Source organism: Saccopteryx bilineata, chromosome 2, assembly GCF_036850765.1.
Source record: "Saccopteryx bilineata isolate mSacBil1 chromosome 2, mSacBil1_pri_phased_curated, whole genome shotgun sequence".
NCBI classification, from domain to species: domain Eukaryota; kingdom Metazoa; phylum Chordata; class Mammalia; order Chiroptera; family Emballonuridae; genus Saccopteryx; species Saccopteryx bilineata.
Window position 1 is genome coordinate 72,694,530 of NC_089491.1, and position 72,089 is coordinate 72,766,618.

Below are 72,089 nucleotides of genomic sequence, written 5' to 3' on the forward strand. Positions count from 1 at the left end.
GATTCTACCAATAATATCTCTTCTTATGTTTTCACTCCATCATCCTTCCTTCAGTGTCCTTTAGCATACTCTATTCATATGTTTGATGAACAAGTTTCCCAAAGTGTAGAGGCAACATCTGAATCTCAAAAATCCACAATACATTATCTGTACATGGTATTGTTTATGCTCCATCCCAAGTCAAGTATCTGTCTATCACATCCCCCATATACCGTTCTCTACCTCCCTTTACCCCTTCCTTCCTCTGGCAATCACCACAGTGCTCTCCATGTCCATGAGACTTTTCTCTTCCTTTTGTTACTTTTTTGCTTGATCTTTCCACCTCCCCACCTAGCCCCCTAAGCCCACACTGATAGCTGTAAGCCTGCTAACTATGAGTCTGTTTCTATGTTGCTTGTAACTTTATTTAGTTTATTAGATTCCACAAACAAGTGGAATAGTGCACCTGAAACCTATTTAATTTTAACCAGAATCACCTTTATAAATTCAATAAAAAGAAAAAAACATAATGAATCTGCCTTGAAATTCACTGAAGTATTAGTAGAATAATTTACACTCATCTGCTACCTTACATAATTCCAAATTTTATATCTTTCATTGATATTGGTGTCCCACTCTCCAAAATATATTTCTCAAAATACATTTACCATGAACTTTCAATCAGCAGCTTTGAGATAATGCTTCTCAGTAGTTTCTTATCTCCCATTGAAAATTTAGTCCAACTCTTTCCCCGAAACATCTGGATATTTTTTCCCTTTAGATAACTAATTTCTTTCTTACCCAGATCTCTAATACATCCCCAATAGGCCTTTTCCTAACATCTCTGAAAAAATTAGAATTGGGTATTTTTTAGATTTATTTTCTATTTTTCTCATAAATCTAAGGCAGATTTCCTTAATCACACAACTATGGAGATTTTAGGCCAGAGAATTATGTTTTTAAGAGCTGTGTAAAGAATTGTAGTATGTTTAGCATCATCCCTAGACTCTGTCCACCACTGACCAGTTGGTTTTCAAATTACGACAATAAGAAATAACATTGGATATTCCTGAATGTCCATAGGGGAACAATATCATGCTCAGTTGAGAACTGGTCTAAGGCAAACTGTGTAAACTTGAGTCTCCATTGAAACATCTCTCTGTAATATAATTGTTAGTGTATCTTTGATTTGTACTCTGATGTTTTGAGAAATAAAATAGTTTTAAATCACCATTTATTTTTTATTTAAATCATTATAAAATTCTTCTATATGCTTACTAAAGTCATTACATGGTTTCTTGGCTATTGTAATACTTAAGATAAAGGCATCTGGTTTGCAAGCTTTCTGTAGCTTTTTTGCTTTGGATTTATGACTATTTAATTTTTCTTTTACTTCCATTCCTGAGCTTCATATCAATGTCTTGCCCCCCAAATCCTTTTATTTATTTAAGAATAAATTCTGTGACATTTGCAAGGCTAAAGTCATAAACTATTTCTATAATGTTCAAAAGTATAAATATTACTTTGTAGAAAATAAAGCTATAGAAGGAATACATAAAAATGCCTAGACACTTAATTTCTAGACTTTTCCATTACAAGTGCATAAAGTTTGGGATTTATAACTGCAATGTCAAAAGTCCTCTGATGGCCAACAGATCTGCCTGAGAAACACAACAGAGATAGTAAAATGATCTAACTCACCCATGCTTATAAAGTCTGTAAAGAGAAGCTCTCTTAAAATGGATGCTTAGAGAAACTAAAGGAAAATGTCAGTATCAAAAACTGTACTTGTCAAGTAGCTGAAGTTCAGAGCCCAAAGCCATGTGCCATGGCCCAAAACAAGAAGACATTATATATATTATTTTGGTCTCCAAATCCTAGTCAAAAGTTCAAGGTTTACAAAATTCCCTGCCATAATGCCAGACATTGTTGTTTTAGAATTCCAATCAGTAACACTTCTATGATAGACAACCTCTGAAATGATATCCAATGATTTCCATTTCCTGGTATTTATTTCCTTTTGCTTGACCACTTTCATAAACTATCTCTTCCATTTTTGTCTTCATAATATCATCTATTAGTTAATTAACTTTCTATCCTTAATGTTTTCATGTAATTTAAATATATGCCTTTACACAGTTATTTGTGAACAGGTTCTGGCAAGGATGTATGTTCTTACTCCCACTTTTCCTAATCAATTTGTTAGAATTTGGTTAATTTGACCAGGGTTACATACTTATAAACAATAGAGTCAGGAGAGGCACATAGAATCTTCAGCTCCTATTCCATGGCTCTTTCCAGTAAACATTGTAAATTTTTTCTTGTCATTTGCTCAAGAATTGAATGTGACCTCCAGTTGTTTTCCTGTCACAGGTATTATATTGCTGGCACCACATCAACTCTATATCCCACAGGGACCTACATCATTGAAACTTTTATCTTTACATTTTTCTTTAAAATGTCAACCTTACATTGCAATCGAATCAGCTTACTCCTGACTGTCACATGTTCTCATATAATATGACTGCAAATGAAAATGCTTTCAGTTATCAGCCTATGTGAACACTCTTTATGAATTCTTACATCTCAAATTATTAAGATTACCTCACAGTTGATTTTTTCCTTCTTTGACCCCATTATAATGTAAAGCATGTCATAGTGTTCACTACTTATTTCATTTATTTTTCATGTGTCAGCTGAGTTCTCCCATCTATGTCTTACATTTTGGGGCTGATGTTCAAATCAACTGAGCTATCCTCAATGCCTGAGGCTAATGCTTGAACTAAACAAGTCACTGGCTATGAAAGGGGAAGAGAAGCAGATGGTTGCTTTTCATGTGTGCCCTGACCAGGGATCAAAGCCGGGATGTTCACATACCAGGTTGTGCTCTATCTACTGGGACAACCAGCTAGAGCTGCAAACTTAGTTATTTAAAAAAATTTATTCTCTGTATTCTGTAGGTCAGAGTACAGATTGGGTTTGCAGCACTACAACTCCTTTTGTAGACTCTAGGGATAATCTGTTTTAGTGTCTTTTCCAGCTTTTAAATGCTGCCTATGTTTCTTAGTTCATGGCCCCTTGTTCCATCTTAAAAGCAAGCAATGTAGCATCTTTCCTCTTCTGTCTTCTATGACTTCCTCTCTCTCTCTCTCTCTCTCTCAAAGGACTGTTGTGATTACATTTGGCCCACTTGAAAATTCTGATTTAATCCCCATCAAAAAATTGTTAATTTAATCATCTATCCCAGAATTAGGATATCGGTATCTTTCAGGAGATATTATTCAACCTACCACAAAGATCAATCAAGTGTTCCTAGGTCATGTAGAGATTAATACTGGCCAGCAAAGTGAAAATCAAAGAAGCAACTCAATGAAAACAAAACCAAGAACTATTTGATTGATTAACCATGAAACTTACTGCAATGTCAAGGCATGGGGTCTCCACTATTCTTCCCCAGGTTGTGGTCATATTTACTTATGATTGCTGTATGTGTCTCTCATGATCTTATTTTCATTTTTATTCCTAACACATCTGTCCTTCAGTCTGAGTGTTTTATTCTATCTTAAAGTGTATTAATTCTTTTTAATCAGTCTAATATGCTGAAGTTAATATTTTTATTATTGTTTATAGCTTTCTATACTCTTGTAAAATTTCTCTATATTTAATTATTTAGCATTACAATTATACTTATTTATATGCTTTATGCCATAAGACTATGATCTTGTATATGGTCATTTTATTTCCATTGTTTCTGTTTTACTTCCTTGTTGTTCAACTCCTTTTTTTTATAACTTGCCTTGTTATTTTTTATTATCAGACACTGCATGAAATATTACAGGCATTAATTTAAGATCTGATTGTAATCTTTCTCTAGATATATCCCCTCCCTTTATTGATGAAAGAAAGTGACCTGGACCTGGTCCAATGTTCTTGTGGACTAGAACTGGGTAAATAGAATAAGTATATGCCTTGGAGGAAGTAATAAAATCCAATGCCTTCATCAATATATTGTTCTGCTAAGAACTCTCTATTCTCCAATGGGAATTTAATTTATATGTGTCAATGCTATCAATTTACACATGAAATCCAGTTGTGTGTGTGTTTGTATGTGTGTGTGTATAATTGTAATTAATATAAATGATTAGCTAACCAAGATAGAACCTGTTTTTAATGCTAAGCACTATTATGCAAATAAAAATATCAATTCTTTCTAGAATTTTTTTCTATATATTTTTACTTATATTAAATTCCAGATGTCCAAGTTGAATATATTGTTTCAGATATTCTAGGTATAGAAAAATGTTATAAGAAATGAGATACCATTAAAATATTACTTGGACTCTTCCAAAAGTGCAAGACTGTTACCTATATATCTTCAAAGGGTATATCAGGTCATAACTTTTAGAAAGTCCTTTTGTGTTACTAATATATTTCTTATGGCTTCTCTTTTATAAACTTGGCAGGAATCTCATATTATAGCCTAGGGCAGTCAAAATCATCCTCTTATTCTCTGCAATCTTTAAATTCATTCCTTTGTATCTAAAGCTACAGAATTTTTATATACTATTCTACACTTATTTCTAGGACACTAAATACTCTAGTCAGATATCTCATAACTTGAATATATTTACTGACTGCTTTGGAATGATATCTTTCCAAAGGATAATTTAAAAAACTACTTTTTCCTCTGCCCAGCTTTCATTAATGAATAAAATTTATTGGTAAATAATTTTTCTTTATCTACTAGAGATATTTATTCAACCCTTATCTTTTCCCCTTTACATATAATACCTGATATATTTATTCTTATACATTGACTGTAGCTTATTTGACATATTTATAAGTATGTCCTACCCAAATTAAGTAATAGGTTTGCATTTACCCCTATCTTTACTGCTGCCAAAGTATTATCAACTCTTCCTAGGAAAAAAAATATGTTATAACCAATAACAGCTAATTTGTCTTTCCAAAGAGATTGAAGTTCTTAAATATGGCTAACAGGCAACAAGTAAAACTACTCTTAAAAAACAAAATAAGACACAACAAAATATGTGATTTAGCCTGTATAAACTAAGCACTCAAACCCTCAAATAAATTAAAATTAGGAAAAGCTGAATAACTTAACTGGACTTTAATATACTTGGCTATCTAGTTTGTATACCATTAGCTGTTAAAAATAGCATACCTTTCAAAAGCATACATGAACATAAACTAGTGTAGCAGCTAGATAATTTATTATAGGACATTTCCATGCTATTTCACTCAAGTAGTTAAGCTATTTGAATTATGCATGCTTTTTTTTTCTCCCAAATGTCTGTTCCCTTTTTGTCAATGTGTTTTAATTTTAATTATCTTCCAAAATTCAGTATATATTATACAACATTACACAAAACTCCCCTTAATAATCAATCCTACTGCTAGAGTATATATATTTTTTCTTACTACTCTCATTATATTATTGGAAAAATCAGACCCTTTTTAAACTACTGATTTATGTACCTTTTTTATTCCTCTCTAAACCTTGAGTTTTTTTCATTTCATTTTAACTATCCAATTTTTAGAAATTTAATATAAAGAATCAATTATTTTAGAAAAATTATAATAAATTTTCAAATATTTTATTAACGGAGTTCCATTGAAAATACACACTTCCAGGTTTTTTAATAACATTATGCACTGTACTGTTAACTCTTATAGCAAAAAGAAATGTAATTAAAGTAACTTTATGTGCTGCTCTTGTGGTTTCTATAGACAGGTTTAAGCACGTAGCAATTACAAAATATATACCTTCTGAACTTCCCTTATTTCTTAGGAAATTAGAAGAAACATTCAGTTAGTAGTGCATTAATAGATAGAATAATAGATATAGAGAATTTCAAAATTTCTCTAAAATTACCTTGTAGATATTTAGTCTCATATAAGAACAAAAATAAGGAACTTAATCTATGTTTTTTTCCCACCCTCGTGCCCAACCATAAAGAGATGAATTGATACAGAGAAATTCTGTTCTCTGGACTACATGCTTGCTTGGTTGTTCCTTTATAATACACTGTAGAGCTACTGAGATATCATTGCATAAATACAGTTACATTTGTTAAACCACAATATAGCTTGATGTGAAGAATAATAAATTATTGTTTCTTAAACTTTCAGAATGTCATTATTAAACCTGCAAAAATTGTTAAAAATTTTTGGCCACAATTTCAGATCATAGTTTCTGAAATTGTGCAGTCTATCTTTTAAGCAAACTTCCCCCAATTTATGGAGGTAAAAGCTGGTTTGTTTTACACTGGAATTTTATGAAGTACATAATTTTTGGTTTTGAAGCAAAGAAAATTCACTTGTTGTGTCAAATCTTCTGAGCTAACATAAATGTTTCCTGTATCATTTATAATTACAGTTCTATTAATTCCTTCCATTTCACAGAGAAAATCCATAGAAAATAAGAAGAAAAACATTATAAGACTTTATAACAAAAAATGATAATTGTCTCTGGATTCATGGGAGTGAAAAATGTTACAAAGAATCTTAATAGTGAAGGATCAACAGTGTTGAAATTTGGAGGTCATTAAATACGTTTTTCTGGTGTACTAAAATTCTGTCATTCATTAAAAACATGCAGATGCTGAATCTTCTTGTTTCTTTAGAGTAAAATATTTAAAGAAGAGTTAACATATATTGAGGCAGTAGCTATGTTTGTCATGAAGTTTGCATGATTTTTATCTATTTATTGGAAATTAGTTCATTTTGTTATAAAAATAAAAATATTTGTGTAGAAATTATGTAATTCCATATGTCTCTGTTTTATGTCCCCTAGGTCTATTTTTATTGTTAATTATTATATTTAATTATATTTATTCAAACATTCTATTCAACTGGAATATAAAAAAACACATTTTGGGATCATTACAAATGCACATACAAAATGAACTTGATTAGTTTTTATTGAAAACATTTATATTTCCTTTTTATTTTTAATATATGTGATTATGTTTGAATCTATACAATAATAGAGATAGTTATTTTATTATATTCTAGCTCAGTAAACTGTGCTTCAATTTTCTCATTTGAAAAATGGTAATTAGTGTTTAAAAAATTAAATAATAATATTTTAACAATACTTCCTTGCACTTATTTATATTTAACTTTTATTTGCAAGAAGAAAACAAAGTCTATGCTTTTTAAAATTAACAACTTAATATATATAATCTTTTATATATTTTTTTTAAACTTTGGTAATTTTTTAAAAAATTACTCTTGTAATTAGAATATCCAGAATAACCATTCACATATTTTACAATAAACTCAGAAGAAGAAGGCTGAAGATAACTGATCTAGAAATTATCTGTTCCATCCAATTGTCTTCATGTTTTTAATACAGCTTGAAGTGCACTAAACAAATATTAAAAATGTACAATTCTATTGTTTTATTCTGAATTATAAGAGTAAAAAGAGTTTGTGATATCCATAGTTGTGAGACTCTCTGGCTCATCATAAGACTGCCTGAAGAGCTGTTTGTGGTTCTCATTAAATTTTGTTTTGGAACCTACCCATTAAGGTTAAAGGGTTCAAGAGAAACTGAAGTGAATATTCTAAAATATGTGATGATTTATTGTTTATAATTAATAAAAATCTAATAAATATATTCTAGCTGTTTTTATAAAAGAGAAAATATAGTACTAAAATTTATTTAATTCAAAATTAGAAAATATGTATTTTCTACATCAGAAATAATTTATTATAGATACATTACAATCCTCTTGGATTTTTTTTTACAGTGACAGAGAAAGAGTCAGAGAGAGGGATAGACAGGGACAGACAGGAACAGAGAGTGAAGAGAAGCATCAATCATCAGTTTTTTGTTGTGAGACCTTAGTTGTTCATTGATTGCTTTCTCATATGTGCCTTGACCACAGGTCTTCAGCAGACTGAGTAACCCCTTGCTCGAGCCAGCAACCTTGGGTCCAAGCTGGTGAGCTTTTGCTCAAACCAGATGAGCCTGCACTCAAGCTGGCGACCTCGGGGATTCAACCTGGGTCCTCTGCATCCCAGTCCGATACTCTATCCACTGCGCCTCTGCCTGGTCAGGCCCTCTTGGATTATATATGATCAAATCATATATTTCATTTATTTAATAATTTAAATTAGAGCCTGGCCAGGGGTCTCAGTGTATAGAATGTCCTCCTAGCAAATTGAGGTCACAGGTTCAATCCTCAATCAGGGCCCATATGAGAAGCAACCAGTGAGCACACAGCTAAATGGAATGACTACCTAGAATGAGTTGATGCTTCTCATTCTCTCTCTCTCTCTCTCTCTTTTTCTCTCTCTCTCTTTCTCCCCCTTATGCACACTCTATCTCTCAAATTAATGAAAAACAATTTAGATAATTTAAATTAATGTTTCTAATGGGTTACATTTTATTTACCTTGCAATGATTTATTTTTTAAAAGAACCTAAAAAAATAGATGGCACCCTTCTTTTATACTAGCCTTTTGTTTCACATTAATAGCTAAGTTCTTTAGAATGGCATACAGAACCCTTCAGAATCATATCCTGTCCCATTTCTACAGGTTTATCTCTTAATAGCCTCTTTCAAAATATGGTACTTTAGGCCTATCAAATTGCTGCCATTCTTGACACCTCATACAGTTGGCTGTCTCCTGTCAAAAACTTGCTCCTTGAAAATAGCACCAAGGCAACCTGATGATAAGGTGAAGCTGTGTTTACTCTTACCCAAGTAAAGGAGATAAATAATTTGAGAGATTCTTAGCAGACTCTCATAAGGGAAGGACAAATTTCGAAAATTTATAAGGTTTTGGAATCTGATTTAAGACAAGTCTTTTAATGTGAAGGCTTAATAAATATTGGGTAAATATTATGATATAAGAGTTTAGAACCTAGTAAGGCAAGGATATTGAGATTAGAATTTGAAAGACTCTTGGGGAATACACAGTTTTTCGATTCTGTCTATTGAGAAGTTGAACAGTCTGACATTCATTCAAATATGTTTTCTTTTTAACCAGTTTCTAAAAAATAGAAAAAGTGATTTGAAACTTTTATCTTTATGGCAAATATTCCCAAAAATATTGTCATGTTTTCATCTTGAAAGCACTGGACTAGTAAAGTCAGGTTAGTGCGGTTAGCCAAATGGAAAAGGCAGGTCATTTTTCCTGAGACATTATGATATTGTTTTTGTTACTATGGTCTTTACCACTATTATTGATCTTTTAAAATAACTAAGATTACATGGTATTTAAGAAAATATAGTTTGCAATAAAAATTATATAATTACATTTAATTATTATTTTTATACTTTTAAGGCCTTATATTTTTTTCTATTCAATTTATTAGGGTGACATTGTTTAATAACATTATATAGGTTTCAAATGTACATTTTTTATAATACAAGATTTTCATATTGCATTGTGTGCCTACCACCCAAAGGCAAATCATATTCTTCAAGCTCCACGAAGGGATAACATAGCTCACAGCAATAATTTTTTTTTTTTTGTATTTTTCTGAAGCTGGAAACGGGGAGAGACAGTCAGAGAGACTCCCGCATGCGCCCGACCGGGGATCCACCCTGCACACCCACCAGGGGCGATGCTCTGCCCACCAGGGGACGATGCTCTGCCGCAACCAGTGCCACTCTAGCGCCTGGGGCAGAGGCCAAGGAGTCATCCCCAGCGCCCGGGCCATCTTTGCTCCAATGGAGCCTCGGCGGGAGGGGAAGAGAGAGACAGAGAGGAAGGGGGGGTTGGAGAAGCAAATGGGCGCTTCTCCTATGTGCCCTGGCCGGGAATCAAACCTGGGTCCCCCGCACGCCAGGCCGACGCTCTACCGCTGAGCCAACCGGACAGGGCCACAGCAATATTTTAAAACATTCATTTTTCTTCCCATTCATTGGTATAACACAATACCATTTTTTAACAAAAATAAAACAAAAAATGCCAGAAAAAAATTATGTCTTTTTTTAAATGAACTGTATTTAATTTTTTTAAAACAATTTCATTCATTGATAATTTTACAGGAACATTGATCTATTCCTGCATGTATCCAGACCTGTTATTGAATTGGTAACTTCTATGCATTTCAAAAATTCTTTAGCTTACCAAGCCATTCAGTCCAGTTCAGAAATTTTCAGGTTTTTTTCTTATTTTTTAATGAGAGACAGAGACAGGGAGAATGACTAATAAGAACAGACAGACAGGAAAGGAGAGAGATGAAAAGCATCAACACATAGTTGTGAAACCTTAGTTGTTCATTGATTGCTTTCTCGTATGTGCCTTGACAGGGAAGCGAGGGGGCTCCAGCCAGTCCAATGACCCCTTGCTCAAGGCAGCGACCTTAGTTTCATGACCACTACAATGAGGTCATTATCTATGATCCCACACTCAAGCCAGTGACCCCGCCGCACTCAACCTGGTGTACCCACACTCAAGCTGGGATCCCCTGGTTTTCTAACCTGGGTTCTCTGCATCCCAAGCTGACACTCTATCCACTACACCACTGACAGGTCAAGCCAGAAAATTATTTTATATTCATCATTACCTCACTGGCATTCTTCTCTTTACATAACCATCTTTGTTTCCAACCTTAACTCAGTCTCCTCTAAATAATTTCCAATAACAGGATTTTGAAGATGTACTCCAGTTTTTAATAAACTTTTATGTGCTCACACTTGGAGTGTCGGTGAAAGGGAGTTGTTGGAGAATAAATGAGCATAAGTAAATTTCGCTTCAGTGGTCTGAGAGAGGACACACTTGATAATGTTTTCTCTCCAATGCACATGAATATCTATATCATAAGTACTGGATTGCCACACTATCACTGCTAGTAGAAAACCTTGAAAGAAAGAAACAGAACTCCTTCATATGGATAGTATAAATAAAAATAAGTCATAGCTTGTGTATCTCTTAAGGCTTAAATAAATGGCACAGATTCTGAAAATTGCCTTTTCCACTTATTATGCTATAATAACCTATTTATGTTCTATATAATGCATACATTTTTGTACTTGAATTGTAGAAAGCAGAATAACACAAGGTAATGCCATATATTTAATAGTAATTTTTGTTCCCTGGCTGGAATAGCTCGGTTGGTTAGAGCATCGTCCTGATACATAAAAGTTGCGGTTTCCATCCCCAGTCAGTGCAAATACAGAAACAGATTGATGTTCTCTCTCTCTCTTTCACTCTCTCTCTCTCACTCTCTCCCTTTCCTCTCTCTAAAATAAATAAAAATAAAATTTAAAAAGTATTTAAAATATTTATAATAATAATTTGCCTGGTAAGCAAAACAGATTATTTTTTATGTTTTTTTTAATATAAAAGTATTTAAATGCTGATAACATTAACCAGTATCCTAAACATATGAGCTTGAGGGCTCAGCTAGTGGAAGTATGAGTCATACAACAGGTACACTCTCAATTTCTAACAAATATCACCACTGATCTCTAAGGTAAGTGTACTACTTGCTCTCAGAGGTGGTTTTCTATAGTAATATGTCACATCCTTGAGTGTGGGAGTATCCCTTAAAAATATGTTAATATTTGTCATTGCTAAGGCAATAGAGTTTTTCAAATTTTGAACTCATTTACAGATTAGTTATCTGTTTGTCTTCCTGTGTACCACATTAGTGGTATTAATTATGACCTTTTACCCATGCATAGTGAAGTATTCAGTTTCTAAGTTCTCATGGGAGTCTTTTGTGGTGTTCAAGGCCACACATTGGCTATAGACTTCCTTTACACTTCCCGTTGACACTTAATAGGTATTTTTATTATGGGTCAATGCTCTGTGACTTTCATCTATTTAAAGTTATCTCATTTATTACCTTCTTTATAATCATTATCATCCAGACTTAACTCCTCCCTACCTACTTTTTGGGCATAAATTCTCTAAGTATGGTCTGGGATTCCTTGGATTTCTCCTTTTAGAGAGTCTATGAGATAAAATAAAATATTTATTTATTCTCTTATTATTATCAAATACAGTTTTTTATGACATGTGATATCTAAACAAATTGAATAAAAAGCTATTAAGGGAATATAACTATAATATATTAATTAAGTAATAAAATAAACTTATAAATCCTATATATTATATAATTCTTTTTACAATATTTTTATTGTTTTGAAAAAAAAGATTGCTATTATTAGCAAAATTTGTACTTATGTCAGGAACTAATTACTGCTGTTTAAATAAATTTATAAATAACTTAAATTCTCAGATTTAATTTATAATAAAATAAATATCAATGTACCACCCTAATACAATAAATGAATAAATAATAATTCTTTGAGATCTTAATTAATTTTTAAAGGTATAAATGTTTTTTAAGACCAAAGAGTAGCAAAACCAATGCTGTGGGGCAAAAATCATAATCATTAAGGATCATGTCTAGTTCTAATTATGTTGTAAGCACCTGGATTTTAGTTCCCTCACAAATCTGAATTTTAATTTACTTTTTACATCTTTTTATGGTTATTTATCTTTTCTAATTTTTAGCTCTAGAATTTATTAATTGTTTTTATTTCAAGCATTATTATATGTGAGAAATAGGAGAAGGAAATCAATTTATCAGTTGAGTCATTAAATTAACTGAAAGTTGCCACAGTCATTTATCTTAATTTCTCCCATTCAATCCAGTTCAAACTTCATTTTCCTCATAGTGGGCAGTTTTCTACATAAATACTATCAGACTAAAAATAAACAGTAAACAAATCTTAATACATATAACTGAAGTGATTATTATAAAGGTGTTTTTATTAAATAATGTTTTGTTTTTAGAATATCCAGAAAATATTTTATCAAAGTTTTATACACTATTTTATCATATGAATATACTAACTTATTCATGGTTATGACTGCATCAAGAAGACTAAAACTGCCCTGGCCGGTTGGCTCAGCGGTAGAGCGTCGGCCTAGCGTGCGGAGGACCCGGGTTCGATTCCCAGCCAGGGCACACAGGAGAAGCGCCCATTTGCTTCTCCACCCCTCCGCCGCGCTTTCCTCTCTGTCTCTCTCTTCCCCTCCCGCAGCCAAGGCTCCATTGGAGCAAAGATGGCCCGGGCGCTGGGGATGGCTCTGTGGCCTCTGCCTCAGGCGCTAGAGTGGCTCTGGTCGCAACATGGCGATGCCCAGGATGGGCAGAGCATCGCCCCCTGGTGGGCAGAGCATCGCCCCTGGTGGGCGTGCCGGGTGGATCCCGGTTGGGCGCATGAGGGAGTCTGTCTGACTGTCTCTCCCTGTTTCCAGCTTCAGAAAAATGAAAAAAAAAAAAAAAGACTAAAACTAAATTCAGAGATAAAAGAAATATGGCACACAGGCACTACCGTATTCTTTTCTCATTTCTTTGAAAAAGCAGTAGGCATTATCACTATGCTTGATATTCTTGAAGTTGAAGTGATTGGTACATGTGAGTTTCACTTACATGGCTCTCTGACATGGTAGAGGATAAAAGCCCTTTGTTTATTATTTATGGACTTGCATTTTATACTATTTGCAATATCAAAATGAGATATAGATGATGATTATGAGATGTAGTGGCTTCCCCATTCCTCTGTTTCCAGTAATGATGGTGATGGTCAATACCTCTGTGAGGGCAGGAATCATGAGTAAGGTGACAGGCCATCCCAGTTTGTACAGATCAGTTACAGTTTTACCACAGACAGTTTAAATCCTGGGAAATTCCATAGAGCAGCCATACTGTTATGGTTGTTTACTGTAACCCAATCATAACAAATAGGACCTACCATCTAAGACAATAACCGTGCTTTATAGCAAGCTATTAATGTTCAAGACTAATGTCATAATCCTGACCCTGACATTAATTTGAACCTTGTAGAGCATGCTTACTTTTAAGATCTTCCGTGAGGTTTCTGCACCCAGAGTACACAGTCTTGGTAATCCCCTCTGTTTGAGAACATAACACATGAATATAAAATAATTTTAAACACAAAAGGTTAGATATTTAAAATTTAAGAGAAATGAGAAATATTTTATATATATTTTGGAAGAGAAATTTTATTGGATTATTGAGGTGTAGACAGAACTTAGTACATAGATGTGTTGATTTTTTTTTAATAGCAGAGGATATTAATTGGGGGAACAGAGACTTGATAGTATGCAGTAAAAATTCTAGTTCTCTTTAAAATCTTGGTATTTCTGTGGGTGTGTCAAATTTGAAGGTAAGGATTTTGGATGGTCTTTTGGTAAAGCTACTATTATTTTTGATGCCTACAAATAATAAAATGAAGGCACAAAAATATTTGTAGGTTAAATGGGATTTAAATCTAGGCATCTTAACTAGAACAATTGTGTCTTATTCAAATAATCTATAAAAGGAAAGAGGAAAACCACAAAATCTGAATGACAGGAGTATGATCATCCCTCTAACAGTAATCTTAGAAAGAGAGAAATGAGAGAATAAAGGAAAGGTGTCAATTAAATAAATAAAAATAAAACTTTTCCCCAGAACTAGTAGAAAACATAAAATATATGATCAAGAGTTTCTACAGAGTTGCAAATACATAAACACAATGTAGTACCATTTAAGTATATCTAAAAGCAGGAGAAATTTTCAAATCTTCCCTGAAAGGGAAACACATGTGTCATAAATAAATAATTGAGAATCAGATTTCCACTAGATTTCTCAAAAGTAGCACTAGTTGCAATAAAAATGTAGAGTAGTATTTTAAACTTTGAAAGTTTTATCAGGATATTTAGGCCTGCCCTATAGTGGTACAGTGGATAAAACGTCAACCTGGAATACTAAGGTCGTTAGGCAGTACAAAGTCAAGGCACATACGACAAGCAACTACTATGAGTTGTTTCTCTCTCTCTCTCTCTCTCTCTTTCTCTCTCCTCTTTCTAAAATAAATTTAAAAAGAAGATATTTATTAAATTACCAAACTGGACTATATTTTATTTTACACATAAAAAATTAAAATGCCACCCTAATTTTTTAGATAATTAGCTAGAATTAATTACTAGATTTATATTAATTATTTAATTTGTCATTACAATTAGAATTTTGAATTTATCATATTAAAAATTAATAAGAATGCATTTTATTATACATATTAATACATATTATAATACATATTATATATAAATACATATTACATATTAATACATAATACATATTAATACATATTAATATTAATATGTATTTCCGATGGCTTTAGGCGACCCCTGTGTTTTGGTCCTTCGACCCCTGTCGGGGTCGCGACCCACAGGTTGAGAACCGCTGGCTTAACTGCTCACTCTGTTGTATCAAAGTTAAGCAGAATTAGCAAAGGATACAAATAGTCGAATCTTTCAACAATTCTTCTCCGGCACTAAAAGATAGCTCTTAAAGCATATAATTAACTATAGTTCTATAGTGATAGTGCTTTGTTTTTCTATTTAAATCTAAGAATAAAAATAGCTTCCTGACATTATCATTTATTTCTGAGATCTTCAACTTGTCAAGTATACTTAAAATCATATAATCTTTTGATGTATTATTAAACCAAAAACTATAAAAGATACTTGATACTTGTTGATTCTCACTTCAAAACCATAGAGTACTAAAAAAAAAAAAAAAAAAAAAAAAAGAATGACAAGCAACAAGAGTACAACTATGAAACAACTTAAAAAAGAACACCAAAAAACAAAAGCGTATACTGTAGTTCTAAGTAACATTGTTTAAATATACAAGAATGGCCCTGACCAGTGGTTCGGTGGTAAAGCATTAGCCCAGTGTGTGGAAGTCCAGGGTCTGATTCCTGGTCAGAGAACACAGGAGAAGCTACCATCCGATTCTCCAAACATCCCCTTCCTCCTTCTCTTTCTCCCTCTCTTTTCCTCCTGTTGCCATGACACGAATGGTATGAACAAGTTGGCTCTGAGCACAGAGGATGGCTATATGGCCTTGTATCAATTACTAACATAGCTCATAGCTCTATTGCTAAGCAATAGAGCAGTGGCCCCAGATGGCAGAGCACTGTCTTATAGGGGGTTTGCTAGGTGGATCCTGCTTGAGTCACATACTGGAGTCTGTTTGCCTCCCTGCTTCTCACTTAATTAAAAATAAATAAATAATAAAGAAATAGACAAGGATAATATCATCCAGACTAATATTTTATATAATTCTTATCTAGTAACATAAGTTATATATTTTGATTTTTGAGAATAATTAAATGAAACTATGTACTATGTCTTCATTCTGCATTCCTTGCATTTCTTTCTAAAAAAAAAGAACAACTCTCTTTAGAAAAGAAATATAATAATTGAAGAGGTTTTGGAAAACTGTATGTATTTTTTTTAGTAACAGATAAGTTACTTTTAACCATTTATTAAATAAAACCTGCCTGATCCAGTGTTTGCTCAGTGGATATTGTCTGCCTGGGAACCTGAGGAGCCAGGTTCAAAACCCTCAAGTCACTGACTTGAGCGTGGGCTCATCCAGCTTGAGCGTGGGATCACTGGCCTGAGAATGATAGCCATAACCCCACGGTCACTGGTTTAAGCAAGGGGTCACTGGCTCAGCTGGAGGCCCCTGGTTAAGTTACATATGAGAAAGCAATCAATGAACAACTAAGGTGCCTCAACTATGAGTTGATGTTTCTCAGGCCTCTCCCTTCCTGTCTGATCCTGTCTGTTCCTCTCCCTCTCTTTCTCTCTAAAAAAGAAAATCAAATAAAATGTTTGCCCTTTTTTTTAATTCTTACATATAACTTTAGCAAATTATGTAAAACCAAACTACATAATGAAATTCTAATGTTATTGTAAAGAATAGCTATCTTTTTAAAAAAGATAAATCATAATCTATAATTATCAGTTTCCAAAAGAGGTATCACTTATAATCTACTATTAATTATAATTAATCTGTAAACTTTCCTCAGACTACAAAGAATAAAAGTACAATATCTTACTATTTATTCTTTCCAAGCATTTCTGTGACATTGAAACACTCAGTGAATATTCAATAAACTGAATTCTCTTACTTCCTTTCCCTTGCCCTTCTGCAACAAAAGGATATGGAAAGTTCTCTGTTCCCTAATTAACCTGATTATCATTAATAGCTAGAAAATGAAAAGAAAAAGACATTTTGGAAATGAGAATTGAAGCATGGAATACATATGGAATAAATATTTGCAACCATGAGACAGATAAATAACATCTTTATTATGATTAGCATGAAGTTACCACAGGCTGCATAAAACATATATTAGAAAGACACTCTTTTGTCATTTTTTATTAATTATGTTAGTAAAATTTATCTAAAGCTTTTAATTTTTTTTCGTGTGTGTGTGTATGTGTGTGTGACAGAAACAAAGAGAGACAGAGGAACAGATAGGGACATACAGGAAGGGAGTAAAGCTTTTAATTTCTTAAGCATTCAAATTTCTTTATGTCTCTAAAGACAGAATAATCAGAAAGTTCTATTTAAACTTCTGATTAAGTAGTTTCACTTATCTACACATATATTCAGTAAATGTATCAAGTATGGTCACTGTGATGGGCTATGAGTATATATATCATATATAAAGATGAAGGGACAGTGTTTGTGCTCAAAAGCTTCTCAATTTGCTTTAAGCTCTCAAAAGTGTAACTGAGGAATAAAAAGGGTTTTTTTACTAGATTTGGTGCCATTGTTTTTTATTTTATAGCTGTGTTTCAAAGCAAATAAATTATTCTTATTTTTAGTTGTATGCTAATTTGTAGTATATAAGAAGTCTTTGCTTATAGCTAGATACAAATATTTTACTATGTTTTCTTCTAGTAGAAGTGTTACAGTTATAATAACCTTTTAAATGAGACCTACAATTCATGTTAAGTCCATATATGTGTATGGTGGGAGGTAGGTGTCTTCATTGTATCAATTTAAAATCTTTATTGAAGATCAACATATCATTTATGAGAGGTCTGCAACTATCTTCATTGACCTATATTTATCTCCTTTCATAATACTACTACTATTGCTACTACTAGTAATAAAATGTAGTTTTATTTATGTATTTTAATTCATTTTTTATTAAGTATTTTTAAAATTTCTTAGGATATTTGTTGACATCTTCATTCACTTTAAATTTTACTTATATGTAAATAAAAAAAGCTGTCTCCAATTTTTACTGATTTTTTTTTTAACAGAGAGAGAGGGACGGACAGACAGGAAGGGAGAGAGATGAGAAACATCAATTCTTCATTGCTACACTATAGTTGTTCATTGATTGCTTTCTCATATATGCCTTGACCAGGGGGGGCTACAGCAGACCGAATGACCCCTTGCTCAAGCCAGCAACCTTGGGTTCAAGCTGGTGAGCTGTGCTCAAACCAGATGAGCCCATGCTCAAGCCAGCGATCTCGGGTTTTGAACGTAGGTCCTCTCTGTCCCAGTCTGATTCTCTATCCACCGTGCCACCCCCTGGTCAGGCACTGGAAATTTTATAGATAAAATAGATAAATTTATTTAGCATGTTGCTCTTTTAGAAATAAAATTAGCATCTGGCTCAATGTTGGTAGAGGATATCTCATTTGAGGAGTCAAATTGACTTGCTACATGTATGTAGTTATGACTGAAAAGACATTTGTTTAAAATCAAGTTTAGGTCTTGGCCGTTGGCTCAGTGTTAGAGTGTCAGCCTGGTGTGTGGAAGTTCTGGGTTCAATTTCCAATCAGGGCACATAGGAGAAGTGACCATCTGCTTCCTCATCCCTCTCCCTCCCTCCCTCCCTCCCTCCCTCCCTCCCTCTCTCCCTCCCTCCCTTTGTCCCTTTCTCTCTCTCTCTCTCTCTCTCTCTCTCTCTCTCTCTCTCCTTTCTCTCTCCCTACATCTTTACTCCCGCAGCTATGGGTCATTCAAGCAAAGTTGGCCCCAGCTGCTGAGGATGGCACCATAGACTTGCTTCAGCTCTAAAATAGCTCAGTTGCCAAGCAATGGAGCCACAGCCCCAGATGTGCAGAGCATTGCCCAATAGGGGGATTGTTTGGTGGATCCTAGCCAGTGTGCATGCAAGAGTCTGTCTCAACCTCTCCACCTCTCACTTAATCATAATAATAATAATAATAATCATCATCATCATCATCTAGTTTAGAATACCCAGTAAATAGAATATGGTTTATTGATGTGTGCAGAAAAAGAGACCTTAAAAGAAGGCACCACATCTAATGCAGAGGTATTTGGGGGTTAAAAAAAATCAGAAAGTACTTATGGTCTATAAATTTGCATTTTAAAAGAAAAAAGTTTTTGATATTTACAAATAATATTTAGTCTTTTGAGTGTTTTTTCATATTTTATTAGAAATAATTTGGATTTACTTTTAGTTTTCAATTGTACAAATAAGTAAAAGCCTATATATATAAACAATACTGTGAGAGTTTACTTACTCCCAATTAGGAATTTTTCTATTTTAATAACAAATTAAAATGTTACTTTTATAATGTTAAGGTAAAAATGACAGAAAATTTTTTACTATAATATATAAAAATTAATATAGTGAACCTAACGATGGGATAAATTTTCTCTGTGACTGTGAATATATTTCATTAAGTGAATAATTTTCTGTTCCAGGAGTGAGCACTAATTTGTGTCTCTGATATTTATTAATTGAACTGGTAAACACAACTAAATGTTTCTAAACACACTGTTTTGTTTAAACTGTGCTACTTACATACCTTTAGTTTTAGAAGTTCTTTTGGCTAAATTACACATCTTTTCATTTACACTTATCTATGATTAACAAGAGGCAATCATTAGAGAGGGGGAAGCAAAGAAACATTAAAATACAGAAGAAAAGGGCACGTTGCCCCTAACTCTTCCATAGAGATTCATGATATATCCAAGTTTAAAACTGAGCTGTTAATGTATGATTAATATTTCTGAGAGGTTGTTAAGTCTACCTCAAGGACGATCATCTTACAATCATTTTTAAACTGAATTATACAGTCTTTGATGCATGAATGAGCATGTACATAAATTATAGACTAAGTGATAAGGATTCCTATCACATAAGTGTGTCTATCTCTGATTTCTTACATTTGACCTACTTTTAATTATGTTCTCAGAAATGTAACTATTGCTTCCTTTCAGATCTCAGTAGTCATGGCATTTTAACTGTTCATAACATCTCCAATTTTATTTAATGATATTTTATGTTTAAGTTAAAATAAACTATGAGTTTATCATCATTCACTTTTGAAAACCATGAGACCAATTTCTAATATGGTTATTTCAGCTTTATAAACTTAATATACTTTAGTTTTTTGAGCATTTCACCCAAATATGTATATGTTTGTGTGTGCATACATTCATTATTATGGACATTTCTACTTAAACATAGATTTTTATATTTGTATACATTTCTTTGAAAAAAATAATTATGCTTTCTGGTTGGTCTTGTTTTACTCCAAAGACCATCTTAACAATTATAATCATATTAGTTTAAATTGGGATATTATTTGGGAAGTTAAATGGGCATCTTATCAGTCAATATGCACAACAGGTTTCATTGAACTCAACTGGTTTCAGTTCAGAATCACATGTCGACTCAATTCTACCTTGTCTGTGTAAGTGCAGAGCCTCTGATGTTCATTCTCTGCAGACATTAACTCATGTCTTCTGCTAAAAGGGCACTTCCCTGGATGCAGGTGCTGCAGTGTTTCCAAGTGTAACTTATACAGTGACAGTCCTTCAGGTTTCGGGATCACATTATATTATTTTCTTCATAGTCATATGTATCCTAGATTGACTGAGTTTCTGGAGTCCCTCTAACAAAATTATGGCTTTCCCCTTATATTACATAGAATTCAGCTACTCTAATAAACTTTTAACATTGTCCGTTGCCTTTCCATCCTCAGGATTTGTTGACACTTGATTCTGTTCTCTTTGTCAGTACACATGTATATATTATTGCTTCTTTTACCTCATATTACTGGAGTTCAGAAGAATCAGAGGCATATGTATGTGTCTAAAATAGTGTTTGGGGATTTTTTGTTTGTTTATTTTAACTGTTGTAAGAACAAATGACATAAAATTTACCCTCTTAAAATTTTAAGTAAATAATATTAATTTGTTAACCATAGAAACAATGTTGTGCAGATCACAACAACTTATTTATCTTGTATACCTGAAACTTTCTAACTATAGAACAACAACCCCATTTTCTCCTCACATTTCTAGGAGTTTATTTTAGATACCATATATAGGTGAACTCATGAAGTGTTTGTGCTTCTGTGATAGGCTTGTTTCACTCAGCACATTGTGCTCCAGATTCATTCTTTCACCCCATATGACAGGTTTTCTTCTTTTTTAAAGGCTGAATAATATTCCATTGTGTGTATATATTATATACATTGTGTTCTTAAAGTCATAGTGCACTTTTGACCTGTCACAGGAAAGCAACAAAAGACAATAGAAATGTGAAATCTGCACCAAATAAAAGGAAAACCCTCCCAGTTTCTGTAGGATGATGTGGCAGCATGTGCACATGCGCAGATGATGATGTAACACCATGTATACAGCGGAGTAGCCCACGGCCATGCCAGTCGAGATGTGGATGGTACGGAGGAAAGTTCAATGTGTTCTGTGGCTCACTAAATTTGAATCTGTGACCAAAGTGCAATGTGAATATCGTCACGTTTATAACGAAGTGCCACCGCATAGGAATAACATTACTCGGTGGGATAAGCAATTGAAGGAAACCAGCAGTTTGGTGGAGAAACCCCATTCTGGTAGGTCATCAGTCAGTGATGAGTCTGTAGAGGCTATACGGGATAGCTAGCCAAGGAGCCATAAAAAATCTGTGTGTGAGCCCACATTGAACTGCTCTGAACAGGTATGAAACTGGGAGAGTTTTCCTTTTATTTGGTGCAGATTTCACATTTCTATTGTCTTTTGTTGCTTTCCTGTGACCGGTCAAAAGTGCACCATGACTTTACGGACACACTGTATTTTTTTTAAAAACTACTCATCCACCGAGGGACATTTATTTGTTTTAATACCTTCACTACTGTGAATAATGCTATAGTAAACATGGGAATGAAGATAGTCTTCAAGAATGTAATTTCAATTATTTGGGATTATATACAGGAGTTATATTGCTAAATTATAAGGTAGTTTTATTTTTAATATTTTGACTTAACCTCCATAATGTTTATTTTTTTTCACAGTGACTATATATATTTACATCTTTACCACTATTTTATAAAGTTCCAATTTCTACACATTATCACCAATACTTCTCTCTCTCTCTTTCTCTCTCCTCTAAGAGTAATAGCCATTTTAGCAGGCATGGGTTGAATCTCAGTACTGTTTTGTTTTGCATTTTCCTAATGATTAGTATTAGCATATTTTCTGGTACCTTTAACCATTTACTTCATGTCTTTGGAGAAATGTCTATTTGAGTCATTTGCCCATTTTTTAAATCAGTAGGTTTTTTGTTTTGTTTTGTTTTATTGTATTTGTTTTTGTTTTATTGAGTTGTAAGACTTCTTTTTATTTATTTATTTTTTTCTATTTTTCTGAAGCTGGAAACAGGGAGAGACAGTCAGACTCCCGCATGCGCCCGACCGGGATCCACCCAGCACGCCCACCAGGGGCGACGCTCTGTCCACCATGGGGCGATGCTCTGCCATGACCAGAGCCACTCTAGCGCCTGGGGCAGAGGCCGAGGAGCCATCCCCAGTGCCCGGGCCATCCTTTGCTCCAATGGAGCCTTGGCTGCGGGAGGGGAAGAGAGAGACAGAGAGGAAGGAGGGGGAGGTGGAGAAGCAAATGGGCGCTTCTCCTATGTGCCCTGACCGGGAATGGAACCTGGGTCCCCCGCACGCCAGGCCGACGCTCTACCACTGAGCCAAGACTTCCTTTTAGATTTTAGATAGTAACCCATTATCAGATATATAATTTGCAAATATTTTCTTTTCTTATTGTAAGTTGCCTTTAATTCATTTGTTTGATTACTTTGCTATACTGAAATTTTTTAGATTGTAAGCCAACCTGTCTATTTTTACTTTTGTTACTGTGCTTTTGAGGCCACATATGAAAAATAATTGTTTAGTTCAAGGTCATAAACTTTGTCACCTCTGTTTTCATCTAGGAGTTTTATAGTTTTATCTCTTATATTTAAATCTCTGTTCTATTTTTCTATATTGTGTCAGATAAAGGTTATGTTTTGTTGTTGGTGGTGGTTTTTCTTTTCTTTTTTTTTTTACAGAGACAGAGAGAGATTCAGAGAGAGAGGGATAGGTAGGGACAGACAGACAGGAACAGAGAGAGATGAGAAGCATCAATCATCAGTTTTTTGTTGCAACACCTTAGTTCATTGATTGCTTTCTCATATGTGCCTTGACCATGGGGCTACAGCAGACCAAGTAACCCCTTGCTCGAGCCAGCGACCTTGGGTTCAAGCTGGTAAGCCTTGCTCAAACCGATGAGCCCACGCTCAAGCTGGTGACCTCAGAGTCTCAAACATGGGTCCTCAGCATCCCAGTCCTATGCTCTATCCACTGTGCCACCACCTGATCAGGCGAGTTATGTTTTTATTGCATGTGGACATCTAATTTTTGCAACATCACTTACTGGACATACTATTCCATCCTGATTTACAATAACATAAAAAAGAATAAAATACTGAGTAATAAATTAATCAAAATGTGTAAAGAATTAGTACTGAAAAGACCATAATATTCATGAAAATATTAAGCAAGATAAAATAGAAAAATATTTCATGTTCATTGATAGAAAGATTAATATTGTTAAAATGTCCATAGTATCAAAAGTTATTTTGTAGATTCAATTCAATCTTTATCAATATTCCAATTGAGCACAAAACTAACATAAAAAAATTCAGGAAGATTAAAATTATATCAAGCATATTTTCTGACCATAAGGCTTTCAAATTAGAATTCAACTGTAAAAGGGAAGTAAAGAAATACAAATAATATGAAAATTAAACAACATACTTTTAAAAAATGGGTTAAAAAGAAATAAAATCAGAGATTAAAAGATGTATACAGACAAATAAAAATGGCAACACAACATATCAAAATTTTTGGGATGCAGGGAAACAGTAATAAGAGCAAGTTTATATCATTACAGGCTTATATCAAGAAACAAGAGAGATCACAAGTAAACAACCTAACATTACATGTTAATAACTGGAAAATAGAAGAACAAAAGCAATCCAAATTCAGCAGAAGAAAAGAAATAGTAAAAATTAGAGCTGAACTAAATTAAATAGAGAACAAAAACACTATAAAAACAATTAATATAATGAAGATCTGGTTCTTTGAAAGGATCAATAAAATCAACAAACCACTAGCTAGATTCACTAAGGAAAAAAGGGGAAGGACTCACTCATATAAATAAAATCTGAAATGAAAGAAGATAAATGACCACAGATATCATAGATATATAAAAGATCATAGTAGAATATTATGAAAGATTATATGTCACCAAACTCTACAACCTTAAAGAAAAGGATAAATTCCTAGACCTATACAATCTTCCTAGACTGAGCTATGATGAAGTAGAAACCCTAAATAGACCTATAAGCAGGGAGGAAATAGAAACAACTATCAAAAACTTTCCAAAACCAAAAGTCCATGAACATATGGCTATACTGGTGAACTCTATCAAACTTTCAAAAGAGATTAGTTATATATCCTTCTCAAAGTCTTCCAAAAAGTGAAATAAACAACACTGCTAAACATATTTTATGAGGCCAACATAATTCTCATACCAAAACTTGGCAAGGACAACACAAAAAGAAAACTACAGACCGATATGTTTAATAAATACAGATGCAAAAATTCTAAACAATATATTAGCAAATCAAATACAACAACACATTAAAAAATATATAACATGATATAATGGGTTTCATTCCAGGAGCACAAGGATGGTTCAACATGCTGAACTCAATTACCATAATACACCACATAAACAAAACAAAGAGGAAAAATCATATAATCCTATCAATAGAAGCAGAAAATGAATTTCTTAAAATACAACATCCCTTTCTATATAAAACACTCAATAAAATCAGAATAGAAAATACCTCAACATAATAAAGGCCATATATAACAAACCATCAGCTAATATCATACTAAATTATGAAAGAATGCAGACTCTTCCTCTAAAATTAGGAAAAAGACAAGGCTTCCCAATCTCTCCACTCTTATACAACATATTCTGAAAGTATTAACCAAAGCAATTAGGCAAGAGAAGAAATAAAAGACATTCATATTGGGAAAGAAGAAGTAAAGGTATCACTTTTTGCAGATGACATGATCCTGTATATAGAAAACCCCAAAGATGCCAATAAAAAAACTATTAAAAATAATAAACCAATACATTAAAGTTGCAGGTTACAAAATCAACATGCAAAAGTCTATTGCTTTTCTATATGTCAATGATGCAACTTTGGAACGTGAATTTTTTTATTTTTTTTATTTTCATTTTTCTGAAGCTGGAAACGAGGAGAGACAGTCAGACAGACTCCCGCATGCACCCGACCGGGATCCACCCGGCGCGCCCACCAGGGGCGATGCTCTGCCCACCAGGGGGTGATGCTCTGCCCCTCTGGGGCGTTGCTCTGCCGCGACCAGAGCCACTCTAGCGCCTGGGGCAGAGGCCAAGGAGCCATCCCCAGCGCCCTGGCCATCTTTGCTCCAATGGAGCCTTGGCTGTGGGAGGGGAAGAGAGAAACAGAGAGGAAGGAGGAGGGGGGGTGGAGAAGCAAATGGGCGCTTCTCCTATATGCCCTGGCGGGGAATCGAACCCGGGTCCCCCGCACGCCAGGCCGACGCTTTACCGCTGAGCCAACCGGCCAGGGCCTGGAAAGTGAATTTTTTAAAAATCCTTTTACTTTTGCAAAAACAAAATAAAGTAGCTTGACATAAACTTAACAAAGGATGGGAAAGACCTATATACTGAAAACTACAAAACATTATTGAAAGAAATTGAAAAAGACAAAATGAAATGGAAAAATATTCCACGTTTATGGATTGGAAGAATCAACATAGTTAAAATGTCCATATTGTCCAAAGCAATATACAAATCTAATGCAATCCTCATAAAAATCCCAATATCATTCTTTTAAGATATAAAACAAAAAATGACCAGTTTTGTATGAAAAAAATACCCAAATAACCAAAGCAATCCTGAGGAAAAAAATGAAGCCAGAGGTATCACACCACCTGAATTCAAATTATACTATAGAGCTGTGATTATTAAAACAGAATGGTATTGGCAGAGAGTCAGACATACAGACAAATGGAACAGAATTGAGAACCCAGAAATAAAACCACATATATAGCAACAAATCATCTCGAGAAAAGAGTCAAGAACACATAATGGAGAAAAGAAAGCCTCTTCTGTAAATGGTGCTGGGAAAATTGGAAAGCCACATGCAAAAGAATGAAACTTGACTTCAGTTTGTCCCCTGGCACAAAAATTAATTCAAAATAATTCAGAGACCTAAATATAGGACCTGAAACTATAAATTACATAGAAGAAAATATAGGTACTACTATGCTCATGGACTTTGACCACAGAAAACAATTTATGAATTTGACCCCAAAGATAAGGGAAGTAAAAGCAAAAAATAAATGTGAATGGGACTATATCAAACTTCTGCACAGTAAGAGAACTGACAACAAAACTAATGGGCAGACAACTAACTGGGAGATGATATTCACAAACAACACCTCTGATAAGGGGTTAATATCCAAAATATATAAAGAACTCACATAGCTCATCAACAAAGAAGCAAAAAATCCAATTAAAAATTGGGGCAATAACTGAACAGACACATCTCCCAAGAGGACATACAAATGGCCAACAGGTATATGAAAAGATGCTCATCTTGACCAGTTATTCAAGAAGCGCAAATCAAAACTACAATGAGATAGCACTTCACACTTATTAGATGGCTATTATCCAGAAGATAGATAATAACAAAGTTGGAGAGGCTGTGGAGAAAAATGAACTCTCACGCACTGCTGGTGGGAATGTAAATTAGTACAACCATTATGGAAGAAAGTATGGTGGTACCCACAAAATTTAAGAATAAAACTACTATATGACTCAGCAATCCCTCTACTGGGTAACTACCCCTAAAACTCAAAAACATTGGTACGTAATGACACATGACCCCTATGTGCACCTCAGCATTATTCACAGTGGCCTAGACATGGAAACAACCAAAGTGTCCCTTGATAAAGGGTTAGATAAAGAAGATGTGGTACAGCATGACCAGGTGGTTGCACAGTGGATAGCACGTTGGACTGGAACATGGAAGACCCATGTTGAAAACTGTGAGGTCACGGGCTTGAGCACAGGCTCATCCGTCTTGAGCATGGATTCACCAGCTTGAGCAAGGGGTCACTGGCTTGAGCATGGGATCATAGACATGACCCCATGGTCGCTGACTTGAGCCCAAGGTCAGTTGACTGCACAAGGGGTCACTTGCTGTGCTGTAGTCCTCTGGCTAAGGAACATATGAGAAAGCAATGAATGAACAACTAAGAAGCCAAAAAAAACATTGATGCCTCTCATCTCTCTCCCTTCTTGTCTGTTTGTCCCTATCTGTCCCTCTTCCTTATTGTCTGTCTCTGTCAAAAAAAAAAAAAAGTAAAGGAAAATGTGGTACATATATACAGTGTGATACTACTCAACCATAAGAAACCATAACAGTGACATTTATGACAACATGGATGGACCTTGAGAACATGATACTGAGTGAAATAAGTAAATCAGAAAAAGCTAAGAACTATGATTTCACATATAAGTGAGATATAAAACTGAAATTTATAGACGTAAATAAAAGTGAAGTGGTTACCAGGGTGAAGAGAACATTAGAGATAGGGAAGGGGACTTGAGTGAATGGGGAGGGTGTGGGGTAGGGGAAAGGTATAAAGAGAGACAAATATAAGGTGATGGAAAATGATTTGACTTTGGGTGATGAGTATACAACATAATCAACAATTCAAATGCTATAGAAATGTTCACCTGAAACCTATGTACTCATTGATCAATATCACCCAGTTAAAGTTAATTTTCTAAATAAAATTTAAAAAATATTCCAATGGCATTTCTATAAGGATAGAAAATACTATTTTTATGTAACTACAAATGTCCAAAAATACACAAAGCATTCTTGAAACTAAAGAACAAGGCTGGAAGCATCACAATACCTGATTTCACATTACAAAGCTACAATAATTATAACAAATTGGTATTATTGGAGCAAAATACTTTTTATCATTCAAATTGAACTGTCCTTCATTGGAGAATCTCTGTATGTTTAGGTAGAATTCTGTATCTATTTCCAAAAAGGATCTGACTTTAAAACTTTTATATACGGAAAAGCTGAGAGACAAATATCGCAAAGCTGTAGGAAGCTGCAGAAGTAGACTGAAGTTTATTAGTAGCTCAATTTAAGACAACTCAACATTTCAGCATCCCATTTATCTGTAACAAATAATTTAGTAGGATTTTTTGGCCCACAAGTAGAGTTACAATTCCAGTAATATTTAAATTACTTTTTCAGTTAACAGGAAATAGAAAAAGTGTACTTTCATTTAGTACTTAGTATTAGGAAGAAAAAACTGTACAATTTCATATTTGGAATCCAAGAAAACAGAACTCACAGAAACAGAGAGGAGATTGTTGATTGCCAGGAACAATGAAATGAGAGAAATGTGTATTGTTGATCAAAGGGTGTACACTTCCAGTTATAAATTCTGTGGATCTAATATGCAGCATGATGACTTTAATTAAAATACTGTTTTGTATAATTGAAAGTTGCTAAGAGAATATATCTTAAAAGTTCTCACCACAGGCCCTGGCCGGTTGGTTCAGTGGTAGAGCGTCGGCCTGGCGTGTGGAAGTCCCGGGTTCGATTCCCGGCCAGGGCACACAGGAGAGGTGCCCATCTGCTTCTCCACCTCTCCCCCTCTCTTTCCTCTCTGTCTCTCTCTCTTCCCCTCCCGCAGCCGAGGCTCCATTGGAGCAAAGATGGCCCGGGCGCTGGGGATGGCTCCTTGGCCTCTGCCCCAGGTGCTAGAGTGGCTCTGGTCGCGGCAGAGCGACGCCCCGGAGGAGCAGAGCATCGCCCCCTGGTGGGCAGAGCGTCACCCCTGGCAGGCATGCCGGGTGGATCCCAGTCAGACGCATGCGGGAGTCTGTCTGACTGTCTCTCCTCGTTTCCAGCTTCAGAAAAATACAAAAAAAAAAAAAAAAGTCTGTCATATATTTTGTTTTCACATGTCCTGTGTTCTAATCATATAACCTCGAGCTCTGCCAAACAACTATTAATTTTAAGCAAGGGACACTAACTTAAAAGTTTTGGTGTATTTTAAGGGATCATTTATTTCTTTATTTCTTTTCTTATTGAAATATATTTAACATAAAACATGAATATTGAAGGTATACAACATGTTAATTTGATATTGTAAGATGATTGCCATTGTAATGATCATAATTGTAGGTGGAGCGCAGAGCGCACTTCTAGCAGCTGTGGCTGATGCAATGCTGTGAGAATACTCCAACTCCCGGGACCCTCCTGGGCATATGCAGGAAGGAAGCTCGCCTGCTATAAGGAAGTGACTTAGTGCCAACCATGCAGCTCCCTGATCTTTTAAGCCATTGGCTTTGAGGAACATGCTGTAACACCCTATAGGCTGAACCTGTGTATATAAGCTAGCTTACTTCCTGAATAAAGTAGATCCGTGTCACTGAACCTGGTCCCCGGAGTTGGATCTTTGCATCTTCGTCGTCCTCACCCCCAGCAGGACTTATCCACACATAATGATTTTTTTGTTTATAGTGGCTGGAATTATTATTAGTCTCTTAACAAGTTTGGTGATTTAATAGAATATTGTTGCCTTTATTCACTGTACTGTGCACTAGATCTCTAGAACCTATTTACTACTTGTTGTAACTTTGTACCATTAAACAACCTCTGTCATTATCACCCTACCCATGCTTGTTAACCACCATCTAACTTTCTGTTTTTATGTTTGGCTCTTTTAGATTCCACATATAAGTAACTAGAAAGCCCAGCGGTCTTACGAAATGACCACTGTTCTAGATATTATAAATTGTAATTAAAATGATTTGTGCAAAGGTGTCTCATTTTGCTGAGAAAGACGCATTTGCTCTGCGACTGAAGCAAGTCTTGTCTTTCTCTGCTCAGTGGTTTCTTTTTGTCAAGAAAGCCGTTTTTGTGCAGCTTTAGCTCCTTTTCTCTCCTCTTAAGTGCTGTATTTTCTAGGAGGCATTCTTAAAAGAAACTATGCTAAGACATAGTTTTTATGTAAAACAGATGATTGCCAATGCAAACAAATGTTCACCTTCCCCCTGACACACTCAATTTGCGTTCAGCCTTAAATTGTTTCAAAAGCAGATGATTGCCAATGCAAACAAATGTTCACCTTCCCCCAGACCCGCTCAATTTGCGTTCAGCCGTGGCAACTTCACCCCATTGGCTAGTACAGTTACGCAAGCAACCAATAAGCTATCGGCGACAGACACTTAAGATGCATATAATAAAGATATCACACAATACTTTGTCTTTTGCTGTTTGACTATCTCACTTAGCATAATATGCTCATGAAACATACTTACGTTTTTTGATTGAGAAGAAAAGGTACCCTAGCTATACTCTTTGTTTTTCCTAAAAAATCTTATAAAAATATAAATTAATTTTAACTTATATCAATAGATTTGTTGTTATTTGAGCTTAGAGACCATTTATTTAGTGCAATATACTAGAAAAATAAAAAAGAGAGAGAGAAATCTAGAAGTAAGAAAGTCCATGAATATATTATGCCAATGTGAAAATTATGTGGTCAAATTTTAAAATAGCAACTATTCATTTTTAAATGATTTTTACTAAGAATAATATTTATTTGGACCTTTAATTTGTTAATTACATATTTAAATATATATATATCTTTTGTTAAGGATGCGATTGGTCTTGTCAATGTGAAACATTTAGTTATTTGAGAGCATACAGAAGAAACTGTTTGGTGTTATGGGATTTTAAAAATCAATATATCATTGTATAAAATGTAAAAATTAAAATACTAATTTATTTCAATACTGAATATTTATTTTCAGTATTCCATTAGCTTTTATAAAGTCCAAATATCATACTTAAAGGAACTTTGACTATGTAACTAATTAAGTTTTACTAAATATTATGAAATATATTTTTAAATATTTTTTACACTTTAGCTGCCTAACAAGTATCCCTTAAGTATTTTTAAAATAAATTTAATTATTTTCTAAATGTTATAAAATGCAGATGCACATTTTATTTAAGTACTCTGTCTAACAAACATATCCTACACACTTACATAGTCCTAATAAAGCCAACAAATTAAATTTATAAACATACTCATTTATGTTTTTCTTTTTTTTTTTTTTTTTTTTGTATTTTTCTGAAGCTGGAAATTGGGAGGCAGCCAGACAGACTCCCACATGCGCCCAACCGGAATCCACCCGGCACGCCCACCAGGGGGCGATGTTCTGCCCATCCGGGGTGTCGCTCTGTCGCGACCAGAGCCACTCTAGTGCCTGGGGCAGAGGCCAAAGAGCCATCTCCAGCGCCCGGGCCATCTTTTGCTCCAATGGAGCATCGGCTGCGGGAGGGGAAGAGAGAGACAGAGAGGAAGGAGAGGGGGAGGGGTGGAGAAGCAGATGGGCGCTTCTCCTGTGTCCCCTGGCCGGGATCGAACCCGGGACTCCTGCACGCCAGGCCAACACTCTACCACTGAGCCAACCGGCCAGGGCCTCATTTATGTTTTTCAATCACTCTATTTATATTTGCAAAGTTAGCTAAATTTTATTTCACCAGTCTAAATATAAATTATTTAATTAGTATTATAAAGAGAAAAGAATATCTGTTACAATGTTCTGTTAGATTATATTTAATATTGTATTTTAAATACTAAATATCTCTAGCTAGAGCCAGTTGGCTCAGCGGTGCAGTGTTGGCTCAGCATATGGATGTCCTAGGTTCAAATACTGGTCAGGGAACACAGGAGAAGTTACCATCCGCTTCTCCACCCCTCCTCTCCTTCTCTCTCTTTCTCTCTCTCCTCCTTCCAATAGCCATGGCTCAATTGTCTCATGTGCATTGGCCTGGGTGCTGTGGATGGCTATGTGGAGCCTATGCCTCAGGCACTAAAAATAGCTTGGTTGTGAGCATGGCCCAGAATGGGCAAAACATCAGTCCCAAAACAGAATTGCCAGGTGGATCCTGGTTGTGGGGCATATGTGGGAGTCTGTCTCTCTATCTTCCTTCCTCTTACTTGGAAAGAAGAAAAAATATACTAAATACCTAAAATTATTTCTAAACTTATAAAAATACTAAAGATATTAATTTGATTTATCCTATCATTTTTATACTTGTATAGAATGTTAAATTCTTATATGTTATACAAGATCAAGTAAATTAAAGTTAAATTATAAACTAGAATGATTTGGATTGAGTTTCTCTGTGTACTTAGATGGCCCAGGATTCAAAATTTAAGTCCAGGCTGGAATTAGAGCTATAGGTATGTTGTATAATTTTCCTGTAATCACAAGAAACAGGTTGAACTGGGCTGTACTCTCTATGCCAATATGGAGCCAAAGGCAATGTCTAAAACCAGTGTTTCTTTTACAACCTAAGTCTTACGATTAAAAAAAAAATTAATTCTTTTTTTAATTACTTTAGACTCTATCAACTAATTACAATAAATGAACAACAGTGTCTTTGGCCTCAGATATTTCACTACTTTATTAGATTTAACTAACTTATTTACCATTGATTTAATTTTTTAGTTATTTGAATCATATCTCTATTTTTTTCTTAACCTATAAAGGCAGAAATCTACCATGTGCAAAAGTATAGTTTGTATATCTTCTTAGCTTTTTTGGTCCTTTTCATATTAGCATGTTAATAAATGCTTAATGTTTAACATAATAAAAGGTAAAAAGGTTAATTGTTTCAAAAATAACTAACTATGACTATATCAAGCCTCTGGTGAACTAATTATTAAAATGTGCTTATGTATGCCTTATTGTTTTCAAAATCTTTTCTCTTTCTTTTTTGTGTGTGTGACAGAGACAGAGAGAGACAGAGAGAGGGACAGACAGGAAAGGAGAGAGATGAGAAGCATCAATTCCTCGTTGTGGCACCCTAGTTGTTCATTGATTACTCTCCCACATGTGCTTTGACCCAAGGGGGCTACAGCAGATTGAGTAGATCAAGTGATCCCTTAGTCAAGCTGGTAACTTTGGGCCCAAGCTGGTGAGCCTTTCTGGAACCAGATGAGCCTGCACTCAAGCCAGCAACCTTGGATTTTCAAACCTGGGTCCTCAGCGTCCCAGTCTGATGCTCCATCCAGTGTGCCACTGCCTGGTCAGGCAGCTTTCCTCTTCTTACAAGCGCATCTTCTATCTCACTAAAACTGATGTTTGAAAATAACTAATAATTGAAAAATATTCTAGCAAGCTTTTTAGTCATTAAACAGTACATATGGTCCTCCGGATACCATTCCCCTTCTTGAAATATTTATTTGTATTTTTGTTTTTGGTTGTTGTTGTTTTTGTTGTTTGTTTGTTTGTTTGTTTTAAGCGAGTAGAGCAGAGATAGTGAGACAGACTCGGCGACCATGTCTGGGGCTGATGCTTGAATACCGAGCCACTTTTATCACCTGAAACTGATGCACCTCAACGCCTGGGGCCACGCTCAAACCAATAGAGCCACTGGCTGCAGATGGAAAAAAGGGAAAGAATGGGGAGAAGGTGGAGAGGAGAGAAGAAGATGGTTGCTTCTCAGGTGTGCCCTTACTAGGAATTGAACCCAGGACGTCCATACTCTGGGCCAATGCTCTACCTTCTGAACCACCAGCCAGGGCCAGATTTCTTTGTTTTCTATGATTTCATCTTCTCTTTTCTTAAATTAGTATTATTTTCCTCCAGTTTCTTCAATTACATTTTCTCTTAAAAAAAATTATAAAGTGCTAGAATTCCTAAATATTATGGTTTGGACACCTTTAATCCCAACTGCAATCTCCCTAATTGTAATAAATACATACATTAAAAAAAAAAGAGTCCCTAATGAGCTGAAGCTGACCTGATACTGTCCTTCAGACCCTGGTGTTGCTATGAACTGGCACTCACAGCTAGGGCGGTCGTTCTCCTGCTGAACAGAACCAATGTTATAAAACACCAACATCAGAAAAGGCCACTCTATGACTGTGTTTCAAGATAAATGTAGGAACACTCATAATGATGTCTGAATACACACAAAATTGGAACATTTTTTTATTTCATTGTGATACCTCAAATATTGATCTGCTTTGCATGAAAGTGATTGTATTGTGTCTCTAATTGCCTCACCATTCACGACAACCTTCTACTCATTCTGGTGTGTTCAAATCTATCTTCATCTCTCTTATTATGTTCCCAAAGCTCAGAAGATATTTTCTCATTGAAAATGTAATGTTTCCATATGTTGTCTTATTCCAAAGGTTGGGTCAATAATGCCATTTATCATTTATGTAGTTTTTCTGTGAACATAGAATTTACAGTGAATTTCTAATTATCATGTATTGGTGGTCTTAAGGCATCGTTGCTGGACTCAATTATTTTATAATATGCTATTGATATCAAAGTATTTTTACATGTACTATTTTATTAGGATGCTCAAGAGTTTTGAAGAGCTGCTTCCTGTACTGTAGCAGAGAACAGCTAAAAAAAAAACATTGTTACTGAAAAATGCACTTTCTTAGTTAATTTAATTAATGAAATTTTCACACATAATTATTTATTTTTATATAAATTTTGTGACCTTGTTCTCAATCTAATATAATAATTAAAAATGTGATCAGTGATTAGGTATGCTCTCTAATTCTTTAAAGTAAGTTTAGCTTAATCTAATCTAAATTTTAAATATAAAACAGTTCTTTTATGTGATTATTGTTTAGGTACTCATTCTCTTTATAAACTAAAATTCTCCCAAAATTTACATTTTACATTTCAGCTGATGGTCACAGAACCAGATTTAGCTACAATCAAACCATGTTCATATTATTTCATTTCTCTTATAGATCTGTGGTCATCAGTCAATATTAATTAATTTTTTTGCTGTGAACCATTATATTTTGTGTAAATAATTTTGTATATTAGACATCATATTTTCTCTCATGTTAATAAAATGCTTGAAAATATTTTTCTATTTTTATTTTATTTATTCATTTTTAGAGAGGAGAGGGGGGCAGAGAGAGACAGAGAGGGAGAGAGAGGAGAGAGAGACAGAGAGAGAGAAGGGGGAGGAGCTGGAAGCATCAACTCCCATATATGCCTTGACCAGGCAAGCCCAGGGTTTCGAACCGGTGACCTCAGCATTTCCAGGTCAACGCTTTATCCACTGCACCACCACAGGTCAGGCTGAAAATATTTTTCATTAATAAAAATATATTAAAATTCATAGTTGTGAGGCTTTGCAATCTCTCCATTCATTAATCAGTTAATTTCTAAAGCAATGTCACAATTTTATTTAATAAAACTTTATAATATATTTTCTCATTGGCTTGAGCTTTGCTCCACTGCTCAAATTAAACGACATCTATATATATATATATATATATATATATATATATATATATATATATATATATATTTTTTTTAAAAAGAACCTTTAAAAACTAGTTTTCTACTCAAGAATACATTATTACTATATTAATTTAAAACTATCATTAAATAGACTTTATATTTATCTTGTCATAGTTTCTATAATTTTATTGTTAAGCTTAATTATAAGTTCTATGTGTTTATATCTTCCTAATATGAATTCTTCCTATTGAATTTAAAACTGTTATGTAGTAAAATTGTTGATATCTTTTGACTATTTTCTTTTTAATACAGGGACAGAGATAGAGTCAGAGAGAGGGATAGATAGGGACAGACAGACAGACAGGAACGGAGAGAGATGAGAAACATCAATCATCAGTTTTTCGTTTTGGCACCTTAGTTGTTCATTGATTGCTTTCTCATATGTGCCTTGACCGCGGACTTTCAGCAGATCGAGTAACCCCTTGCTTGGGCCAGCAATCTTGGGTCCAAGCTGGTGAGATTTTGCTCAAACCAGATGAGCCTGCGCTCAAGCTGGTGACCTCGGGGTCTCCAACCTGCATCCTCTGCATCTCAGTCCAATGCTCTATCCACTGCACCACCACCTGGTCAGGCAATCTCTTCTTCTTTTTTTTTTTTTTAAGAAGTGATAATTTATTTATTTATTTTTTAATTTTATTTATTCATTTTTAGAGAGGAGAGAGGGAGAGAGAGAAACAGAGAGAGAGAAGGGGGAGGAGCTGGAAGCATCAACTCCCATATGTGCCTTGACCAGGCAAGCCCAGGGTTTCGAACCAGCGACCTCAGCATTTCCAGGTCAACACTTTATCCACTGCGCCACCACAGGTCAGGAAGCGATCTCTTCTATAAGTTAATTTTTACCTACAAAACATAAAACTATACTCATATTTAAAATTTTTAGTGTATTCTGTTAAATTTTTAAGACAAAATCATATTTTATGCAAGTAATATAATTCATATATAAATATTTAAATATGCATGCCTTTATGTCATTTTCTTTTTTAAATTTATTTTTATTAATTTTTAGAGTAGAGAGAAACACTGATTTGTTGTTACAGTTACTTATGCATTTATTGGTTGATATTTGTATGTACCCTGACCAGGAATGAAACTCACAGCCATGGCAGGTCAGGACAACACTCTAACTAAATGAACTAATGGGGCAGGGCTTGTCATTTTCTTTTCTAAATCTATAGTTGCCTGACCAGGCAGTGGTACAATGGATGGAGCATTGGCCTAGGACGCTAAGTACCCAGGTTTGAAACCTGGAGGTTGCCGGCTTGAGCGCAGGCTCATCAACTTGAGCATGGGTTGCCAGCTTGAGCATGGGATCATAGACATGACCCATGAATGCTGACTTGAGCTCAAAGTTGCCGGCTTGAGCAAGAGGTCACTGGCTCATCTGGAGCCTCTCCCCTATCAAGACATATATGAGAAATCAATCAATAAACAACAAAAGTGCCACAACAATGAGTTTGATGTTTCTCATCTCTCTCCCTTACTGTCTGTCAGTCCCTGTCTACCCCCCCAAAATAAATTAAAAATAAATAAATAAATGCATACATGGTCAAGCACTTCTGTAATAGCACAAAAATAATGATAATATTTATGACTTTGTTATTGTATTCTTGATTTTAATTTCAAATATTTATATTAAAAATTTAGAAACAATATTTATAAATATATTTTTATAAAACTATTTTAATATATATTTCTATTCCTATTTTAAAAACTTTTAAAATGGTTAATATGTATAGAAAATAAAATGTTTTTGCAACATGTATACATTTGTCAAATATTTTTGGTACCTGAAATATAGTGTACTGGCAGTAGGCTAAAACCATGACTCAAAATAGATAGGACTTCTATTCACATATAACTAAAATGTAAATTAGAGGCAGATATGAATTAGAGGCAGATGTTCAACAGGTCAACTCAGAAATAAATGTAAAATTACAACTTTATATAAATCTGTTTTAATAAATGTACAGGAGAAGCAGACATAATACTAAAGTCAGATTTAAAGTAGTAAAGATTATTCAGGAAAGACTTCCCAAGCTAAAAAATATGGTAGTGCTTTCCAATTAAAATATTTCTAGATATTTACTACTTAATAATGGGAATAAATCATAATGTTGCAGCAAACTGCCAAACTTGTACATAGCCTTCTGACTAGAGAAAATTTGAAACATGCATGCAGTGAAAAAAAGGCTTATGTAGCTAGAGAATGGAAAGTTACAAGAAGCATGATGAAAGATGAGGCTGTGCAGGTCAGTTGTGTAAGTTCACAAAAAAAAAAATAGAGAATGTGTATGCAGCACTATGGAAAAAGGAGGAAAGTTGTTGAATATATCAGTTTGCATTATATACATTTGGAATAGAGATATTAAGGTGGTCTGAGTTAGGATGAGGTTAGTGGAAACAGTACTGGTCATATGTAAGAGATAAATAGATTAAATCTTGTGAAGGACTAATAGGAGAAAGAAATTTCAAGGAAAATTCTGAAGTTTGAGGAATGATGAGCAAGAAGGTTGACAGTGACATTTTCTTAGTCAAGAAACACAAAAGACCATACAGAAAAGATTGTGATCTAAGTTTTAGATTTCTTTAGCCCAGAATTTCCTCCAATAGGTTCATACAGTTACATGAAGTAGTTATAAACACCAGACAATAGCTTGAAGAAGAGGGCTAGATAGGTGATAAGTTTTAGAGTTATCATAAGTAGTAAATAACATAAATAGGATACTATAAGTATAGAATATACCGTATGTATAAAATATAGAATGAATAGTGATGAAAACCTAGGATCCAGCACTGAGGAATTCTAGCTTTGAAAGGCCAAAAAGAGAAAGGTTAGTCTTCACAAAGAACAAAGAGGAATTGTTCATATAAAAAGCAAACCAGAAGAGCTCTGGGAAAGTGTGAGGAAAATATTTCTATGAGACACAGTTTAGTAACAGAGTTCTTTTACATATTATCTAGTAACATAAATGTATCTAGCAAATGATATTAATAAACTAATTTATACTGAATAATTCTCAAATTCTTTCCATGAATTTCATTTGGTTGGCCATACACTTTTCAATATTGTATTTAATTATATTCCAGAAAAGCAGAGTTAATTTTAGGTCATCATGAATAATTGGATATCAAAAAAAGTATTTCTGTAAAATATATTTATGTAAAAGTATAATTTTGATAGGTAAGAGAAAGCATACTTATTTCTTTTAATTTGTCATGATACAATTTTTATGTAATCAAATATACTTATTCAAATTTTCTACACAAGACTGATATTAAAGAATAGGACATGAGATTAAGTAAAATCTAGTGACCTTTTTGGAGAGATTTAAAAACACTAAAACTTATTTAGAATTACAAAAACTGAAAAGACAATCATGAAATTAATTTTGAATAAGCATTTATTCAGAGGCATTTTTTATAAAATGCAGTCTTATATATGCATTAATATGTATGTATCAAAGTATAAAATTATGTGAATTTACATATCTCTACAAAAATAAATAAATATAGTAGTATGATGGTTCTCTTAAGTCATTGAAAACTTTATTTAACTTTCCACTTTGATATGAATTAATGGTGGTACAACTAGATATTCATGAGCCAAAAAAAACAAATCTAGTCATAGAACTTACACCCTCTACAAAAAATATAAATAAATAAGTTACTCCAAATGGGTCATAAACCAACTGTAAAATGAAAGTTTATAAGTTCTTAGAAGCTAACAAGGAAAAATTCTAGGTGGTTTTGGTGATGACTTTTTAGCTACAATACTGAAGGCACAATTCATGAAATAAAGAAGTAGATAAGCCTTCTGCTCTGCAAAAGACAATGTCAAAAAAAATGAGGAGTGGGCTCTGCTGGTTGACTCCGTGGTAGAGCATCCACCTGGTATTTGGAAATCCCAGGTTCAATTCCCAATCAGGAAACACAGGAGGAGTGACTGTCTGATTTTCCACCCTTCTCCCTCCCATTCTCTTTCTCTGACTCTTCTCCTGCAGCCATGTCTTGATTGGTTTGAGTAAGTTGGCTCGGGTACTGAGGATGGCTCCATGGCTTCGCCTCAGGTGCTAAAATAGCTCGGTTGACAAGCAACGGATCAATGGCCCTAGATGGGCACAGAATCGTCTCATAGGGGGCTTGCTGGATGAACCCTGTCCCAGTGCATGTGGGAGTTTGTCTCTCTGCCTGACCACTGCTCAGTTAATAATAATAATAATTTTAAAAATTAGGAGTGATTCTATACTTTGGGAGAAAATATTTGCAAAAGACATATCTAATAAAGAACCATTATCCAAAGTGTACAAAGATATTTTAAAACTCTACAATGATAAATTAATAATCTGGTTTAAAAATGGACAAAGACCTGAACAAACATCTCACAAAGATGATACACAGATGGCAAGTGAGCATATTTTAAAAAGATGTACATCATATATTATTAGGGAATTTCAAATTGAAACAACAATATGATACAAATACATAACCATTAGAATGGTGAAAATACAAAACAGTAACATCAGATGTTTGTAAGTATATGTAACAATAGGAACTCTTCTGGATACAAAATTATTCCAGCATTTTGAGAGAAGATTTGGCAGTTACTTACAAAACTAAATAAACACTTAATATACCATCCAGAAATCTTGCTCCATGATTTTAACCCAAAGTAGTTAAAAAACATATGTTACAAAAAGAATCCCTGAACACTGAGATGTTTACAGAAGGTTTATTCATAATTGCCAGAACTCAGAAGCCACCAGCATGTCTTTTAGTTGGTGAATGGATATATGTAACATTCATACAGTAGAATATTTTATAGCACTATAAATGAATGAGTTATCAAGCCATGCAAAGACCTAGAGAAATCTTAAATGCATATTACTAAGTGAAATAAGTCTATCTGAAAAGATCCTATCTATGATTCCAACTATATAAAATTCTGGAAAACCAAGCCTTTGGTAGCAGTATAATAATCAGTGATTACCAATGCTGAGCAAAGAATGAGAAATGAATAGGTGGAGAAGAGAATATTTTTAGAGTGGTGAAAATACTTTGTATGATACTGCATATAATGGTGGTTCATGTCACTGTACAGTTGTTACAACCCAGGAACATACAGCATCAAGAATGAATTCAATGTAAACTAGTACTTTGTGTGATAATGATGTGTCAATGTATGTTCATCAATTATAACAAATATACTCTTTTGATCTGGGATTTAAAATTTTTATTGACTTTAGAGAGAGAGGAAAGAAACATTAATTTGTTGTTTTACCTGTTATTTTTGCATGTGCCCTGACCAAGGATCAAACCCACAACCTTGGCATATCAGGATGATGCTTTACCAACTTGAGCTACTTAGCCAGGGCCTGATATAGGATGTTGATAGTGAGGGATGAAGATATGCTGAAGTGAGGGAATGGAGTATATAGAACACTCTGTACTTTCTACTCATTTGCTATGGAACCTAAAACTGTTCTAAAAAATAAAGTCTATTTAAAAATCAAGGTATTATTAAAATATGTAAATGTTTATTTGTATGTAATACAATTAATGGAACATTCACTTAATGGTAATACTGGCAATGAATTATTAGCTATAATGCTGAGTGAAACCCAATTATGATATCAAGTAAGCATATGATAAATGCTTTCTATATAGTTTCTCATATATTATGCTTATGCTTTTGAACAAAATTGAAGGTTAAATGGCTAATATATTTTCTGTTTAAACATTCTACATAATAACTTCTCCTCTCACCATTTTCAGATAAAATAAGTCAAACGTGAGAGTTGCCTAATATCCAAGTAAATTAGATATTGATCCTGTATGGAAAGTTCCTTTCTGTCCTTACCCTAGAGACCACAATGTTCCCATAGTGATGATCAAGTTCTCTTTTCAAGGAAATAATCTCAGAATATTTGATTGTTCCACATTGTTTGAAACCAGATGACTTTGTAGATCACCTTTCTTTGAGTAAATGAATATTGTCTAGATCTCAAGTTCAACAAGCTGAAGAGATACAAATGAGATTAAATTACTCTAGTTATATTTTAACGATTTTATTTTTTTCTCTCTCAAACCAAGGTAAGGTATTATGTTGAATGCTAATATAAATAATTTTTAAAATATTACCCACTTGTTGCTTCTAATTATATTGTTTTTATTTTCAGAATTAGATCATAGTTCTTTTTAATGTTTTGTGTTTAACAAATGAAAACTTCACATAGTTGGGGAATGTGTCATATTAGCACTTAGTATAATGTTTTCTGAAACTTATGTAAATTTATTATCCTTTGAATCAAGGTACTATGCAGTGAAAATCTATAATTGGAGAAAAGTCAAAAATATATTTATCTCCACCCATAAAAATTTACTAGCATAACTGCCCATATGTTTTGTGAGAAAATATGGTCTTTTCACCCACCAACTTGGTATAAAAGATCGGCCTAGGCAAGAGTGTTCAGTAAAAATGTATGCTTCCCAGAAAGACATCCCAGAAAGGTATAAAGGACACAAGATTATATCAATACATACATCAATACATCAATGTTGCTATAAATATTTGCCTCAAGGTTTAATTATAAAGCAGAAGCTATGTGTTTGTGTTTCTAAACCTCTCCCAGAAGATGCTCCATTTAGCTTGGAGCAGCCTTCTCTGGTACGGGACCTCTGATTTATACCAGAAAACCACACAACAGCAACATGAACAATAAAATCAACTAATTAACCTTCTCCTGTCTGTGTGGAATCCACACAGATTTCCATAGAATATTTCATAGTTGTTTTTCAGAGACAGAGTGATTTGTGAAACATATGAGAAAAAAATTAACTAATTGTATATATAATAGACCCTTGGGAAGGTAAACCTCTTAAGTTGGGCATTTACCTTGGAAGCCAATTTGATCTTGGCATTAACAGAGTGCCTGAAATACCTTCATTCTACATACTTTTAAAATGTCATGTGCTGTGCTAGTAATTAAGAAAACAGAAACCCAATGTAAAACAAAACAACAAAAGCATGATTAGAATCCCAGTTCCAGTTTTACAAGGCATAGGAAAGTAATTTAATTTGAGTCTCCTAGTGATTTATGTTTCTTAGTTTACTTCTCTTCATCTATGAAATGGATATAGTATTACGTAAGAATCTTATATGGCTATCTCACAAGGACATAGTAAATATAGTAAATCTTATACAAGGTATTCCTTGTGACCTATCTACCATAGTGATTGAAAATAATAAGTGCTTAACAAATAAATATTTGTCTAGAATATGAGTCTTCACTTAAATTGCATTATAAGACATTGTTTAACAGAGGTATATATAAAGCAAAATAATATCAGATGAGACTTGATGGATCCTGAGGCAACAAAAACCAAAAATAAAATGTTTTCTATTAATCCCCTACTTCCTTGAGGTTCCTAGTGTGAGACAAACACTAGACTCAAGAAACAAAAAACAAACAAACAAACAAAAAAACACAGAGCTGCCAACAAGACTAGATCTACCAGTCTTATGATGCTTTGAGTCCATCATATACATATATATATATTTAATATATAGCATTTTATGAACTTCAGGTTCTAAACATTTTATGATTACTAGCCAATTAAAGTTATAATTTTTCTCATTACCTACAATAGAAAATTAATATATTAAATCATAGATATGGATATTAAATATTAGTTACTTGTATCAGTGACAAGAGTGGTACAAAGACTTTCTTTTTGTCAACTCTATTGAATTATGCTGATTCATCTTTTACAGTTTTTTATTTTATTTTTTAAGATGGCATTCAAAATTATATTCTCCTCTATTTTTCATACACCATTCTACAGTTTCTCCTAAAGTAATTTAGCTCATTTATTATAATGACCGATGTCCTTCAATTTGCAATTAATTAAATCAGTAGCTCCTCTCAGCTCGTAAGCTTCACTTTCTAAGGTGATGTGGACCAGATCAGCACTTTGGTTGTTAAATTTCAAGATATTAAGTTATAATGTACAGCATCTTCTATCTTGTTACTTTTAGTATTTCATTAACTAAAACTTTTTTTTTTTTTTGCCAAGTTCTTTGTTGGCTTTCTTGGATAAATTGCCCTTTAATTCAAAAGTAATGAAGCTTTTGAGATCAGGTCATTTTTACAGAGGTGCTGCATATCATATTAAGAATAGTGAAAGAGGCCCTGGCCGGTTGGCTCAGTGGTAGAGCATCGGCCTGGCGTGCAGGAGTCCCGGGTTTGATTCCTGGCCAGGGCACACAGGAGAAGCGCCCATCTGCTTCTCCACTCTCCCCCTCTCCTTCCTCTCTGTCTCTCTCTTCCCCTCCCGCAACCAAGGCTCCGTTGGAGCAAAGTTGGCCCAGGCGCTGAGGATGGCTCTGTGGCCTCTGCCTCAGGCGCTAGAATGGCTCTGGTTGCAATAGAGCAATGCCCCAAGATGGGCAGAGCATCGCCCCCTGGTGGGCGTGCCGGGTGGATCCCAGTCGGGCGCATGCGGGAGTCTGTCGGACTGCCTCCCTGTTTCCAACTTCAGAAAAATCCAAAAAAAAAAAAAAAAAAAAAAAAAAAAAAGAGTAATGATAGAGACCTGGATCTTTTAATCTCTATCAAAGCTTTTTCAAAAATAACATGGACTACTAAAGGTTTTTTTATTTTTTAAGGTAAAATGACTATCATGCAACTATAAAATAAACACAAACATTTATTTTACTCATTAGTTAATTGGTAAACCAGCAAAATATTAAAAGGCATTTCATATGAGAATCTTGAGAGCAGACTCTTACATAAAAAATCCAAAATGATGAGCTGAATTTATTAGAAAATAGCTTCTTATGCATGAGATAGTTTGTATCTCCATCTGACAAAAATGTATTTGATTCAGTATAGACAATCATTTCATTTGTAAAACTAGCAGTTCTTTACAATTTGAAGAGTTAGAAAACAGCTCAACGACTAAGTGAAGTGCTCTGAAAATCAGGTAATAAAAAGTATGAACTAGGCAATACTTAGAATTTAATTCCAATGTCTTTCATGATTTATAATAAAATAATTTGGAAGCACGGTAATATGAAAAAGTTAAAGGAGAATTTAACTGCATTGAATTTTTATCATTACTCATGTGATACACAGAGGCAAAGGGGGGGGAATCCAACTAACATTGAATGTCTACAATGTAAATATTCTTGCATATCTGTTTGAATATAATATTGTATTAAATATCCTAAAATATTTTGTCATTCAAGTATTTTTTTAGGGTAAAACTGTGCCCCCACCCCTGATAAAAAATTTATGTTGAAGTTCTTATTTTTTATACCTATGAATGTGATCTTATTTAGAAATAAAGTTTTATAAATAAAATTAGTACATAAATTAATGAGGTTATATGAAATAAGGTGAGCTCTTAATCCAATATAACCAATGTCCTTATATGAAGAGGAAAAGAGACAAAGACAGACCATATATGATGATAGAAGCAGAGAGAGGAATGATGAGTGTACCAACATAAGAGCTCTGAGGATTGCTGATACCATTAGGAGCAAAGGAGGCATGGATCAATTTATTTACTACAGCACTTCAAAAAGAGCATGGCCTTGCCTACACCTTGATTTCAGACTTCTTCTTCCTCAATGAGAGAATAAATTTTTATTAATTTCTGCCACACAGCTTGTTGTAATTTGTTATAGCAGCCCTAGATAACATATACAGTATTTTTATAACTACTTTATATTTTAAGATAATATCATCAAAAAGAATAAAGAAATCTGGCAAACATCCCATAGAATCTAAGTGTCAGGATAGAAAATTTTTTCAGATAAATTTGATCCAAATCTTACTCTTTGTTCACTATGCCTTAACATATTTTTCGAGAAAAGTTTTGAGTGCTGTCAGTTACTTTAATTTTTATTAAAATTTAAAGTGATCAGTTTTAAAACTTTTTTCCTAAATTATAGTAATTAATAAAAGTTTATCAAATGAATAATACCATCAATAAATAAAGCAGGTAATAATTATATTTTATTTTAGCCAACATAATAGTTATTTTCTCGCTTTGTACATTTAAATTTGGTTAAGAAAATGTTTCCAAATATAATTTGAAAACAATAAAAAATGGCAGGAAAAAAACAAAAAAAGTTTATGAATTATGAAGGGTATATCTCTTATTTACTTTTAGCTATATTTTATAGTATGATAATTATTTATCAGAGAAGCAAAAAATTACACATTCCTTCCAAGAAAGTGAGACATATTAAATATCAAATGTAAATTATTTACATTTAGGTATTTGCTGTGGTGCTAAGTTCTCAATTTTATTTTTTGAACTTTAGTTATATGGTTCAGCCAGGAAAATAAAACAAGATCTATTTTTTAATTTCTAGTTTATGATAAATATAGTTATAAAAATTATGACTAACAGAACACAAATATAATAAAAGCATGCATAAATTTATAAAATATTCTGGTATATCTGGCATATTTTGGAACATAAAATTTTGGTATTGGTATACTTTTTTTTATTCATTTTTAGAGAGAAAGAGAGAGGAAGGAAGAAAGAGAGAGAGAGAGAGAGAGAGAGAGAGAAAGCATTCATTTGGTCCACTTGATTGTGTATTCATTGGATTCTTCCCATATGTGCCCTGAGTGAGTATCATCCTGAAACCTTGGTGTTTTGGGAGGATGCTCCAACTAAGCTAACCAGCTAGGTCCTGGTATATTTATCTGGTTGCATTTCCATACACACACACACACAAAGCACGTATTTTTATGCTTTGCTGCTTTTATATGCCATTATGCAATTTAAATTCTATATTTAAGAAATGCACAAAGGTTTGTTTGGAAAACATGTTGTTTTAGTTTGATGGCTATTGAAATAATGGTAAAATATATTTTATTTAATGAGAAATCTTATAACAACCAGTTCTATTATATAAATATATGTTGTAATATATTTATTAGGTAATACAATTTTATAAACATTTCTTAAAGTAATAAAAATAAAACATTCTTTGAAAATAATTACAATAATTTTATATTTTCTTAAAGGCAGTAAAACAAAAATGCTATCTCTGTCTTACTCTCTTGGTTTTATGTATCTATCTCAATAGAAGATATATAGCAATTCAGTCACAGTTTTCTTATGTACGTCAAGTCTACAACTAAAAAGTAATGTTTATTTTTCCTTTAAACTTTTTAGTTTTGTTAATATAGATGGTAGTCATTGAGTCTAAATAAGTAATCTTTTTTCTTCATTAGTCTCTGTCATAAAGTATTATTTTTTTGTTTATCTAGCCTCTATTAATGTCATGCAAATAGTACATGATAAGTTAATTTTTAAAACTGTCAGAAAGATGTTAAAAAATACACATCCCCCTTGATTTTAAAGTATATTTTTTATTTCTACCTATAAAACCAGGCACGAAAATGTTGATGTTTCAGCACAGTACAGCATACTATCATATATTCTTCTTACAGAAAGAACTAAAAACATATCTAGCTGACAGTGAATTCAGACTACAAAAATCTTTAATAATAAAACAACTGAATATAAACACAAGACTTAATCAGTCATGTTACTGTTTATTTACTCATTTATAAGAGAATAGGATAAAGAGAGAGCAAAATGCTCTTCTTTCCTGAAATCCACTCCCATTAAATTTGCTGTGAATATCAATGAAAAGGATATACATATGTGTAAGAGCCTCCAAAAACTTTCAAGGTATCAAAAGAACTCCCATACACCCTGTAAAATTTTTCCTATGTCCATATAGCTTGCTATGTAGCATCAGTCCTTATATTTAGTTCATTCCTATAGTAACTAAGTAGGTTAGAGCTGGGTCCAAAAGCTGTATGTTAAAACTTTATTTGAGGCTTAAAGAATCATAAAATTTCATGCAGAAGTTTGAATTTCTGGATTCTATTATGAATTAGCTTTCACATTACATAAAAGAAAAGAAACAAGGTAAGAAAAATCAAGGCAAGATGATTATGTCAATTTTTTTTTTGACGAGAGGAGACAACATCATATTATTATACATTGATGAAAATGATCCATTAGAAAGGAAAATAATGATGATGCATGAGAAATAAGAACAATTTTTTGAGAATGTAGAAGAGTGAGTTTGCTCTTCAGAACAATAGAGAAAGATTCATTTCAGATTAGGGGTTTGAAAAACTGTTCAGAGTGACTGTAAAGAAAATGAGGGTCAATATCTTACAGTATGTTTTCTTGGGTATGTTAGGAATAAAACTGTATTTATAAAGTAAATAGGACCAGATGCACTAGATTAGAGTATTAATCTTTTATTCTTTGAATTAAGTTATATATACATATATATTTTAATGAGAGAGACAGAGAGAGGGACAGATGAGATAGAGAGACAGGGAGGGAGAGAGATGAGAAGCATCAATTCTTCATTGCAGCCCCTTAGTCTCCTTAGTTATTCATTGACTGCTTTCTCATATGCGCCTTGACTGGGGGATCCAGCTTAGCCAGTGACCCCTTGCTCAGGTCAGTGACCTTGGGCTCAAGCCAGCAGCCTTTGCACTCAAACCAGTCACCATGACTCAAGTCACTGACTCTGCATTCAAACTAGTGAGCTTTTGCTCAAGCTGATAATCTGAGGGTTTCAAACCTAGGTCCTCTGCATCCCAGGCCCATGCTCTATCCACTGTGCCACCCCTGGTCAAGCAGTAATATCTTTTAATGTTAAAATTCAACAATATTCTGCCCCCATTTTACATATCATGAACAATTACTTTTTCTTACTCCCTACAATCAAGCCTAGTGTTTCAAATTACATCTGATAAATTTAAGCTTCCCTAGGTCTTATGTGTCCCATAAAGTCAATCAAAAAGTCAGTTTTATTGAAGAGAAAAAAATGTAAAAAGCCCCCTTCCCTTCAGAAAAATATGTTCCCTTGAGTAATTTAAAAAACAAAAAGGAACTGCTATGGTGTCATTTTGTATCATAGCCCACTAAACAATCAGAGTGTGAACTTTTATTTCTAATAATTGTAAGAATGAGACGGCACTTGATCACCAGATGTGCAGGCTTTATTAGAGGAGAAAGACCTGCCAGAGCACTCCTCCAGAACTGCACCGGGTTACAGACTAGGGCGAGTTATATAGAGCCTGAGGGCATACTGAGGCAAAAGTCCTGGTATGTCCGGAATGCTCCTCCTGGGGGGGGGGGGGCTTCCAGCATGCGGGTGTTGAATCAAAAATCCTGGTATGTCCCGAGCCCCTCCTCGGGGCGGCTTGTCAGCTTTTTGAAATTCCTCTGTCTCAGGGGCAATAGTCCAGTAAGGGTGAGGTCTGACAGATAAGCGGAACATTAAGAGGGCAGTTTGGAATACACATATCTATCATTTCTCAACTCTGTGGTTACATATAAAAGAAAGGCAGTTATTAATTTTATAATATATGGTAAGGAGTGACGAGGAGAAAGAGGAGAAAAAATTGGAAAATTATTGTTTCTTCTGGAGAGAACTCGAGAAGGGAACCTTGCCAAGCCAAGTCCCTCATCCAGTTAAGGAGGTCGTCAATTTCCATGCTACAAGGTCTGAACCAGGCGATATCTCTAAAAACCTGAGTGAGGAAGTAAAGAAAATTTTGCGAGGTGTAAGGCCAGGAGCCGCCATCGTGACCATTCACATGCAGGTTCCCATTGGATTCGGGCAGACGATAAAGAAATGGCGGAGTCAGAGGATGGGGGGCCATCCTATTTATTGGTGTCTCACCAAGAGAGGCAAACCACAAAAGAAGACAAGGGAAAAGCAGAAAACCAGCTCTTCCCATGAAGGGCAAGGGATCAGGGGAGCCCCTGCAATTGTGATAGCAGGAACTGTGTGTCTGAGCTCCTGGTCTGTCCCACTTTATAGTGCAGAAAACCAAAATCCCTTAATCCAATATACAAACAAGGAAGTCTCCAATACAAAGTCACTTATCCAAGGCATAATTGGATTTCTCATGATAGTGCACCACCCAGATCATACAATCAGTCAAGGGTGTGGGGAAAAGCTTAGTCCCAAAACCAAACCTCAGGCTACAACAACCTGGCCTGCTTATAGCCTGTCCCCCACACCCATTATAAGTCACAAGCGAGCAAACATATATATCATGTTTACAAACTTATTTGACCAACATTCCACCCTTTTTGCTCGCTTTACAATCTAAACCAGAGGCATCTTCCATGATGGTTACTGTGCAAGGAGTAGGATACATTGCATAAACAGAAATAGTACCAACTACAGCAATAGGATTAACAGATCAAAAACTATGGGCGAAATGAGAGAGCTGTCAGTGGCACCAAGAGAGGCAAATCTTTTCCCCCTGGCAGAATACAGGCCAGAGTTTTGTCTGCAGACAGCACTGTAGCTGGCACCAGAGGCCGCCCTGAGCGGGCATACCAAACCTTATTGGCCAATACACCAGCATCTGCTGGTTCTATGTGTAGTAAAATAGGGGAAATCATTATTGGCCATAAAGAAATTACAAAGGTGCCCTTCAAAATGCTGTCCCCTTGAGCACTCAAGGGATAATACACTTCTACCTTAGGTGGCCAGGTGCTGGTTGCCCAAGGAGTTAACTGGAGGTCCACCTCTAACCCCTTTCCCCATGCTGCCAACAAGGTCACCCATCTCAGATGGGGGGCCTGTACAGTCCAGGGCCAAGTCCATTGAAGCCGTTGTCCTTTAAGAAGGGCTGTTGGAGCAGGCAAGAGCACGTTGCCCTGCTGTCCGAAACCTGGCTTGAGTAAAATGTCCTTGGTGCGTATCTGCAACTGAATAGGGGCAGCTGTCCGATGCAGGAGGGCCTCTACTGGAGCTGGGCTTCCCCGTCGAGGTCGCTCATTCAAAATCCGAAGTACTGTCCATAAGCGGCGTGTCCATCCAGTAAGAGAGCTGGTGCCCCCTCCTGTCGCAGTCCCTGCTTTAAGAGTCCATTATAACGCTCAATGATGCCAGCAGCCTGGGGGTGGTAGGGAACATGGTACTTCCAGTCCACCCCCAGCTTTTGAGCCCATTGCCTCACCGTTGAACCAGTGAAGTGGGTACCATTGTCACTTTCAAGGACCAGCGGTCGCCCGTATGCAGCACTCAGGTGGTCCAGAGCCTGTATGACTGCCCTCTGGTCAGGGTTACGAGCGGGGTAAGCAGCAAGCAGCCCGGTGGCAGTATCTACACAAGTGACTGCATACTGTTACCCTTCTGACTTTGGTAAGGGTCCAATGATGTCTATCTGCCATCGTGTCAGTGGGACATGACCCCTCTGGATCTGTCCAGGTGACACCAGTGGTCTCCGAGGGTGTTCCTTGGAACATACTGCACATTGCTCACAGGCTGCAAGTACCTCTGCATAGGACACAGGCAAGTTCCAAGCCTTAACCGTAGCCTACATAGTTTTCTGTCCTGCATGGAGCAGGCGCCGGTGGAGCCACTGTGCCACATCACCTGCAGGTGCAGTCTCCAACCATTGCACCCTTGCCAATGTATCTGCCTCATCATTCCCAGGATGGGCTAGAGGGGCATGCCCTGTGACATGATATACTGTCACCTGCTTCTGGTGTCCTATTTCCCATAAGTCCTGCCACATGGCCTGACCCCATAATGGACGGTGCATTACCATCCACTGGTTAATGTGCCAAGTAGCAATCCAAAGGGTCAGTCCACGATAGACAGCCCAACTGTCAGTACAGATCACCAGAGGTGAAGGTTCATTATGGGCAACTAGCCAAACAGCTCTTAATTCTGCCCATTGGCTGCTTTAGCCTGTACCCGTGTCCATCCAAATAGTCTCAGTGGCCGGATGGAAGGCGATAGCTGTCCATTTGGCAGGTTGGCCCCTGCTGGAACCATCAGTATACCAAGCATCTTCGGGGATGGGCACCCGCCCCTCCTGGTAGGGACTGACCTCAGGTTCTGCCTCCTGAGCCCCAGTTGCACCTGACTCTAAAGTCGCATAGGTGACTGGACCCAAGACTTCCTGCAGTTCTGCCCTCAATGGGCTGGTGCTAAGAGCACAGCGTTGTTGCAGATAGGCACCCCACTTGGCCAGGGTAGACATTTGGGCCATACCACTACGGGGTTTAGTTGCCCAATCTCTCACCCATCCAGCTATAGGGTATGTTGTTTTGACTGTAACTGGTGTTGTGGTTGTAATACTCTCAGTTGCCAGGAGGGCAGCATACACAGCTGCCAGCTGCTTCTCTACTAATGAGTAACGAACTTCAGCACCTTTCCACAATTGGGACCAAAATCCAATAGGTTGCCGTAGGTGCTCTATCTGCTGCCACAAGCCCCATCCAAACCCCTCTGAGGTTACATGAACATCCAGCTCACAGGGCCTGGCAGGATCAAACACATTCAAGGCCTGTGCCACCTTGACAGCTCTCTTAGCAGCTGCAAATGAACCTTGCGCCTGCTCAGTCCAATCCCAGCGAACCCCCTTTTGAATAAGGTTGTACAAGGGGCGTAGTAACTGAGCCAAATGTGGTATAAATGCTCGCCAATACCCCAACAAACCTAAGAATTCCTGTAACTGTTTTACTGTAGTGGGCACGGGGTATGCTTAAATCTTATCTATAACTGCGTCAGGGATAACTTTTGTCTTACCCGACCAGACAACTCCCAAGAATTTAACAGATAACCCAGGTCCTTGTAATTTGTTCTCGTTAACTGCCCAGCCACATGCTTTCAAATAGGATAGCAGGGTAGGGACTGCTTGCTCCAATTCTGAAAGAGAATCACTAGTTATCATAATATCATCAATATAATGGTACATGCGGACTACCTCTGGCTGTTTCCATTTAGCCAGGTCAGCAGCCACCAGCCCATGGCACAAGGTGGGGCTATGCAAATAGCCCTGGGGTAACACTGTAAAGGTCCATTGTCTCCCTTCCCAACTGAAGGCAAATTGGTCTTGACTCTCTGCGGCTATATCAATAGAGAAAAAAGCATTGGCCAAGTCTGCCACAAAGTGGTATGTCCCCAACTCATGGCTTAGCCGATCCATCATGTTAGCTATCGAGGGAACAGCAGCGTGCAAAGGGGGAACAACTTTATTAAGTTCCCTGTAATCTACTGTCATTCTCCAGGTTCCATCCGCTTTGCGCACAGGCCATACTGGGGAATTGTAAGGACTGTGTGCTGGCCGGATGATCCCCACCTTTTCTAGTTCAAGGATTGTCCCTGTGACTTCTTCATAACCACCTGGCAGGCGGTACTGCTTGGTGTTAGTCACACGCCGAGGGATGGGTAATTGCAAAGGGGAATGTGATGCATGTCCCCGCAATACTGCCTTCACAACCCTGATCCACAGCCGGAACTCCCCAGCTGTAGTTTCCAACCACAGTCCTTGCAAGACATCTACCCCCAAAATATATTCAGGAATAGGAGATACATACACCTTATATGGCTTAGGAGGCAGTCTCCCTATCTCCAATGGAATAGTTATTGGCTTCACTTGGACAGTTTGGCCCCCATAACCGTCAGTGGCCACTGGGGTCCCAGCAAACCGCTCTGGGTTTCCATAGAGAAGGGAACATTCTGCACCTGTATCCACCAAGGCCAACACCTGTTGTACATTGGAAGGGGACCAGTGGATAGCCAGTTACACATGTGGCCTCCGGTCCCTGCCCATCCCCGTTAGACGAGTCCCTCGGCCTTTTTCCTATTCAAACTGGTACAATGGGTCTTGGGAGTTCCCCTCTCCCTCGGCCGTCTCTATCATATAATCTTGTAACCGAGCTGTGCGCGCACCAAACGTTTTATTGGTAGCTGCTGGGGCCTTTCGTCTCAGTGGCTGGAACTTCTGTTCTGGTTTAAGCTGCCGCCAAAGCTCCAAAAGAATTTTATTAGACTGGCCATCCAATTTCCCCTTATCTGCTCCAGCCGCAATCAAGTCTACCCACATCTGCGTTCGGGTAACCTTTACAGGCCCGTTTCCCTTGTTAGTTGGGGGGAAACATAGGCAGCAGCCCTCACTGCTTTATGATCCCGAGCGGCCTCCAGCTCTCCCAAATCTGCTACCATCTGTGTAACTGCATTGATGGGCTGCCCCACATAGGGGCCCAAGATAGCCACAAGTGACCCAAAAAGGGCTGACGGGGCGCTAGCAAGGACAAATTCCCTCATTTTGGCCGTAAACACTTCCTCGTCTGGCCCACGAGACCCAGGGTTGAAAACAGCATTCTTCATACCTAGTTCTCGAAGGACCTTTACTAACTCACTGTAGCACTGCCACCGACTCATTGCCCCCGGCAGTTCTCCAGCATTCTGCCAGACCATACGAATGGCAGCCATCACCCATTCTAATAGGGTATGGTCTCCTGGGTTGCCATGGCAGTTCTGAAGACGCTGCCTCAAGGAAGAGTGTGTGGTAATGGCGGCCAATTTCTCCATCTCTGTTCCGGAGAGCATGATGCCATCCACCCCTATATCCCATAATCGTAGTAACCAGGCTACCAGGGATTCAGTAGGTTTCTGCCTAAATTGTGCCCCCAACTCCATCAGCTCTGCCTGGGTATAGGGCCGGACCACAGAGTGTCCCATTACCTGGGCAGGAGGCTGTGGCTGCCCCTGAGGAACTCTTTGTTGCTGGGTTTTTACCTTCTTGGCAACAACTGGTCGGGCTCTCAGTGTGCGTATGGCAGCTTCAGCCTGAGCCTTCTCATCCTCAGAAGAGGAGTCGCAAGCGCCTGCTCCCGCTGACTCAAAGCCAATCCACCAGCAGGGATGCTGCTGCTCCTTTGGTGACCGTTTAGGCTCCTGTGGCTGCTGGCTTTTGGCCAGAAGCTGAGACTCAAGCTCTTGAATCCGCAGTTGTTTCTCCAACAACTGCCGGTGAAAACGTTCGGCTTCCAGGGTAAACTGCAACTCGCGAACCCGTAATTCCTTCTCCAGTGCTTGCTCCAATTCCCGCCTTTTCTGCCGTTCTATTTGCAATTCATACTGAAGCTTTTGACCTCGGGCAGTTTCCTCTTGAGTAAAAAACATGTAGCCCATGGCCCCTAAAAGGACAGCCATGGGGAGCCAGAGCAGCAACCAGTACTCTACCCCACCCATCAAGGGTGGTGGCTCCATACCAATCTCTGAATCCTGCCGGAAACTACGCCAGTTGTAAGGCCAGGAGCCACCATCATGGCCATTCACATGCAGGTTCCCATTGGATTCGGGCAGACGATAAAGAAATGGCGGAGTCAGAGGATGGGGGGCCATCCTATTTATTGGTGTCTCACCAAGACAGGCAAACCACAAAAGAAGACAAGGGAAAATCAGAAAACCAGCTCTTCCCATGAAGGGCAAGGGATCAGGGGAGCCCCTGCAATTGTGATAGCAGGAACTGTGTGTCTGAGCTCCTGGTCTGTCCCACTTTATAGTGCAGAAAACCAAAATCCCTTAATCCAATATACAAACAAGGAAGTCTCTAATACAAAGTCACTTATCCAAGGCATAATTGGATTCCTCATGAGAGTGCACCACCCAGATCATACAATCAGTCAAGGGTGTGGGGAAAAGCTTAGTCCCAAAACCAAACCTCAGGCTACAACAACCTGGCCTGCTTATAGCCTGTCCCCCACACCCAATATAAGTCACAAGCGAGCAAACATATATATCATATTTACAAACTTATTTGACCAACACGAGGTAATAATTGTTAGTTGCTTGCTGCGAGTGCCAAGTGAACAGTGACATGGTGATCCATGGTCTCCTGGATGAGCCTCATGAGATGTGCTGGTCTGGTTCCTCTCGAATGGGAGGACATATGGAGATTTTAGGAGACAAGAAACCTGTTGGTGTAAGTTTTTAGAAGGACTGAATATGTGTGGTTTAAAAAGAAGGGGGGTTTGGAGAACATTCAGGAGGGAACTTCTTGGGCTGAGGGGCGGCTTCTTCCTGCTGTCATCCCTACCTATTTGATATTTCACCTGTGGAGTTCTCCTTGGGGTATTGGGGAATAGGAGTGTAGGAGCATTTGATTGTAGGTAGTCCTAGAGATTTCTCTCATCCGGGCCTGTAGGAACTTGATGAAGAAGGGGGCAAGTATTTGGAGATCAGGAATGCAGAGATAAGGAGGGTTGTATAGCAGGGGTGAAAGTTCTCCCATGGTAAAGTTAGAGATATTTTTTCTTGGCAGCCCTGGAGAAAGCAGTTACCTTGAGCTAAAAAAAAAATGTTTCATGTTCATTTGTAGGCTCTTCTTCAGCCAAGAAGACCCAGCGATCTTGTCCTGTTACTATGTGAAGGGTAAAAAGACTGAAAAGCATTAAGAGATGAATGCTATTTATTCTCCTAGTTCTTCAGGAATATGGGAGAGCTTTAGGGTTAGGGGACCTGTAAGGGTTGAAAGATAGGATTTAGGAGGTTTGCTGAAATAGGGTTTCAGATTTTTCTGTTTCACGAGGGCAGGTTTCAGGATTGATGTGTAGGGTTAGGTAGATTTTTTCCAGTTTTCTGATTTGTGAAGGTCTGCATGTGGTTCTGTAAGAAACTAGTAAACAAACATAAGAGGCAGGGTTCAAGAGTTATAAAAATAAATAGGAGAGTGAGTGGACCAATGAAAGGCAATTGTCAAGATACCCAGGTTGTGCAAAACCACTGACTCCATGTTTACAAATTTGCTGGGCTTGAGAGAGAGAGAGAGAGAGAGAGAGAGAGAGAGAGAGAGGGTAGGAATAAGACAGGGCAGTGCGGCTAGTCCCCCTGTCCCTAGATCTACTTATATAGAAATTTTTAAAGCAACAAGAAGAGAAATTACCTGTATAGCTTGTTTGGTCCTTATAGTGTATTAGGAACTGGAAGAGGCTCATGGGGTGGGATTAGGTTGATATTTGGGGTGAGACAGATTAGAGTACAGGTTTCTGTACAATTAGTAAGGAGATACATGTACTTGTGGTCCCACATGAGTACAAAGCACCTGATTGGTTAAGGCAAGTTGAGAGGTGAATAGTGAGGAGCCACTGAGCCATTTCACCCGCAGGTATTGTAAAGTACCAAAGGCTACAGAATTAATATTAATATTATAAGAGGCTTGGAGAACATTTTATTAATTTGGGTTAAGGTGTGCAGAGAAATTGTGAGAATAGTCTCTGTACTGTGTGATTGGCATAGTCAGGATAGCTCTTGGCATTGTATTGTAAATGCAAAGGGGAGGAAAACATGGATTCCCAGACATTCCACCATGCCTGTGAGGAAAAGTGTGAATGGCTAGCCAGGTACAGGGAGAGAAAAGCCAAAATAAACCTTTTCTTATAGCAATGAGCCATTCACGGTCATTTGTCCCCACCGAAACTACCTCTCCTATGTAAATACGTGTGTGACTCTGGACAGAAAGATGACAGATAAACACTAGATAATATAGGAATGCCTTTAATATGTAAAGAGACATCTTTCTACCATTGTGTTGGCTTGTAAATTTTGTTTTCTCCAAAATGATGTATGGCTTGCAAATTGAACATGGTCCTATCATGTTAAAGGATATATGACTCTAACCAATAGTGGTAAGGGGCTCCTAATTGCAATTTTTGCTTCTGTACTTCCCACTTACAAAACTATAAAAACTAAGTCAAACAAAGGGCCGGCGTGCTCTCCCTCAGATTTCTGTCGGAGTTCCCGCCTCTTGGCCAAGCTAGACAATAAAGCTTTGATGTGTAAACGACGGACCTTGTTCCTGTCTTTCATGTTTTGGGTCCCTCCGAATTTGGCTTAACAAATAGAGAATAGAAGGACAAGGGGTCGGTTTCATTTCTCTGTTTCTGAGCTCCAGATGGTCAGGGTGGAGGAAATGGTCATCCCAATAAGTGGGGAGAGTAGAGGATTGTTAGCTAGGGTGACTGATTAAACATTTTTTGAAAACCAGTTTTCTGACTGTACAAATTCTTTTTTCTCGGTACAAACCTATGACCTGCACAAACCTTCAGCTTTCATGCACTTTTTTATTTAGAAATAACTGGCCTTCATAACAACTTGCTTTTCCTTTTTCTTTCAAAAGTATTTCCATACCTTATTCCTTCTATTATCAAAACCATACAACTCCTTTCTAGTCAGAACTCTTGATTTAAAAATCTTTAACCTTTAGTGACAATTAAGTTGACTTTCTTTTTATCCTAGTTTCCCTTTTCCCAAAGCCTGATTAAAAGAGTCCTTAGTTTTTTCATATATTTGCCATACATAGACCAACCAGCTTCAGGTTTGTGGTTGGAGTAAGGCATGCCGTTTTTCTATTTAAGCAGCAGTAGGAGTTGTAAGGATTACGGTGTGTGGACCTGTCCATGTGAAAGTCAGTCCTTGGGTGATATAATGCTGGAAGTGCCTCTTGGACAGTCTTTGAACAGTTTGCTGAGTAACCTATAAATCCTGCAAGTACTTAGGGAAAGGGTGGTTACATTTCTACACTTTGCAGTTAGATTTTAAGTCCTAGTGACTACTGCTTCTAGCTGGAATTAGCAGCAGGTCCCAGCCTATAATAGGCATAGGACATTGAGATAAGAGGAATAAATGAGATACTATACATTAAATAAAGTAACAAAATTAGATTGTCAATACCCACAGTAGAGATCTTTGAGGGATAAATGAAACTTAAATATTCAAGCGAGGCACGGTAGATGGCCCTTGTGTTTACAAGAAATGAGATTAGCTTACTTGCTACTTGGAAGAAATACCTTAGGCTCGTGAACGATGTCCTTGGGCCTTCAGTGGCAATTCCCAGCACACTGGGCAAGGTCAGGTCACAGGTAGCTGGAGCAGGCCTAGAAGAGAATGAATCCTCCCTCCATGGAGCAAGGGGGCAGCTTACCTTCTCATGTTCCTCTTTCCACAGCACAGGTGTGTCAACCGGTGGGGCCGGGAAGCCTGGCAGGCTTCAGTTTAATGACCTTTCTTTCCACTCTTGAAGTAGGGCAATGATGGAATGCTATGAAGCCCCTTAGGGTGCTGGAGCCAAAAGCTGGTATTTCCTGATTTCTTTTGGGCCTTATTTGCCTTTTCTGTTACTTCCTTGATCATTATAGACCTTAAAAGCCATGCTCAGAAGATCTTACTGAAGGGCTTGACTAAGAGCAAAATTGGGAACTCAGTGTTTAAAGAAGCCTATTAGACTGAGGAAAGAAAAGATTTGATCTGTGGTGGTAGGTGGTTGGAGACTGTGGAGGGTCTGAGTTTGATTTAGGGTGAGATTTCAGGTGGTGAGGGTTAAGGCGATGCCTAGATAGACCATGGACTGAGAATGAAGTTGAGCCTTAGCAGAGAAGACATGATATCACTTCATAGTTAGGAAGTTAAGAAGGGTGGTAATGTGTCTCCTTGAGGCAGGCAGGGAGGGGGCTGCAGAGGAGTAGATCATCTACATATTGCAAGAGAGGACCAGTTCCAAGACTGCACACTGCCAAATCCTGAGCTAGCGCCTGCCCAAATAGGTGTGGGCTGTTTCTGATCCCCTGGGTAAGACAATCCAGGTAAATTTCTGGACTGCATTAGTGTCTGGGTAAAGGCAAATAGAAAGTAAGAGTCAGGGTGTAGAGGAATGGTAAAGAAGGCATTCTTGAGGTCTAGAACCCTAAAGTGAGTGGTGTTTGAGAAAATGTGTGACAGTAACTTATAGAGATTAGGGACTACTGGATGGAGGGGAATTACTGCCTCGTTGATTAGGTGTAAGGCTTGTATGAGGCAATAAGCCCCTGAAGGTTTTTGAACAGGAAGGATGGGGGTATTGCAGGGAGAGTCCATGGGGATGAGTAAACCTGGTTTATGAGATGGGTAATTATTGGTTTAAGGCCTTAGAAACAGACACAGTTACACATTAAACAAAGACTTCACATATTATAAAGTAAGAAATTTAAATAAGCGTGCTTTACTTGTTTCAATTCAAATTATACTAGAGATATTTTCTGACAAAGAGACAAGACGGATTACTTACTCATATAGCTTAATATACAATTCTGCTTTTTAAGTTTTTTGAGATGGCAGGGAGTTGCCAGCAAAGAGGGGAGGAAGAGAGAAAGCAGACTGTGAGCAGCTGGATGGAAAGAAGGAGGGTCAGAATCTGCAGGAGGAGGAGGAGGAGATTAAAGTATTGGTGTGGTGCCACGTGGTCAAAGGAGTCAAAAGGATTTAGAGCTCTGAGGAGAGGGGAGAGGACGAGGAGGAAAGAGGCACAGTCACAGTTTGTAAGGAAGGAGGAGGGGTCGGAGAGGAGACAGACAGAACTGCAATTTGTAAGGAGGGAAGAGAGGTCAGAGATGAGACAGGCACTGCAGCCAGAGCCACAGCTTCTAAGGAGGGGGGAAGAGATGAAGAACACAGTGGAGAAGGGAGAAGCCCCTGCCCAGCAGGGAAGGAGAAAGAGAGACTGGTGAATGAGAGAACAGAATTTAGTGAAGGGAAGGGCTTTCTGGAGGGAAGAGACTCCAGCAAAAAAGATTTGCTGAGTTAGTAGAGAGGGGTCCTGAGAGAGGGGTGCCCTCAGGGGTCAGGCAGGAGGGAGAGAGTTGGGAGTCCACAGAGAAGGAAAGATTAGGAGCAGAGGTTTTAGGTGAGGTTTCTTTGGCCAAAAACAGCCTGTGTGTAGAACAGAAGGTACAGAAATTAAGGACAGGAGAGAAGGGAAAAGAAAGCCTGCACGTAAAGAATTTCTGATGCCCTCTCTGTCCAGTGACAGAAATTGTCAAGATCTCTTAGCATATTGTAATTGAATGTCCCATTTTCAGGCCAATGGGAGTCATTGTCTAGTCTGTACTGAGACCATGCCATGTTACAGAAGAAGATTAATTTCTTCGGTTTGAGGTCTGAGAGACCAAGTTTGGTGAGGTTTTTTATGAGACATCCTAGAGGGGTCTGGTCAAGAGGCTTAGACTCTGAAGAGCCCATAGCAGAGACAGGTGAGCAAGAGGGGGCATCCCCACCTTTTGTCACTGTGTCCCAAAAGGAGAGAATCTCCATGTGGGGGAGTCATCCCTAATAGTGGTCGTCACCACCTGTCAGGGAGCTCCGAGGATGAGAAGTCCGAGAGAGTGGAGAGGTTTGGCTAGGCGCCTAGGCTTCCATGCAGTCCACTGAGACTGAAAGTCAAACCCCTCAAAACGTGAGGTGTGTCAGAGAAAACCGTCCGACCAGGAAGGGGTGTTTTGAGAGAGACATTTGGAGGCCAACCGGGGAAGGAGAAAGGAGAAACTCCTTACCTTTCTGGTCCAGCAGGGGTTCAGGACAGGGTTAGACTGCCAGCCAATCGACCTATAATTACATGTCCAAACAGAATCAGGGATTAAGCCTGGGATGAGCTGCTGCTGCCCATTGCTTCCTTGGTTGTAAGTTTGGACAGCAAAGAGGGATTGTCCAGGCAGTTAGTACCCTGTCCCAGGTTTTGGCACCAAATGTAAGAATGAGACGGCACTCGATCACCAGATGTGCAGGCTTTATTAGAGGAGAAAGACCTGCCGGGCACTCCTCCAGGAGAAGTGCACCAGGTTACAGACTAGGGGCGAGTTATATAGAGCCTGAGGGCATACTGAGGCAAAAGTCCTGATATGTCTGAAATGCTCCTCCTTGGGGGGCTTCAAGCATGTGGGTGTTGAATCAAAAGTCCTGGGTATGTCCGGAGCCCCTCCTTGGGGCAGCTTGTCAGCTTTTTGGAATTCCTCTGTCTCAGGGGCAATAGTCCAGTAAGGGTGAGGTCTGACAGATAAGCGGAACATCAAGAGGGCAGTTTGGAATACACATATCTATCAGTAATAGTAGTGTCTCTAGGTATTTGGGTGAGCAGGCTCTCACTGTAGTTTTATATTTAAGTACTATAGACCTATGCATTTGAAGGCTTTTGGTCCACATGTTATATAGCTACACAATATATGTGTTATATAGACAGGTGGCTCACAACACCCAGCATGTACACAAAGATATATTTTGCAGGACATATCTACAATGTTTAGTTATTAGGAACAAGTTACTAGATGAGCCCAGAGCCAGCCATCATCCATTATAGCTATGATTCAGCCCCCAACGCCAAAGGAAGCCATTCATCTCTAAATACTAGTGCCTTTCAGAAATTGTAGGATATTGGTCTTTCTTTACAGGATACATCTTTTTGTTAAAACCAATGTTTTTTTCTCTACTAATTCTAAAATCTTAGAGATCTCAACCTCTTTTCAGTCAGAAAAAGTTTTTGTCAAATGATAATCTTCAAGTTAAAAACTACAACTAATCAATACTCTGAAAGAGCTTGATCTTTCCTTCAATTTGTGATTATTAAAGAGGCTCCCAAACTACATCAGCCCCTTCCTCCAAACAAAACAAAGCAAGAGTCCAGTACTGCAATAGTAACCTAATGTAGTCTCATTGTAGTGGCTCAGATCTGCCTCCACTCATCTCCTAATCTGCAGTCTTTTCCCTTTTCTTGGAGTTCATTCAAATGCAAATCCGGAAGTGCCTATGCCACCCCTCATCCACCCTAAAGCTATCTTTTTCAGTGTTACATGACATGTTACTCTGTCTTTATCTGAATCCCTGTATAATGTCTGCTATAAGGCTGAGGAACCATCCCCTGGGCCACAGAAGCCTGGCTCATAGATTCAGTCACCTTTGAAAAACCTACATAAGCTTATGAAGGAAAAACTTCCCAGAACTGTCATACCATTTCCAAAGTCATTATTGGTTTACTGCCAATGCACATCTCCCAATTTTCAAAACCTCATTCATTATATTTTGGAACAGAAGATTTCAATAGCCTATTTTATTCCTGTTGCTGTACTCTGCTTATCTCACATCTGATCTCATTTATCAATTGGCCTTTAATAGTTTGTACTCACATGTCAATGTCATCTTTTCTCCCTGTATCTCAAAGTATATCTATAGGTTTGAGTCAGAAGACAATCTGAGAGAAAAGTTGTAAAATAAAGTTGTAATATTCTTTCCTTCCATAATTGAAGCCATGTCCTAAGCCAGCATTTGTATACCCTAAAGTTTTTATGGGAATCCACCTTTTCCAGAACTTTCCATAGTCCTAATAATAGAAGATACCTGATGGTGGTGTCCTATGTGCCCTCTAGACATGCTCATGTATATTTTATTCCTCAGAATTTTTTTTCTTTTTAGTGAGAGAGAGCAGGAGAGATAAAACAGACAGACATACAGAAAGGGAGAGTGATAAGAAGCATCAATTCTTTGTTGTATCACCTTAAATATTCACTGATTGCTTTCTTATATGTGCCTTTACCAAAGGGCTTCATCCAGTCAGTGACCCTTTTCTCAAGCCAGTGACCATGGGGCCATGTCTATGATCGCATGCTAAAACCAGCAATCCCATGCTGAAGATGGATAGCCTGCACTCAAGCCAGATGAATCAGCACTCAAGCCAGCAACCTTTGGGTTTCAAACATGGGTCCTCAACGTCCCAAGCCAATGTTCTACCCGCTGCACTGCCTTCTGGTCAGACACCTCAGACAAATTTAACTCATATTGCCAAATAAAAAGCTTTGCTAACTTATAGTTACTATATACATTTTGATTTATAATCCATATATTGAAGAAAAATAGGTAGATAATTAGAAGTTCCCTAACTTTCAAGAGTTTGTAGGATAAACTGAAACCTCCAATTTATATAAAATCTTACCATTCCAAACTGCCTTTAATCCCTGTCAAACTTACATACTCACAATTTTATTTCTTAAACTACTTTCTAATACCTCATGTATGTCTTTTAAATGCAGCATGTTACCCAAATAAGAAATTAAGATTCTTCATTATTTTTCATAAACAGAGCAACTGTTGACCCAAGACAAAACAGTCTTATGAATACTTAGTTAACAGATATACTTTTATTAAAGATTTAATGCTAAGAACTGTCATTTAATGCAGTAAAATACATTATAAAAGTGTGCTATATCATAGAAGCATTTTAATATTTTTAAAATTTTTCTCAGTATACCTTGTTAAGTGATACCAACACCATCTTTGAGCCACAGTTTATCTGCAATCACTCTCTACCTTTCACTTTCTCATATTTTAAATTTCACTTCCTTGCACCTGATTGCCTAGAGAGTTCTAATTTCTTAACTATTATGAAATATATGTATTTTTTGTTTGTGATAATTTAGTACCAACCATCATCCTGGTCTTGAATGCCCTACATTTTTCTCAAGTATCATCAAGTTATTTATTCAGCCTGACCGGGCAGTGGTGCAGTGGATAGAGCATCAGACTGGAACGCAGATGACCTAGGTTTAAAACCCCAAGGTTGCCAGCTTAAGCATAGGCTCATCTGCTTTGAGCAAGGCTCATCAGCTTGAGCGCAAGGTTGCTGGCTTGAGCAAGGAGTCACTCGGTCTGCTGTAGCCCCTGGTCAAGGCACATATGAGAAAGCAATCAATGAACAACTAAGGTGCCATAAGAAAGAATTGATGCTTCTCATCTCTCTTTCCTCCTGTCTGTCCCTTATCTGTCCCTCTCTCTGTCTCTCTCTATCTCTGTCACAAAAGAAAGTTATTTATTCAAAAAATTGGTTTCATCCATTCAATTTCTAATACTAACTCTTTTAGAGATATTTAGTTTAATGTTGGCTAATATAGTCTAATAGTATATATCCCAGTTATATAACAAGAAAACTATAGATATTAGAATGAAAGAATTATTAAATTCATTTTGGCCTAAAAATTTAGAATTAACACATACAAACACACATATATATATACACAAGTTTTTCTCATTGCAATTTTACTTTTGTAAATGTTTTAAAGTATACAAAAACATTATATATTATCCATTTTCTCTAATCATCAAAATATTTAAGAGACTTCATTACAGGGTATCTGTGGATATTAAAAATGATTAAGAGAAAATATTTCATTGTTTGGTAAAAAAAATACAATTAACCAGTTAAAATATCCTTTCATATCTATTAAAAACGGACTGCTCTGGTGTCCTTTTCTCCCACCAAAACAAAAACAAAAACCCGAAATGAAATAAATGATATCAGAGTATTTAGAGAGCCAATCTTTTCAATTATGCATGCACATTTTTCTCTTTATAATATTTTTAGTAATTTTAAACTTTTAATTTATTGTTTGATTTAAAAAAGAAAGAGAGAGAAAGATCAATTTGTTGTTTTACTTATGCATTCATTGATTGATGCTTGTTTGTGCCCTAACCAGGTATTAAACACCCTCCACCTTGGTGTATTGTGAGGATGTTTGAAAAAATTCGCTGGTATAGGCGTCAGGGTCTGGACTTTTATCTTGGGGGAGATTTTTAATGGTTTTTTCTATTTCATCTCTACTAATAGGCCTGTTTAGGCTTTCTACTTCTTCTTGACTCAGTCTAGGAAGGTTGTATTGTTCTAGGACTTTATCCATTTCTTCTAGGTTGTTGAATTTAGTGGCATAAAGTTTTTCATAGTATTCTACAATAATTCTTTGTATATCTACGGTGTCCGTGGTGATTTCTCCTCTTTCATTTTGGATTTTGTTTATATGAGTTCTTTCTCTTTTTTCCTTGGTAAGTCTTGCCAAGGGTTTGTCAATGTTGTTGATTTTTTCAAAGAACCAGCTCCTTGTTCTATTAATTTTTCTATAGTTTTTCTGTTCTCTATTTCATTTATTTCTGCTCTGATTTTTATTATCTCCTTTCTTCGGCTGGTTTTGGGTTGTCTTTGTTCTTCTTTTTCTAGTTCCTTAAGGTGTGAAGTTAAGTGGTTCACTTGGGCTCTCTCTTGTTTGTTCATATATGCCTGAAGTGATATGAACTTTCCTCTTATCACTGCTTTTACTGCATCCCATAGATTCTGATATGTCGTATTGTCATTTTCATCAGTCTGTATATCTCTTTTGATCTCTGCACTTATTTTCTTCTTTGACCCATTCATTTTTTAGAAGTATGTTGTTTAGTTTCCATATTTTTGTGGGATTTTTTTCCTCTTTTTTTGCAGTTGAATTCTAGTTTCAAGGCTTTATGATCAGAAAATATGCTTAGTACAACTTTGATTTTTCTGAATTTGCTGATGTTGTTTTTGTGGCCCAACATATGGTCAATTCTTGAGAATGATCCATGTACACTGGAGAAAAATGTATACTCAGTCACTTTGGGATGAAATGTCCTGTAGATGTCTATCATATCCAGGTGCTCTAGTGTTTTGTTTAAGGCCACTACATCTTTGTTGATTCTCTGTTTGGATGACTGATCTAGAGCTGTCAGCGGTGTATTGAGGTCTCCAAGTATGATTGTATTTTTGTCAGTTTTTGTTTTAAGGTCAATAAGTAGCTGTCTTATATATTTTGGTGCTCCTTGGTTTGGTGCATATATATTAAGAATTGTTATGTCTTCTTCATTCAGTGTCCCCTTAGCCATTATAAAATGGTCATTTTGTCTACAAGACTTTTGCTGTCTTGTAGTCAGCATTATCAGATATGAGTATTGCTATGCCTGCATTTTTTTTTTTTTGGATGTTATTTGCTTGGAGTATTGTTTTCCAGCCTTTCACTTTGAATTTGTTTTTATCCTTGTTACTTAGATGAGTTTCCTGTAGGCAGCATACAGTTGGATTTTCTTTTTTGATCCAATCTGCTACTCTGTGCCTTTTTATTGGTGAGTTTAATCCGTTTACATTTAGTGTAATTATTGACACTTGTGAGTTCCCTATTGCCATTTTATAGATTTCTTTCTGTTAGTTTTGTGTCTTGTTTGATCCTTCTCTTTCGTTTTTCTATCTTTTGTTTTTATTTGGTTGTATTCCATACATCTTTCCTCTGTTGCTATCTTTTTTAAATCATGTGCTTCTGTGGTGGTTTTTACAATGGTGGTTATCATTAAGTAATGAAAAGGGTTACTACCCTGTTCATTGTAGTGCACTATTTTGTGAGTACTTTTGCACTCCATCACCCTTTGCTACTGTTAATCTCCATCCTCTCCCCCCCCCTTTCTTATTGTTGTTGTCACAGTTTAAATTTGGTTTTATTGTGTTCTTCTTGGAGCTTTTACTTGTGGCTTTGTTGTTTTTTTTATGTTTTTGTTGTTCTTTGTATCTGATTGGAGAACCCCCTTTAATATTTCCTGGAGTGGGGGTTTTCTGGTAATAAATTCCCTCATCTTTTCTGTATCTGTGAATGTTTTTTATTTCTCCTTCATATTTGAAGGATAGCTTTGATGGGTATAGTATTTGTGGCTGAAAGTTGCTCTCTTTCAAGACTTTAAATATTGGGGTCCACTCTCTTCTAGCTTGTAGAGTTTCTGCTGAGAAATCTGATGATAATCTAATGGGCCTTCCTTTATATGTTGTATTCTTCTTTTCCCTGGCTGCCTTGAGAATTTTTTCTTTGCCGTTGGTTTGTGCCAATTTCATAATGATGTGCCTTGGAGTAGGTTTGTTGGGGTTAAGAAAACTCAGAGTTCTGTTTGCTTCTTGAATTTGAAGCTTTAGTTCTTTCCACAGCCTTGGGAAGTTCTCATCGGTTATTTGTTTGAGTATGTTCTCCATTCCATTTTCTCTCTCTTCTCCCTCTGATATACCTATTATTCTTATGTTATTCTTTTTGATGGAGTCAGATAATTCCTGTAGGGCTATCTCATTTTTTTAAATTTTTGAGTCTCTTTCTTCTTCTCTCTGTTGTGCCTCAAGTTGCTTGTCTTCTATTTCACTAATCCTCTCTTCTATTTGACCTGTTCTATTAGCTAAGCTTGTTACCTCATTTTTCAGCTCATGAATTGAGTTTTTCATCTCTGTTTGATTTGTTTTTATAGTTTCAATTTCCTTGAAAATATATTCTTTGTGTTCATTGAGTTGTTTTCTGAATTCCCTAAATTGTCTTTCTTGTATATCTTGGAGTATTTTTAGGATTTCTGTTTTAAATTTTCTGTCATTTAACTCCAAGGTTTCCAATATGAATTTTTTCTCCATAAATTTTTCCTCATCTAGCTGTGTTACCTCTCTTTCTTTTGTATCCATGATATTCAATTTTCTCTTCCTTAATGGCATCTGAGGGTGGTTTTGTTGATAGTATTAATGAGATTTAATAAATAATAAAAAGTTAAAAAAATAAAAAATTAAAAACAGTTGTTTTTTAAAAAAATTAATTATGAAATAAAGAAAAATAAAATAAAAATTAAAAAAAGGAAATTATTCTCCCCCTCCTTTTTTCCTCTCCTCTCCTCTTCCCTCTTTCTTAAGAAAATCTTGTGGTGAACTGTGAATTATATTGTACTAAATAGAACAAACAATGCCTGCAATGGAGGGCCTGAATTAGGGAGAAGTAATAAAGTGGCAAAAAAAAACCCAGAAAAAAAGGAGGTATGGACCCACAAAAAGCAAATAAGGAAAAAATTTGGGTCAAGAATAAAATGATTTGCTTTTAGGTGTTAGTTGACTAAGAGTTATGATGAGAGGAATAAGAGGGAAACAGGAAAATGGGGGGACAAATTAAAAAATTACTATTGTATTTAGTGGAACAAGAACTAGATAAAATGGAGAGCCAGGGATGGAAGCACTGATAGTGAGTTAAAAAGGTGGAGTAAAAACCCCCCAGAGTGCCAAAAACATAAGTTTGAGTCCTAGATAAGATCATTTGTTTGTTATTGAGGTTTGAATGAGAGGAGACGTAAAGGAGAAAGAAAAAAAATAATATAGAGGGAGAAAAGAAAGAGAGAGAGAAAAAAAAAGAGGGAACCACTAAAAGAAGAAAAAAGAAAAAAGAGGAGAGAGAGAGAGAGAGAGAGAGAGAGAGAGTTAAGGGTTTTGGAGTGCAACCCTCATAGAGAGAAAGGAAGAGGAAAGAAAAGATAATGGGAGATATAACACTTATGGGTAGTGTAATTCAAGGAAAGGAGAGAGAGAGAGTAAGACCAGCAGAGAGTTAAATGGCCAAATTGGAGGAGAAAAAAAAATCAAGAATGAAGATAAGAGAAACAAACGAACAAATATAATAAAATGGGATAGGTTATAAAGTCTGCGGATTATTCTTGATTTTGAGAGGTTATCTTCTTGCTTTTTCTTTTCTCTCCCTCTTCCTGGTTGGTGACTCTGTACCCCGGGTTCTGCCCCTTTGGCACGCTCAGGTAGAGGTTTGCAGTTGATAAGTCTCTATGGCGATGTCATGTATTGTGGTTCAGTATCGTTGACAGTCGAGGCTCATTAGCATTTATAGGCTCTGACAGTGAGAGAGTCCGTATTCCTGGAGCCTCTCTCCTAGTCTTTCCTTCCTCAATTAGTAGCCTGATAATCCAGCTATGGGGTTGCTGCTGCCTCTGCCTGGATAGTTAGAGGCTCAAAGAGTTGGCAACTCCCCACTCTATTCCCACTCAGCACAGGGCTCTGGATAAGGCTCAGTCTGTCAGAGCTGCTAGCATAATCAGGTGGGGCTTCCACCCACTCAATGACCTCTGGCTCTGCCACTCTGTCCAGTAACACGGGTGGGCGCCTACTGCCAGGGTGCTTGGAGGAAACTCTCACTTACTATCTGCATGCACAGACCAGGATATCAGGCCGGCAATCTCACACTCTGAGTGAAACCCCCGCCCGCATGGAAAAGTTCCAGCGTTGGAATTGGCTTTCCCTCCCTTTGCGCGGCTTTTTCAGGGCACTGGGGTGGCCTGCAGATTTCACTTTTGGCCCACTCAAAGGCCCCTGACTCTGCCCCTCTGTGGGATAACACGGGCGCCCATTCCTGAGGTACTCTGAGGAATCTCTTGCCCACTCTCCATGTGCACTGACAAGGAATTCAGGCCAGCTGCCTCACCCTCTGAGTGAAACCCCCACCTGCATGGAAAAGTTCCAGCATTGCAATTGGCTCTCACTCCCTCCCCGTGCATGGCTCTTTCAGGGTGCTGGGGTGGCCTGGAGATTCCACTTTCAGCCCACACAAAGGCCTCTGACTCTGCACCTCTGTGGGATAACATGGGCGCCCACTCCTGAGGCTTTCGAAGGAATCTCTCGCCCACTATCTGCGCGCGCCGACCAGGAGGTCAGGGAAAATGGCTGCCCTGCTTGTCTTTCTTTGTCTGGGTTTGGTGCGAGTGTTAGCTTGTATTGCCTGGGTTGCCACAGGAACAGTTTTTCCTCGGCTTGGATCTCCATGCCCTAGCCTGGTTTGGCCATTTGTGCCGTGGCCTGGATCTATTCACCCCCTTTGCCCACCTTAGTTTCTATACTCTCAGTTCCCAGTGAAAGCAGCCCTATTTAGGTTAGTGAGGAAGACGGAGCATTTCTTACTTTCTATTTCCTTCGGGTTTGATTATATATTTAGCCAATTTTTCGCTAGACCATACCTTTGGGTGTATTGCGAAACATCTGGAGGCTCCAAGAAAAGGTTTTTCTGTTTCTGGTTGAAGATCTTGTTGAGTTTTGGGGGAGATTTATCGGTATTGCTTCCTACCATGCCGTTACTCTGACGTGATCTCCTGAGGGTTCTAATTCTTAATGACAGGTAGTTAATAATTGAATTTTTATTTGTATCAATATACACCCAAATTTATTTACACAAGACTCTTTTCAAAGATGTCTTGGATTTTCCTAGCATGGGTATTTGTATATAAAATTTCATACATATTTTTTAAACAGCAAAAAAATTACTTTGAACATTCTAAAATAGGTAAAATATGAATTTTTTGTTAGACTGAGCTTTACTTTGGGGAAAAAAAAGAAAAACCTCCTGATGTCAGAACTATAAATAAAGGAGAGGAAAATACCAGTAAGCTCACAACTCCATGATTTAATGAGGTTAGATCTATCTAAAAGCCAGGCTGGCTTGACCTGTGGTGGCACAGTGGATAAAGCATTGACCTGGAACACTAAGGTTGCTGGTTTGAAACCTGGGCTTGCCTGGTCAAGGCACATATGGGAGTTGATGCTTCCTGTTCCTCCCCTTCTCTCTCTCTCCTCTCTCTCTAAAAATTAATAAATAAATTTTAACAACAACAACAAAAATTTAAAAAAGTCAGGCACATAGGGGAAATAGCATTAGGCTAAAGTACATCTCATAAATCCTATATGTGTAGGAGTATTAGAAATTTTAAAAATCATGTCTGACCAGGAGGTGGCGCAGTGGATAAAGCATTGGACTGGGATGTGGAGGACCCAGCGTTGAAAACCCAAGGTCATCTGCTTGAGTGTGGGCTCATCTGGTTTGAGCAAGTCTCGCCAGCTTGAGCCCAAGGTTGCTGGCTCAAGCAAGGGGTCACTCTGCTGTAGCTCTCCTGTCAAGGCACATATGAGACAGCAATTAATGAACAACGAAGGTGCCACAATGAAGAACTGATGCTTCTCATCTTCCTTCCTATCTCTCTCTATCAGTCCTTGTCTCTGTCTCTGTCACACACACACACACACACACACACACACACAAACAAAAAAACAATAAAAATAAAAATCAATAATAATGAGAAAATATCATTTGGGTTCAAATGCACTCATTAAAAGATAAATCTTCCAGAAAATTATAAAGCATAAATAAAAATAATTTTAAATAAAAAGGTCAAAATAGAAAAAAATTTAGATGCATTTTCTCTCCTCTGACTCTAATTCCTGAGGATACACTGGAAATCTTGGTATGTCTCTGACTACACAATTGTAGTAAAACAGATTTATTAAATAATGAAAAACAGAGTTTATGTGATTGTAGAAGGCCTGTTTAAACATATTCAGGTCACTATGAATATGCATATTCTAAGACTTTTCTTTTTTAAAAAAGATATTTGTCTCTCAAGGTGGTGTTTGGCTAATATTTGACTTCAAGAATGAGAATCACTCAAGGTAAGGTAAGCAAAATAAAATGATGTGCCTGAAACCACAAGAGAACATCATACAGAAGCCAGTAAGTTAATTAATTCCTCCAACATGGAGTATAGTCAATAATATTGTGATAAATATGTATATTGTCAAATGGGTACTAGACTTACTAGGAGTAATCACTATGTTGTACATATAAAACTAATATAATGAATATCGATTGTAATTGAAAACATTTTTAAAATATATTTAAAAATTCTGTAGACTGAACTGGAATCAACTGCAGCTCACTCTCTTCTAAACTTGAACAAAGGCCCATTATGGCCATTTTAGCCTCAGATTTACAGTAATTCCCAGATTTTATTAGTTAGAAACACATTGTTTCTGGATCTCAAATTTAAATATCCTAGAGTTTGCAGGATGCATTAGAGTTCCATTGTTGGTCTAAATATCTGTGAACTTAGCTGCAATTAAGAAAGAGGCAGCCCTGGTTGGGTAGCTCAGTTGGTTAGAGCATTGTCCCAACATATCAATGTTGTGGGTTAGACACCTGCTCAGGACACACACAAGAATCAACCAATGAATGCAGAAATAAGTGGAGCAAACCAATCTCTCTCCTTCCTGCCCCCCTTCTCTTTCTAAAATCTATAAATTAATATTTTTTTAAATGATGGAGACAAAAAGAAGAAACATTCTGAGAAGGAAACAGGAGGCAGAGCTGGGTAGAATAAGCATTTCTCAAGGAAGTTA